The sequence below is a fragment of the Eptatretus burgeri genome, chromosome 1, assembly GCF_056783735.1.
Source record: "Eptatretus burgeri isolate ZD-2024b chromosome 1, Ebu_testis_v1, whole genome shotgun sequence".
Taxonomy (NCBI): Eukaryota; Metazoa; Chordata; class Myxini; order Myxiniformes; family Myxinidae; genus Eptatretus; species Eptatretus burgeri.
Window position 1 is genome coordinate 111,349,454 of NC_140961.1, and position 62,507 is coordinate 111,411,960.

General features: G+C 43.7%; 1 protein-coding gene and 1 long non-coding RNA gene across 5 annotated transcripts; one reads left to right on the forward strand and one right to left on the reverse strand.

The window, feature by feature from the left end:
- The first annotated feature begins 8,915 nt into the window (after positions 1-8,915).
- LOC147035184 (voltage-gated potassium channel KCNC1-like) lies at positions 8,916-37,468 on the forward strand. 4 transcript variants are annotated; one of them, XM_085895009.1, is made up of 4 exons: positions 8,935-9,999; positions 12,899-13,817; positions 13,974-14,126; positions 29,173-31,376. In XM_085895009.1, exons 1-4 carry the CDS (start codon positions 9,472-9,474, stop codon positions 29,205-29,207), a joined length of 1,635 nt encoding a protein of 544 aa, XP_085751135.1. In that variant the 5' UTR covers positions 8,935-9,471; the 3' UTR covers positions 29,208-31,376. The 4 variants fall into 4 exon arrangements, with proteins under 4 accessions (XP_085751165.1, XP_085751135.1, XP_085751145.1 ...); XM_085895019.1 differs by lacking the exon at positions 29,173-31,376 and adding an exon at positions 35,759-37,468 and having other exon boundaries at positions 8,942-9,999; XM_085895029.1 differs by lacking the exon at positions 29,173-31,376 and adding an exon at positions 35,762-37,468 and having other exon boundaries at positions 8,948-9,999.
- LOC147035185 (uncharacterized) lies at positions 14,574-59,955 on the reverse strand. Its single transcript, XR_015061625.1, has 3 exons — positions 59,834-59,955; positions 17,530-17,695; positions 14,574-14,725 (listed from the first exon to the last, which is right to left on the reverse strand). It is a non-coding gene; the product is annotated as an uncharacterized LOC147035185 (long non-coding RNA).
- Positions 59,956-62,507: the final 2,552 nt, after the last annotated feature.

The following is a 62,507-nucleotide window of genomic DNA, read 5'->3' on the forward strand; positions in this document are numbered from 1 at the left end:
CTTTTCCAGGGCTCCTCGTGGTGGTGGTGGTGGTGGTTGAGCAGTCAGGACCATGGTGCTCAATCGTCGTTCGTGGCAACAAGGATCGTGAGCTCGGTGGATTCCGGGTCATGGGTTCGAGCCCCACCGTGGTGGGTTGGATTGGAGTCGGTGTGACCACACGAGGCAGACAGGTGCCCGGCCAGGCTCTGTCCCCCCAGCCGAACTATCCTCCTGAGCTGAAGGGTCCAATAAAGACCCGACGGGGTTCATTTCTTGTGTGTGTGTGTGTGTGTGTGTGTGTGTGTGTGTGTGTGTGTGTGTGTGTGTGTGTGTGTGTGTGTGTGTGTGTGTGTGTGTGTGTGTGTGTGTGTGTGTGTGTGTGTGTGTGTGTGTGTGTGGTGCCAGTCTGTTAAGTGGAATTGTATAAGTGTTGATTGCTCTTTGTACATTGCATTTTATTCGTGATTAAGTCGGCATTGTGTGTTATTATTGTAAATAAATATCTGTTAAATGTTCCAGTTTGTTTCCTGTCATTTCCACCATTGACCCAGCATGGTGCGGGCTTGAGAAGTCGTGAGGCCGTTTGGGCCATAAGTTGTCATTGCGACCAGCACGGCTCTGGTAACTCCCGCTCGGTACGCCGGACCTGAGTCGGTACATGCGACTCGGTTTGGACAGAGTTGGCTGAGGGTGTGGTTTCCCTGGTAGTTAGACGGCGTGAGTACTTAGGTAAATTGGAATAGACAAGTGGACCCTACCTCACGCTGTCGAAATATTGGCGGCCACGGTCCTTTAAGTGGCCTGTCGACTCCGGAGTTTTCCGGTGTTCGGTAGGAGACGGCCCGACTACTCCGTCTGGCGGTCGTCCTCGCTTCCGAACCCAGCACCACAACAATACATACATACATACATACAAACATACATACATGCATACATACAAGATGAGAGTTTTAGTAATATATATAGATGACGTATCTTTGTGTACGACCCTTAATCCATTCTTTGAATGGATAATTTCCCCAACACATGTCGATGCTGAGTTTTTTATAACTTATACCGACTTGGATTAAGGAGGGTTTCTGAGTCCACATCACACAAAAGTAAATGTGTGTTCATTGTTTACTTTACATCGATATATCAGGAGATGGCATCGCCAATCATTTTCATATGTACTACGAAGTGTGTGGGATTTTTGTATTTTGCCATAAATATATTCATTATATATTTGTTCAGAACTGCGGATTATCTATCTATAATTAAAGCAGTGTGTGTGTGTGTGTGTGTGTGTGTGTGTGTGTGTGTGTGTGTGTGTGTGTGTGTGTGTGTGTGTGTGTGTGTGTGTGTGTGTGAGTCTGCGACCGCTGTTTCTCGACAACCACTGGTCCGATCTAATTGAAACTTGCCAGGTATATTGATGGGGCCCTGTCGATGTGCCTTTTCAAGGTTTCATATTAATTAGTCAATTGGTTCCCAAGTTATGGCCATTTATTTACCAACCAGTGACAGGACACGGTGCTATGACGTCACAATTGACGTCACAATTCTTCTTCTTCTTTTTTTTTTTGCACGTTGGTAGGATACTGGTTGGTGGTGTGACATGGTATGGGAAGTTGGTGAGTCGGGAAATAGGGCAGCAGGGCTTTGGGGGTTCCTGGCAGGTGAAGGCTGTCTGAGGTGCCAGGAGAGCACCATAGGGTTCAGTTCCAGGAGAGCACAGTATGGGTGCTATGAGAGCACAGTATGGGTCCTATGAGAGCACAGTATGGGTGCTATGAGAGCACAGTATGGGTGCTATGAGAGCACAGTATGGGTGCTATGAGAGCACAGTGTAGGTGCTAGGAGAGCACAGTATGGAGGTTATGAGAGCACAGTATGGGTGCTATGAGGGCACAATATGGGTGCTATGAGAGCACAGTATGGGTGCTATGAGAGCACAGTATGGGTCCTATGAGAGCACAGTATGGGTGCTATGAGAGCACAGTATGGGTGCTATGAGAGCACAGTATGGGTGCTATGAGAGCACAGTGTAGGTGCTAGGAGAGCACAGTATGGAGGTTATGAGAGCACAGTATGGGTGCTATGAGGGCACAATATGGGTGCTATGAGAGCACAGTATGGGTGCTATGAGGGCACAGTATGGGTGCTATGAGGGCACAGTATGGGTGCTATGAGGGCACAGTATGGGTGCTATGAGAGCAGAGTATAGGTGCTATGAGGGCACATTATGGGGGCTGGAAAGAGCCACCCCTTAGTTAGGAGCGCCAGAAGCACGCTCAGGTGAATCCCGAGGTCGCTGGGTGTCCTCCACCCCCGATTGTAAGAAGTCAAAGAGGCCTAGTAGTAGTCACACTCCCCAGCCAGCGAGTTATGCCTGGCACCACCAAATGGAAAAAGACAAATAAGGACCTTGCCCAGGTTTAATAGAATGGAACAGTGTGCCAGGTCGGGAAAAAATGGGTCATGAGGATCATTCAAGCCAAAGCAGGGTTTGTTGCATTGTCGAGAGCTAAAAGTAAATGGTTAGGTTCGATGGACTCTCCTCCGCACCATTCATGCGTGACACCTGGTATGAGTAATTTTGATGGGAGAATTCGTTAACAAGGGCCAGGCTAGGTCACCCTCTCCAAGTGCCAGATAGGCCACCAGTATGTCATGAGCACACATCCATGAAGATAACAGTTGAGTAAAAAACACAACATCCTGTCTGTAAAAGAAAAAAAAAGAGGAAGGAAGAAAAAAAAAGAGAGAACTTAACCAAAACAAGTCAGGCAAGGAAGGTTAACGGTACACTCCATCTCACCTGGTCTGAGGTCATCACACCCATTTGCGTCTTCAAGAACATCTCCAAACTGCATTTGCTTACCATCGATATCACCGTGCCACCATTGCTGTGTCACCTGCTGTCCAATGCAGGGCTTGTTGCCTGCTGCTGCTTGTGAGTAGGCCATATGGGCCGAAGCATTTTTGTGGGCCATTGAGGCCAAAGTGCTTTTGTGGGCCGTTGCAGCTGAAGATTCATGCCATTTTGTGGGCTCAGTTGGCCGGAGAACTCTTTGTGAGATTAGGCCACTGGGCCGACTGAACTCACCTGGTGAGAGGCCAATAAGGCCATAAGTTGGGGGTAGTGTTACGGAAATGGCCCTTATTGGACGACTAAATATAGGATTAGCTCAGTTCCCCCATTACATGCATGTATAGCTAGGTTGTTTGGTAAAAACGACGTTATATGTGTGTCGGGAGATGCAGAAGGCTGTTTTATTGTCTGTGCAGTGGTGGAGGACCGAGAGATCCCTCTTATTCCTACCCCATCCCGGGATAGGCCTCTCCAAGTCGGCTGAGGGGGTGTGGCCTGGAGAGAGCGTGTGGCGAGAGGGAGAAAGTGACGCGAAGGGGAGGGGTTTTGGTCGGCTTCGCCGAGAGAAGGCGTGCTCGTGGGTCGACAGAGAAAACGAAGACCTCAGGTTCAGGTTGTTATGGCAGCTTGGAAAACTGCAAGTGGTTGAGAGGCTGCTCGTGTGTCGAAGGAGCGAATGAAGGAGCGAACGAAGCGAGCGAGCGAAGGCTTCGTGAAAAGAGAATAGTGTTTGGAGATCATTGATCTCGAGAGGGTGCTCGTGTTTCGAAGCGAGCAAACGTAAGAGAGGCTGCCTGCATGTCAAATCGGTGATCGACTCTAAGGAAAGAAAAGGTGATTCGACAGAGAGAGGAACTGAAAGGACAAAGCAGAAGTCGGGTTTCGAGGCAGGAAGGCAGGAGAGGAGACGCTGGAGCCTCTGACGGTCCCTGCTCACACGAATGGCTCGTCACGTTTGCGGATCCGCTTGCCCGACCGGCCGGGCCGATAATGAGCCCGGCACCTCGATTTTGGCCTTGTCTGAAGAACAGGCCAGGCCTGGATGTGTATGCTGGACCTTGAGAGAGATTGGCTGAGGCCCATCGTCGACATTGCGTGGAGCCGGAACGCGCTGAGGAGGGTGTGTGCACGCGATGACTTGAGAAGGAAGAGTACGGCGCCGCCATCTTGCCACGCGGCGCATTCGAGCTGAGACTTCGAATCCATGGACATCCGCCTGTTGCGAGCGACATTCGTGCTTTTGACACTGTCCTCTCGTCCATGAGACATCACCAAGTACTCTGTCTTGTCTTGCATGCATGCTGTCTGTCTGTCTGTCCTCGTCTGTACATTGTTTAAGGCATATCTCTGTTGCGACCCCTTCAAAACCTGTAGTCCGTGGTTCCCTAGTTAAGAACGGGTTGCGGATTGTTCATAAAAACCTTGTCGTGAATTTTTATTGTGTTGTGATCCCTGATGTTCCCCAATAAATCTGGTTAATTCGTATGAAGATGCCGCTATGGATTAATCCGTGTCGCGTCGAGGAACAATCCGTTCGATTGGCATATAAAACCAAAATGTTTACAGACTGGCAGAAAACGCTCGGCATCTGACACAACCAGTCTGTAACCGGGATTCTATCTGCCCAACTGGTAAGGTACAAGGATTACGTTGGTATCGCTATTGAAGACGCGTGACCCGAGGCCTGTGCCGAGCCGGCCGGCGTTATAAACCCCCGGAGACGGCCGGAGTGAGTTGAGAATCCCTCCGTCCCCGAACCTTAGCAATATGTATGTATTTATGTATATGTATATATATATATATATATATATATATATATATATATATATATATATATATATATATATATATTCAAAATTCACATGTGGATTTATGAAAAGGAGTGGGTAGGGGGGAGGGGGCGGGAGATTTTAAACTGAAATTAAATTAAAAATACAATTTGGAGAAGTCTTATAAAACTTAAGGGTAAATACAAGGTGTACGAGGTGTGTTCAAAAAGTATCCAACCTTAATATTTCGTGCGTAAACAAATGAAGCAAGGGAGGCGTGGTTTGGTGCACTTATGTAGGCGATCCTAATTTGTATGCGTGAATATTTTCCCGCTTGCAGAAGCTGTCAGTCGCCGACAGACGGCCGATGAGTGAGGAAGTGTAAGTGAGCGCCGTTGGATTTTCGTTTTTGACAAAATGACGGATCACTATGGTCTCGTCGCCAGTGATCACTGTGTTGAAGAAGTTGGGATCGCTGTTCACAGTCTCCAGCATGTCCTGTGCGATCTCCAAACGGAGTTGCTTCTGCTCGATCGTTCGCAACTTTGGAATGAACTTCGCTGAGATTCTCCTTAAGCCCAAATCCTCAGTCACAATGGAATGAACGGACCCAATGCTGACGCCCGCCTCGTCTGCAAGTTCTCTGATCGTGATTCGACGATCCTGCATTAGCAGGGTCCTCACTTGATCAATGACCATCTCATTTCGGGATGTTGAGGGCCTACCAGAACATGCTACACTTTCCAATGATGTGCGACCATCTTTGAAGCGGTTGTACCACTCTTTTATCTGTGTGGTGCCCATTTCTTCGTTCCCGAAGGCCTGTTGAATCTTGCGGATCGTTTCCACTTGGGAATCGCCAAGCTTTACACAAAATTTTATGCAGTAGCGTTGTTCAAGTTTTTCCCTCATCTATCTATAATTCCAGCAATGTGTGTGTGTGTGTGTGTGTGTGTGTGTGTGTGTGTGTGTGTGTGTGTGTGTGTCTGTTTGTCTGTGTGTGTGTGTGTCTGTTTGTCTGTGACCACCGTTTCTCGACAACCACCTGTCCGATCTGATTGAAACTTGCCAGGAATATTGCCGGCGACCCACGGATGTTTCCTTTTCAAGGTTTCATATTTATCGGACGAGCGGTTCCCAAGTTACGGCCATTTTATTGCTATTTTCAGTGTGGAAAGGTGTATATATCGCAGCTGAAGTGTCGTTCCACCTTATCATGCCATTTTTCCCCAAAGATATCTCAGAATAATGATAACAGCATATTAATAATAATAATAATAATAATAGCACAATAATTGACAGTCATAAATAGAATAACGAGATACAATGACCAATGTCTGTCAACCAATAACGACCTATATATTGTCTGTCAACCAATAATGACCAATAACGTCTGTCAACCAATGACAGGACACGGTGATATGTCACGAATGACGTCACAATTAATGTTTATTTATTTATTTTTGTATGATTGACGTCACAATTCTTCTTCTTCTTCGTTTGGTATGACGTCACAATCGACGCCTGGGATCTGAGTATGTGCCTTTTCAAGGTTTGATATTAATCGGACAAGCGGTTCCCAAGTTACGGCCATTTATCTGTCAAGCAATGACAAGACACGGTGCTATGACGTCACGAATGACGTCACAATTAATGTTTATTTATTTATTTTATTTATTTGTTTTTTTTCATGATTAACGTCACAATTATTCTTCTTCTTCGTTTGGTATGATGTCACAATCGATGCTGGGGACCTGTGTATGTGCCTTTTCAAGGTTTGCTATCGTTCTTCATCCGTTTCAGCTGTTTCCCAAATGTTTCCCAAGGTTTGAAAACTGTTTTTTCCCAAGTTTGAATTAAATGTTCAAATTATTAATTAATCCCAAGGTTTGAATTTTCCCAAGGGAAAGAGCTGTTTCCCAAGGGTTTGAAAGCTGTTTTTTCCCAAGGTTTGAATTAATTGTTGTGCTTGGTAGACATTTGTGAATACATTTACAGAGAGAGGGGCGAGAGAGGAGGGGCGAGAGAGTGGGGAGAGAGGGGGGAAAAAGAGGGGGGCGAGAGAGGGGGCGAGAGAGGGGGCGAGAGAGGGGAGGGAGAGAGGGGTGAGAGAGAGGGTCATCACAATTCAAGAGAGGGGAGAGAGGAGGGGCGAGAGAGGGGGACAGGAGAGGGGGTGAGAGTGGGGGTGAGAGAGAGGGGCGAGAGAGGAGGGGGAGACAGGGGGCAAGAGAGGGGGTGAGAGAGAGGGGCGATAGAGGGGAGGGAGAGAGAGCGGCATCACAATTCAAGAGAGGGGGAGAGAGGAGGGCGAGAGAGGAGGACGGGAGAGGGGGCTGAGAGTGGGGGCGAGAGAGAGGGGCGAGAGAGATGGGCGAGAGAGGAGGGGGAGACGAGGGGGAGAGAGGAGGGCAAGAGGGGGGAGAGAGGGGGCGAGAGAGGGGGGCAAGGGAGAGGGGGAGTCACAATTCTTCTTCTTCTTCGTTTGATATGACGTCACAATTGACGCTGGGGACCTGAGTATGTTTCCCAGGTTTTTCCCAAGTTATGGCCATTTATGATACGGTTGGTCCGATCTAATTGAAGCAATGCCCCAATCCAGTCGTCGTTTACAAGAGCAAAGGAACGAAGCTGCACATACTGGCACGCACCTACGGGCCCGCACTAGTTTTGTCAAAAACGAAAATCCAACGGCGCTCACTTACACTTCCTCACTCATCGGCGGTCTGTCGGCGACTGACAGCTTCTGCAGGCAGGAAAATATTCACGCATACGAATTAGGATCGCCTACATACATGCACTAAAGCACGCCTCCCTAGCTTAATTTGTTTACGCACGAAAAATTAAGGTTGGATACTTTTTGAACACACCTCGTATAAGAGTGGAAAAAAAGAGGTTTGGGACTCAAAGTTTATCGGAGTAAATGAAGAAGAAAACCGTAAATGGGCACACATTGATTATACATTGGTCAGGATGAGTAAATTTCAGATATTTTGCATATTAAACGTGTCAACTCCAAAAGGACATCGAACACCAACAGAGGAAGTTTTATATTAAAATGCTCAAGATCAACATATGAGCACAAAGGACAAACTGCAGTCGCTTGCAATTTGGCACATAGCCGGAAAGTACGTACGTAACCTCGATGGGACAAGTACAGGGTATCCATGTAATTATTGTGCAACTTTGAACTTCCTTAACTTTTGATGGCCACATGATGGAAACAAACCAGAAAAGGTGCATGAAATCATAATCATAAAGGTTTGCCTCATTACAATTCAATTTTTTAGGCTTCATCATAACTGACATATTTTGTATTGAATTCATAGTTCAATGGGATTTTCCAACTTGTTGAAAACATTCTCCAGTTGTTGCTGAGTCATTTCATGAATTGCATTTTCGATCGCAGCCCGAATCTCATCCAAAGAATGTGGTTTTGATGAGTCAACAACGGTTTTACATCGTCAAATGGAGACAGGTCAGGGGAATGAGGAGGCCAAGCAAAATTGGTCCACGTCCACCAATCCACTTGTCTGAGAAGCATCATTCACAAGCCGTCTTACATTTCAAGCAGTACCAGGGATCCTCGTCATAACGGTGCAAGGTGATATGTAAAATATTTAGTCGTCGTATTTTGAGAACCAAATGCGGTAAAATTGTGGTGGTTGCATTTTACCACTGATGTCGAAGTTGCCTCATCAGAAAATGTCAACTCGTCAAGAAACCCAGTGACATTGTGAATTTAACAGCAGCAACAAAAACGTTAATGTTAACATTCACAAAACTTGATGAATTGTGCTTTCATGTGCCATTTACCGTTTGTTTCCATCATGTGCACATCACAAGTTATAAAAGTTAAAAGTTGCACAAGGACTTTAGGGGATGCCCTGCATATCCAACTTGGACTTGAAGGTTTCGACTTCACCACCTTTGATGACAAACGAACACAACACCAACTTGGGTCCAAAAGGGGCAACGGGCAATGCGTTTGTCATTGTAGAAAAGCAGCACAAACAGCAGAAAAGAGAACAAAACTAATCTACCTTTCAAGCAATGCTCTGTTGTTTTTTCCAGTTGCTCTGTTCCAGTTGGCCAAGAATCACTCGGATCACGTGGGTGTCGCCGGTTGAACAAACCTGAGAGCGTCGCGGGTAATTGGCAGCTTTCCTTATCGTGCGCTTCACTTCGAGCCTCAGTGGGCTCAATCCATACATCACGAGGACCCCTCCTTGGCGCTCCTTTCTCACCCGAGATCCCACATTCAAGACGTCGCTGTTTCTTATTTATTATTTATTTATTTATTTATTTATCCATCCATTTATTTATTTGCTCCATCACACTGTCTGTGCACGTCTTGTCTCGCTGGGCCGTCCCGCCTGCTGACATCACAAAGTCTGCAAGGCGGAGCCGCCTGTTGAGCGGACACTCGTTGCGCAGGCCGTGTTTACTCAATCGCAGCGGGACGTGGTACGTGGTGGACAAGGGCTGTCCCGCTGTGCTTGCCTCGGCGTCACTCAAATGTTCGACCCGTTCCTCCGCCACCGTTCAGCCAAGCACATTGGAGCGAACATCTGACAACCCCGTCCGTCGAGACAGCGCCAACCCCAACTATCCAAATTTTCTCTTCCAAATGTTCGCGCGTTTTATCACCATGTGGTGCTCTTTCCCTTTGCCTTCATAATTCAGATCCCTCTTATCCTTGCTTAATCCCAAGTAGGTTGCCTGTGTACCACGTCCGAAATCCTCCGGGCCTCAAATCCATGTGGCTGCGCCTGAGATGGTCATGTGCGCAGTCCAAGAGCTCTAAGCGCTGAACGCGCACGTCTCCCTGTCGAGCGTTCTGAAGAGACATGTCGACACGGCGATATGGGCAAGAACGATGATTATGAGCGAATCATCCTCAATGTGGGAGGCCTGAGGCACGAAACGTACCGGAGTACCCTCAAAACCGTGCCGGGGACAAGGCTCGCGCACCTCGCCGAGGCAGACCCTCGCTGCGTATCAAGTTTTGACCCGTACATGGGGGAGTTCTTTTTTGATCGGCACCCGATGGTATTCTCACTCATCCTTAACTACTACCGCACAGGGAAGCTGCATTGTCCTGCTGAGGTTTGCGGTCCACTATTTGAGGAAGAACTCGCTTTCTGGGGTATCGATGAGACGGACATCGAGGCATGCTGCTGGATGAACTACCGGCATCATCGTGATGCTGAGGAAGCCCTCACCAAGTTTGAAAGTCCAGACCTCAACTATGGGCAAGATGGGGACATCGATGACAGTGTCTCTCGCCTCGACGGGTGCTCGAGATCTCAAGGCCCGATCCACTACTGGAAGCTTTGGCAACCAAAGATCTGGGCGCTTTTTGAAGATCCTTATTCATCACGAGCAGCAAGGGTATGTTGGACAGGTTCGGTTTTAACAGGTGTACGGGCATACTGTAATGTAAATATGGAAAGCTTGTCCACCACATGTAGGTATTGTATACAGCATCTACTCACTGCAATCCCATGAATGATAAAATTAACCTTGTTTTGGTGTTAGTGATGCGATAGAACTTGAAATCACAGGTAAGGTGAGAATGCGTGGTTTTGATCCACACCTGGAACGAGATAATTATTGTTTTCACTCTTAAGACGGATTTATCTATACCCAGCAACACTCGTGACGAGTGTCCCGTGCCTGTACGGATGAGCTCCATCGGAGTGAAAAATAGTTTGAGTCGATATTTAGTTGTTGGTTTTCGGCCAATAACCTTCAACGATACACTTTTTCAACATTGTTGTTTTATATAAAGTTTCAATCTAAATTTACTCTGTCCTATGTTTTAGCAAACTTCATAGCTTTTGATGTCCCTGTGCTTATAGTTCACAACAAAACGGTTTTGGTTTGGAGGATCCATATATTTAGAACTGAAGGCACCACCAATTATATTGGGCCGACTATAGCTACCTAGCAGGCAAGGCTCACGTTCAACGTTTCAACCACCGAGTGACCGTCATCCGGACCTGAGGCCTGGGTTCAATTGGGTGATCAAAATGTCTGAAGGTGTCGGTGATTGAAACATCAAACCATAGTCTTGCGTATTTGGAGCGATACTATAGTTGCTGGTGCTTTCATTTTTTGAATACTCGGTTTGTAGTTATGTTGGAATCAATTGACGAGGAAAAAGCCCATGATCAGGTATCTCAAAAATTGGGTAAGCCACTGAGTGAGCTATTACCTGCCGTCCCTCAGCCTAAAGCATGGAGGTCTTCCCTCCAAGGACAAACTGGACGCAACTCAGCTTCCAAAATCTGGCAGGATCAATGCAACCAAGCCAATAAACACCCCCATTAGATTCATAGTACAACAATAGATGATGTCATACAACCTAAAATTTGTATAATTCTTCAGTTCCTTGACGTCCTTATGGAAAACTATCAGTTAACAGGTGTCCCTCAAAAGTAACTTAAAAATGGACAGATGCCAGATGCAAAATTGTGAAGGAATTTTGAATGAACTGTTGAAAATTTCAATCAATGCATGAAGGTTATAGGTTGCAAACTACCTGCTTCAGCAATGGTGCAACGGAATGACAGTGGATCCAAATTCAGAATGAAACATGAGAAAGCAATGCAAGTATATCAAGTGGTGGCGGGTACTCCAATTAACCTCCCATTGGTGGTGGGTACTCCAATTAACCTCCCGTTGGTGGTGGGTACTCAAATTAACCTTCCGTTGGTGGCGGGTACCCACATTAACCTCCTGTTGGTGGTGGGTACTCTAATTAACCTCCCATTAGTGGTGGGTACTCCAATTAACCTCCCATTGGTGGTGGGTACTCCAATTTACCTTCCGTTGGTGGCGGGTACCCACATTAACCTCCTGTTGGTGGTGGGTACTCTAATTAACCTCCCATTAGTGGTGGGTACTCCAATTAACCTCCCATTGGTGGTGGGTACTCCAATTAACCCCCGTTGGTAGTGGGTACACCAATTAACCTCCTGTTGGTGACGGGTACCCACATTAACCATCCATTGGTGACGGGTACCCACATTAACCTTCTGTTGGTGGCAGGTACCCACATTAACCTTCAGTTAATGGTGGGTACCCACATTTACCTTCCGTTGGTAGCGGGTACCCGTAATAACCATCCATAGCAATACAAGTATGTCATGTGGTGGTGGGTGCCCGCCCGCATTATCCTCCCATTGGTGGAGGGTACCTGCATTGTCCTTCTGTTGGTGGCGAGTACCCACATTAACCTGAAATAGCAATGCTAGTATATCATGTGGTGGCAGGTACCCCAATTAACCTCCCCTTGGTGGCGGGTACCCGCATTAACCTGAGATAGCAACGCTTGTATATTATGTGGTGGTGGGTACCCCAATTAACCTCCTGTTGGTGGCAGGTACCTGCATTAACCTTCCATTGGTAGCAGGTACCCGTATTAGCCTTCCCTTGGTGGCGGGTACCAGAATTAACCTTCCATTGGTAGTGGGTTCTCATATCGGCCTTCCGTTGGCGGCAGGTACCCACATGAACCTTCCATTGGTGGCGGGTACCCACATTAACCTTCTATTGGTGGGGGTACCCACATTAACCTTCCGTTGATGGCGGGTACCCACATTTACCATCCGTTGGTAGTGGGTACCCGCATTAACCTGAGATAGCAATGCTTGTATATCATGTCGTAGTGGGTACCCCAATTAACCTCCTGTTGGTGGCAGGTACCTTTATTAACCTTCCATTGGTAGCGGATACCCTTATTGGCCTTCGGTTGGTGGCGGGTACCCAAATTAACCTTCAGTTGGTTGTGGATACCCATATTGGCCTTCCGTTGATGGCGGATACCCACAATAACCTTCTCTTGGTTGTGGGTACCCGAATTAACCTTCCAATGGTAGCGGGTACCCGTATTGGCCTTCGGTTGGTGGCGGGTACCCGCATTAACCTCCCATTTCCATTGCACTATATATAGCGGTGTTGTCCAAACAATGCTTCGGTGCAGCATCAGCCAGTGGTGTAGCAAGCGAAGCACCATGATAAATTGAAATATAAATGTAAAATGTTGGGGGCCAACAGAAGCATTTTGTTTTTGGTTGTTGTGCACAACCTTTGAGTCTGGCTGTTGGCCCGTAGGACTTTATGAGTGAAATGTATGAAAAATGCAAGGCCATAATTGATATGAACTGGCTGATATCAAGGGTATGGATGGAGTTCTGCAAGTGTTAATGACCTGTGTTGATATGGTATTAGTGGCAGGTGTTCCATACATATGTCGATTTATTTTTTTCATTTTTATGTTTTGCAGTTTATTGCATTTGCGTCGCTGTTTTTTATTATCGGCTCCATCACAACGTTTTGTCTCGAAACCCACGAATATTTCAACATCAAGGTAAACAGGAACGACACGAGCTTGGACCACCTGGCAGAGTCAGATATGGACCGGCATCCGACACTGACCATAATAGAAGGCATTTGTGTCATTTGGTTCACATTCGAATTTATCATCCGCATCATCTCCTGTCCCAACAAGCTCGCTTTTATCAAGAACTCGTTAAACATCATTGACTTTGTTGCCATTTGGCCCTTCTATCTGGAGGTAGTGCTCAGTGGTCTTTCCCCGAAAGCGGCCAAAGACGTGCTGGGTTTCTTGCGCGTCGTGCGCTTTGTGCGGATTTTGCGCATTTTCAAGCTGACCCGCCATGTGGTTGGCCTCAGAGTCCTTGGTCAAACACTCAAAGCAAGTGCGAACGAGTTCCTTTTGCTCATAATTTTCCTTGCACTCGGAGTGCTCATCTTCGCCACGATGATCTATTATGCTGAGCTTCTTGGTAGCTTCTTTGTTGATAAATCGACTGAACAAAAGTTGCACTTTAAGAGCATCCCCATTGGATTCTGGTGGGCTGTGGTTACTATGACCACTCTTGGCTATGGGGACATGTATCCAAAGACTTGGCCGGGTATGATCGTGGGAGCACTGTGTGCAGTCGCTGGTGTGCTCACTATCGCCATGCCTGTGCCAGTGATTGTCAACAACTTTGGCATGTACTATTCTCTTGCCATGGCGAAGCAGAAACTTCCCAAGAAGAAAAACAAGTATGGACAACGGCCTGTACATGTGAGCTCATCACAGTTCTGCAAGATGGAGGGCAATTCACAATGCTACAAGCACCGAGGAGAAACGAGTCCCATCACAAAGGATGAATCTGCAGACCTCTGTGAAGCTGGTAAGTCCCCAGCACTTAGGTGTGTATTTAAAGGCTTGGGGGTGAAAATCGATGAATGAGTTTCCCACAACACTTTAGCATTGCAATATTTTTTGCTCACTGCCTTGTGATGTACATCGAGACAAGAGTCTAAGCAGATTGGTAATGTACACGTAGCGCTGCCCCATGAAGAGGTTTCACCACCGATCTGCCCGAACCCGATTCCCCGAGGGCGCACCAGCTCTCATGGCCGTGACTGGCGCAAACGCACTACGCTCCTGCTACCCATCGGGGACCTAGCGTGTGCACCTGACCAAGAACCTAGCAACGGTGAGGCACTGTTCCACTGTGACCTATCTTTCCCATTATCCTTACATTTATTGAGTCTATTTCTTACTTACAGCATTCGGTGCATTAGAAATAGACAGAAGAGTTGTTGATGGCATGTTGTTGATCTGCTGGAGCAGCCACCGTGCCAACTCTGAATGCTTTGACCACTACGATATATATATATATATATATATATATATATATATATATATATATATATATATATATATATATATATATATTATATATATATATATATATATATTATATATATATATATATATATATATATATATATATATATATATATATATTATAATATAAACATACAGTATTGTATACAAACACACAAAGAGACACTTGCATTATATGTTACAATTTAGAGAATACAAATATCTTTGATTTGTATATTTAATGTTATAATCTTCCAAAGTAAAATGACAGGTTTTCTTGTTTTCTCGACCGAGAAATCCCGTGTGTATCAAACCAGAAATGTACTTGCTATGACGAGGAGGCTTGCAGAAAGCATTTTCATTTTTTGTGGTCTTTGCTGTGGACCATCTTCAAAAGCCATCCATTGATCCATTCATGAGCAGGACCTACCTGCAAGTTACATCATTCCTGTGAGCATGGCTGTTCCACTCATGCAGTTCCACGTGATGGTTTGGCTTAGAAATTTATCTTCTCAGAGTACTGGTGCTAACTAGCCTACTTTTGGAAGACAACAACGTACAGTAGGATCTTTAGCTTTCACCAAATATGTGAAAAGACGTTTCCCTAGCATAACTTCGGTCAACAGGACTATGCAGTGAAGCACCAATCTGATAGGTTATTACCAGGCGGAGAATCAGAGACTATACCACCCAAAAGTGGGTGTGTGATATCTCTGCAAACATTGATATACTTCCATTTGGCTTCAGGTTGCAACAACTTCTAACTGCTTACAAAAAAAACCTTGTTAGAAGATTTTAAAAGAATACAGTACATGGAAGTTTGTACAAAAGTGAAACGTGCCCATGACCTAAACACGAAGCAAAAAGCAGGGTAAAGCAATTGGTTCATGTCTATCCATCTGCCAGTCCATCTTATCAATTTATGATTGTGGAATAGCTTATTTAGATTGAATGTTGTACTTTGAACATAAATCAGAACATGAATTGAAAGACGAGTCTGCCATTCAGGAGGACTCTGGCTCTGAATTCATCCCGATCGCACATGCGCAGAGAGGATTGTGATGATGTTTTTACTCTGTCTGCCCGCTTAGCAGTAAAACAAAATTGAAAAATCATTCCAAACAGGAAACTTGCTGATTTTAAGGACGTCATAATGGACACATGCAACAGACACAAATAACTAATGGAATGTGTCAGAAAGGGTGATGTAATAGCCGCTGAACGAAATGGTGGTAATACCTGGATTTAATTTAATTTTACACCTTAAAAGCTCTTTAAACCTTTTTTTAAATTGAATTATATGCTTGAACAGTGCATAACACAAATCACCTTCATAACACTTCCAAGAATCGTGTAATATGTCGATATATATATATATATATATATATATATATATATATATATATATATATATATATATATATATATATATATATATATATATATCGCATGTTAGGGCATGGCAAGTTAGAGGGACAATATTGGGGTGAAGAATACTCTACCCATATGGCTATCTATGTACGAGGCTGAATGACGCTGCGTTATATGGTGATCAATAAAACCTCCGTCGTCTAAACTGTGACTCAACGTCATCTTATTACAGTGTATAAGGCCACAAGAGTGATGTACGAGACTGCTTCAGTAGCGCTAAACCTACGGATTTTTAAAAAAACGATCTTTAATATCATTATTTTATTAAAACTGAAGTACTGTATATAGTTGAACATTTAGTCATGCACCATCTAGACTATTGTGTGCAGTTTTGGTCACCACAACCCAGGGAAGGACAAATATAGCGCAGGGCTACGAGATTGATTCCGGGCTTAGCTCGACTCGGCTATGAGGAGCGGATGAAGGAGGCATGGCTTTATACTGTACACTATAAAGGAAGCGGTTATGAGGAGATATGATAGAGATGATTAAGATAATGAAAGGTAGAGATAAAATAAGTGCAGATTAATTATTCAACAGAGTAGACAGTGATAGGACCAGGGGCCATGGCCTGAGAGTAAAGAAGAGGAGAGTTAAGACAGTAGCAAGGCAGGGGACTTTTACTCAGAGAGTAGTTAATGTATGGAATGGTCTCCCTGGAAAGGTAGTGGCAGCAGACAGTAGATAAGTTTAAATTGGAATTAGATAGGTACCTGGAAGTTATGGAGTCAGAGGGGTATAGGAATGTTCGCATGACTTTGAGGTAGCTCGAGTATGGATGGGTGATTGTGTGCAAGTGTACGGAGTGTCGTGCATGTGGAAGTCTCATCGAGTGGTGGTGTGTGGTTGATGTGTGTTTGTCACCAAAGAACTGCCTTCGCCAATTGTCCACCACCCCCCTAAAACAAAAACCTCCCCCCAAAAATTGCTTATTTATTTTGACACTGTTGGGATGTCCCTGCTGTGCCATATTGTCTCATCTTTATCCCCCCCCACCCCCTCATTCACACAATGAAGTTGTGTCGTTTTGACAGATAAAATTGACCTGTTGTTGTTGTGGCGCAAGCATGATGGGCTGATTGGCCTGCCAATGCGTCTAGTTTCCTTGTGCAACACTGTGCAGGGTATCATGTTCCATGATCTCTCTAGTTGTTTATTGAATTGTTTTGAGCAGTGCTGCAACTTAAACACCCACTAAGTGACAGTGACCAAATAGATCCCACCAAGTGCACAGCACATTATCCTCGAGAGAGATGCACTATACTTCATACTACAAATGTCCTTATTCACGTGAACTTTCTATTCTCATTCACCGATAATCAGATCCCTCATGAAAATGATCCTAAACTTTCTCCATCACGTCATCAATTGGGTCATGGCCAAAATAACATTACATGTTCTGATTATTTTACTATAATGTATTTGAAAAAAAAAAATCTTTTTACGAATACTGCTGAGTAACATGTTCATTCAAAAAGGTACAGTGAATAAAAGGATCTGACGACCCATGTATTAGAAATAGACAGAAGAGTTGTTGATAGCATGTTGTTGATCCGCTGGAGCACCCACCGTGCCAACTCTGAATGTTTTGACCACTACTATATATATATATATATATATATATATATATATATATATATATATATATATATATATATATATATATATATATATATATATATATATATATATATATTGTACCCATGCCATGTGCCTGAGAACCAAAATCATTAATTTCCAGTAATCCAAATGCATTTATACAGCATCAAAATGGAATGTGTGGCATGGAGTGAAACTACCTACCAGCTACTTTTGTTTCGTCTGCAAATGTGGTTCGGAGATGTAGAGTGTACAACTTGATTAAAATGTCGGAGCTGATATCCATCCTTCAGGTGATCTTGTTCCAAGCATGCAGCATGTCTGATGCATACCTTTATTTGGGCAGTGTTTTGGCAGCTGACAGCTCTGTGTAGGCAAAAAAAATAACCAGTGAAGTTGTGTGCAAGAAGGAAAAACACACCTATTGCTTATAATTCAAAACACCTCACTGCACTGGAAAACGTGGGGACAGGAATACTGTGCTGTAAATGGTGGGACTTGTCATGTAGCCACACCTGGAGGCGGCGCTACACGATACACATTTACATCGAGAATTTGTGTCCCTCCCCCCCCCCCCCACAAGACCACCGGCAAAGATAAAAACACCCCTATACACTAATTGGGGTCATGCTGATCCTATGTAGCAAATCTGGATTTAATCAGCCCACAACTGTAGGAGGAATAGCGCTACACACACACACACACACACACACACACACACACACACACACACACACACACACACACACACACACACACACACACACACACACACACACACACACACACACACACACACACACAGACACACAGACACACAGACACACAGACACACAGACACACAGACACACAGACACACAGACACACACACAGACACACAGACACACAGACACACAGACACACACACACCGGTCCGTAAATTATATGTAGTAAGGATAAGGGAAGAAAGGGGGAAGTGATTGTGAATTTAAGGTTCTATCTTCATTTATTTACTTTTAACATTGTTCTTAACAAACCAGGACAGTAACAACACAGGCCTGATAGGTCGAATGGCCTTCTCATGTGCCAATGTTCCCTGTGTATCTTTGTGAAACGTTGTTACGAAATGGGGAGGGGAGGACAGAGAGGTGGGGGTGAGGGTGAATGGGAGGGAGATCGAGACGTTGGGAAATGTGAGTGGGAGGGGGGAGGATTGAACACTTGAGGTTAGAAGGGGAGTTGAGTACTTGGGGTTTGAGGCAGTTGAGGACTTGAAGAAAAAAAAAGAGGAGGAATGACGAGTTGGGGCTATGTGGTGGGTGGGGGAGTTTAGGAACCTGTTGTCACATTTTGCATGATGCAGAGTATCTATTGGTCTCAGATTGTCCTGTTTGGTCTTTTGGATCCTCTAGGTATTTTGGGTTTTCGTGATCTTTTAGATCCCCTGGGTCTTTTGGGTTCTCTGGATCTTTTGTGTTCTCAGTTCATTTGGATCCCCTGGGTCTTTTATGTCTTTTGGGTGTTCAGAGTCCTCAGAGTATTTTGCTTCTTCTGGGTCTTTTGGGTCATTGGGGTATTTTAGGTCTTCAGGGTCCTTTTTGGTATTCTGGTTCCTCAGAGTCTTTAGGGTCTTTTGGGTCTTCTGGATATTTTTGGTCTTTTGGGTATTTTAGGTCTTTACGGTCTATGGGGTATTTTGGATATTCGGAGGCTTTTGGGTCTTTAAAGGTGTTCTGGGTCTTCTGGGTCTTTAAGGGTCTTCAGGGTCTTTTGGGTCCTCAGGGTCATTTGGGCCCTCTGGGTACTTTAGGTTAAGTATTTCAGATTGCAATTGTGGGTGACATCAGGTCAGCTGGCCAACCAATGGGTGAAGAGCAGATATACATTCATACATACATAAATACATACATACATACACAAACAATCATCACATACACTTGCTCCATTGTATATAGATTGCAGTAACGACTGTTATTCACATGAGCACATATCAAGGTAATTTAAAATTGGGGGAGTTATGGGAAGGGATGTCAAATAGATTCCAACACTTGAACAGCATTTTCTTGAAAATATCACTCAAAATCCTAACAGCTCAATTTTATTTGATAATGAGCATGCAGCTCTGTGTCACCAAATACTTTTTTCTGAGAGAGCTACAGTTTGGCTCACAAAAACACATTAACTGGGTTTTTTTCTAATCTTTTTCTTTTTCATTCTTTGAAGAAACCAACAAAGTCTGAGAGTTTTCTTCTGTATCCATCTTATCCACCACCACCCTCCCCCCGTGTTCTCCCCGAGTCCTCGTTCTTCCTCACATCCATTATCTTTTGAAGTCCCCCTCTGTTTTGTCCCTCAACCCTGCTGTTGGTGTGTTTCCCTCTTCTCCTTTGTTGTTTGTTTTATTCTGTTGCGTCCTAATCCACTTTATGTTCTAGCTCCTCCACAAGTCCCCGACTCAGTATAAAACAAAGTGGAGTCCAAAAAGTTCAATATCCAGTCTTGTAGCATTCATGGATGAGCTTAGACCATCTGGCATATATGTCAGGATAAGTGGAAAGAAAGCTCTTTGTCATTCATTATGACCAATTTACCCAAAGAATGTAAATTCGAATTGGACTTCAACTTCTTCCACAAAAAAGAGATTGTCGGTGATTTAAGTTTTCTACTGCATACTTGATAGTCGAACTCGTATTGCGCTTCTTTCTTGATAGACGTGCTGGACTTACTTATTGCTGGTGAGAGGGTGGATCTTGAAACCTGCACGTGCACATTTACGTGAAATTTGCGCCTACCCCATGCTCTTTTGCTAAAGAGAGGGGCAGAGCTTGCATCAAGCAAGCAAGTAAGAAACCTTGGTTATATATCTATCTATTATTAAATGTGCTTAAATGTGCAAGCTCCACCCACCTTCATGGGATGGGGACGAGGGTAAAGCCTCAATGGAACCACGTTAGTATCTAAAAATATAAAAATTAGAAGCACAGTCGATGTGCTTTCGATGTGTGGCTGTGAAGCCAACTGTCAGTCCGTGAAGACTATATGCCTCTTAATCACATCCCATTTAAACATTAATTCCCAAAGAATCCAAAGACCCAAAAGTCAGCAAAAAAGTCAGGTCAGGTCAGGTATGGGAGCATGCGCAAGAGCAGCATGTCGCGCCATCGACTTTCCACCCCCCCTCCCAAAAGACCCCAAAAGATCCAAAAAGACCCAAAAGACCCCAAAGACCTTAACACCATTTAAACAACTTTCAACCTTCAGACAGATTAGACAGCTTAGACCCTTGACCATTTAGACTACTTGGACCTTCTCATATCAAAAATAAATTTCAAATAAATATAACACCAATATTCCAAATAAATTTGTCGAAAATAAATGTTTGTGTTATGATTGGTATAAATCATGGCAACACAGCAAATCTGAGTTGGCAATCTCTGCAACGACGTGTGGAGAGGCGAGCGTAGTGAGCCGATCCACGCGAGTCTATACATAAAAGGAGCTGTGCTTGTGTGCGAGTTCCATCCATTGGTTGGATCGTTCACCTGTCTTCTGCCCACAATTTCTATATTTTACTCTTTATAACCCTTTAGAATTTGCCTTCAGAATCATTTCAAACCCTTTAGAATTACCTTTTAGAACTGTTTAGAATTACCCTTTAGAACCATTTGGAATTACCCTTTAGTACCCATTATAATTACCCTTTAAAACTCACTATAATTACCCTTTAGAACTCTTTGGAATTACCCTTTAGTACCCATTATAACTCACTATAATTACCCTTTAGAACTGTTTAGAATTACCATTTAGAACCCTTTGGAATTACCCTTTAGAACTATTTGGAATTACCCTTTAGAACTCTTTGAAATTACCCTTTTGAACCATTTGGAATTACCCTTTAGAACTCTTTGAAATTACCCTTTAGAACCCATTTGAATTTCCCTTTACAACCCTTTGGAATTACCCTTTAGAACCTTTAGCAATTACCCTTTAGAACCCATTGGAATTTTCCTTTAGAACTCTTTGGAATTACCCTTTAGAACCTTTTAGAATTACCCTTTAGAACCCATTGGAATTACCTTTTTTTGTATACCCTGTCGAGGCTCGTATGAGAGCTAACATACAACGCACTTCAAGGGGGGCATGAGACAGGAGGGGAGGGAGTGGGAAGGACAAAATAGTGGGGAACAGAGACATTTGGAGATCTGTGGAAGGGAGCGGGATGGGACGGGTAACATGGGGAATAGAAGATGGACATTTCAGGGACTTTCAGGAAGGAAAGCAGGGAATTTGAAGGAGGTGGGTTTGGGTGGATTATCGGGGGTAGAAAAGATCGAGGATTTGGATGGGGGATGATAAGGTGGTGGAGAACAGCCCTTTAGAACCTTCTAGAATTACCCTTTAGAACCCATTGGTATTTCCATTTAGAACCCTTTGGAATTACCCTTTAGAACCTTTCAGAATTACCCTTGAGAACCCACCAGAATTACCCTTTAGAACTTTTGAGAATCACCCTTTAGAACCATTTATAACCCTTTGGAATTACCCTTTAGAACCATTTGTAACCCTTTAGAATTACACATTAGAAACATTTATAACCCTTTAGAATTACACTTTAGAACCATTTATAACCCTTTAGAATTACACATTAGAGCCATTTATAACCCTTTAGAATTACACTTTAGAACCATTTAAAACCCTTTAGACATCTATAATTACCCTTTAGAACCCTAAAGAACCCTTGAGAACTTACCCTTTAGAACTGTTTGGAATGTACACTTTAGAACTGTTTAGAATTTACCCTTTAGAACAACTTAGAACTTTAGAATTTACCCTTTGGAACTACCCTTGAGACACCTTTGGCCCCTTTGGGGTAAAACCCTTAATGCTCTTAAGACACTTTAGTCCCATTAGACATTTCCCCCCTTTGATCCTTTACACCCTTTTAGACCCTTGTAGACCCTTTTCAACCCTTTTTAGACTACTGCATACCCTTTTAGATCCCCAATATAATTGAAAAAATCCCTCTGATTACGTTAACACCCTTTCAACCCTCAACCATGCTGTTGGGTCATATCCCAGATGCACATTGAGATTGAAAGAAAAGAAGATTCATGATGCATCACAAGTTGCCTTTGATGAATTCAAACTGATATCCCACAGTGAAACTGAATCTATTGTTCAAAGGATCATCGAGTGGGAAACAAAAATGGAATGCAGTCAGAAATATCGAATGGAAATTGCTGAAACCAAAGCTATGGGGAATATAGAGATAGGGAGTGGGTGAGAGCTGAAGAAGGGATGTGGAGAGGGATAGATGACTAGAGGTGGTCAGTTGGTATGGAAAAAACTCTGGTGATCTTGGGTCAGACGGTAGGCTCAAAAAGTACCAAAATCCGTTTCCCAGCCAGCTTTCATAATATCACCCTCACTCTCAAACATTACTTCGGGGATACAACAAGCATGGATTGGAGATCTTCACTGGTGGAATGGAATGAGGTTTGCAAGGTTAGCAGCTCTACTCACTGCGATATCTGCTCACTGAATATTTATGCTGAATTCCCTTTTCTACTAATACGTAGTCCAAAGAGTTGCTCCTTTTAGGTGAGACATCTACGAACCAATTGAAGATGGGTAGCCTGCTAATATTATGTATAGACAGTGAACCATAAAATATCACAGGTTTTGACCAATCGTGGGCAACCTATTGTGTTCCGATTTATTTATTGCAGGACTTAATTTCTGCCAATTGCGATTTTTGAGCTGAAAGTAGTCATCATTTCCATCCACGTGTCCGATTACATCCAATTACGAGCCGTTTGTTGTTTCTCGTGCCCCGTTTTTAATGCCCCCCAAACATAAAACGATGGACAAAATTAGTTGTGCCAAATGGCAGAGAAAGGTTATGTTGTGCGAGAATGGAGTTGTTAGCTGGCTGAATGTGAAAGTACAGCATTCGTGGGCCGGCATTACGGGATCAACAAATCCACTTCACAGTTTATCCATAAAAGTGAGTCAAATATCTGTGCAAGTGTTGCTGCCAGGACTCTGTAAAGCGAAAAAAAGTCTTATTCCAGTCCTGTGATCCTCATATTGAAAGGATGGAAAAAGCTCTTAATATTTGGATCGAGAACCCAATCACTAAAAAGTGCCTTTGAGTGGAGATTTATTGTGGATTTACCAACATTTCCATAGGCACCCAGGGCCAAAATCTCCAGTTCAAACATGGCTACCCACAAGTTCCAAGCCAGAAAAGGCTGATTTGAGAAATTCAAAAGAAGATTCGGCCTCCATAATGTCAAATTAGTCATGGAAGCAGCCTCAGGAGACCACGATGTTGCGAAAAACTACCCACAACAACTCATGAAACGAATCAAGGTGAAGGGATTTATGCCAAAGCAGGTATTAAACACTGAATAGATGGGATTATTTTGGAAGAGTATGCCAATATGCCATCCGATACCTTACTGTCCAAGCAGAAAATATCTGCTTCGGGCTTCAAGGTGGCTAAAAATCATTTTCCCTTCTCCTATGTAGCAATGCATCAGGCGACTTCATCATAAAGCGAATGCCGCTCTTCCGATCGCTGAATCCCCTTCCTCCTTCCTCGCTCCCCCCTCCCCAATCCCTGAACCCCTCTCCCTGCTCCCCACTGCAACAGTATCATCATCATCCCCAACTAAGTCTTGTGTTTTCTATTTACGGCAGAGTACAATACATAATGTTCTTACCCTCACCCACCTTACTGTTTTTGAATAATTTAAAAAGGTTAAAGTCTTCTTTTTGTATATTTTATCCTGTATTTATTTTATGTACATGTTTGTTTCAATACTAACATGATATGTAGTGCCTACAGACAGTCTACACACCCTTTCACAATTTTCACCTTTTGTTGCCTTATCACCTGGAATTAAATTGCATGAAATTAGACTTTTTCCACCTTTATTTACACATCGTAACCCACAACTTCCAAGTGAAAAACATCCATCAATACCATACTCTGCACAGAGCATCAGTGCTGCGGAAGCAGTCGACTGGGCTTTTGGGCACAATCATGGATGGGTTGCTAGTCCAACACAGGATACTCGAATGGCTCAATCATTTCCAGCAAGATGATACTCATTTTACCAACCTCAGAAAGATGAAAGGCTGAGTCAACCCCACCTGGTATTAATTCAATGACTGAGTGGAATTTGAACTCAGGACGCGAGGATCCCAAACCCACCACCCTAAACATTAAGTCAACACCAGGCTTAAGTGAAAAACGCATTTTACAAATTTCAGGAAACAACTCTCCTCCCCACCCCCCAAATTACTACTTTGTGGAAGCAACTTTAACAGCAATTACTGCTGTGAGTCTGTTGGGATAGGTCTCTACCAACTTTACACACCTTGATTGGATAATATTTGGTCATCCTTCTGAACAAAACTGTTCAAGCTCAGTCATGTTCTATGGGGAGTGTTCGACTGCATTCTTCAAGTCATGCCACAGATTTTTGATTGGATTCAGGTCGGGGCTCTAACTGGGACACCCAAGGGCATGTTTTTTTTTTTGTACACCTTGTCAAGGCAAGAATGAGAGCGAACACACAATGCACATCAAGGGGGGGATGAGACGAGGGCTTGAGTGGGAAGGACAAAAGAGTGGGGAACAGCGACGTTAGGAGATCTATGGATGAGGTGGAGCTCATGGGGTATACAAGATGGACATTACAGGGAGTTTCAGGAAGGAAAGCAGGGAATTTGAAGGAGGTGGGTAAGGAGTGGATTAATGGGGGGGGGGGGGGGAAAGTTCGAGGATTTGAATGGGGGATGATAAGAGGTGGTGGTGAACAGCCGTTTTGAAGGCCTGGTGGGCAGAATGGGATTGAACAGATGAAGGTGTTTATTGCAAAGGCAGGAAAAAGAGGAATGAAAGACTGAAGGTGAGCAGCGATTTGTGATTTGGGTAGTTTTACCAGAAGGGGGTTGTTGGCAGACCTTGAGCACCCTGGGGAAATATGGTGGGGACAAATCGCAGACAGAGCGGGAGGGGGTGGGGGAGACTGGAGGAGAGTCAGCAGAAGGCAGAAAGACACCAACCTGCCTGCGGTGAGAGAGTGAGAAGCCCAAATATTCAGCCTCATTGCGAGAGATACCAATGATCTGAGATGCCTTGGTTTCCACAGCATGAAACCGAGATAGGTGAGAGGCAGGAGCACCAGCCCTGAGGGAAGAGCAGTACTCCATCAGAAAGCTGCGGACGAAAGCTTTGTAAGTGGTCAGGAGCTTAGGCGGGCTAAGGAAACCTTTGCACGACAGAGGAATCCCACTCGCCGACTGGCTTTGGAGGCTCGGTTGAAAATGTGGCTTTCCCAGGAAAGATCATGGCAGATAGTTAGACCCAGAAGCTTGAAAGAAAGGACTTCTTCCAGAGGATTGTTGAGAAAGTAGAGAGGGGGGGGTTCCAAACAGCCCTTTTGGAGAGACAAAATGAGAGTGTGAGATTTGCCCGGATTGAAAGACATGTTCCATGTGTTGGCCCAGTTTGTGATTTTACCAAGATCTGCAGTGAGCGAACAAGCTGCTGCTTGCTGGTCTGAGGGATGACAGATGGTACGGCAGAGGGTGGAGTCATCAGCAAAGAGATAAGGAGGATTTTCCAGAGTCGGAGAGATCATTGATGAAAACCAGAAAAAGAACAGGGCCTAGAACACTGCTTTGAGGAACTCCAGCCTGGACAGGAAGAGGGGATGAAAGGACTTCATTTAGGGCCACACATTGACTGCTACAGGAGTGGAAGTCTGCAAGCCATGAGTGGAGATGGCCTTGGTTACCATAGGAAGAGAGTTTAGTGAGCAGGGTAGGGTGCCAGACCATCTCAAAAGCACGTGATATTTCTCGGGATATGGCTCTAATTTCATGTCCGGCATTGAGGACCTCCATCCATTGTTGGGAGAGCAGAAGCAGCATATCAAGGGTAGAGTGACCTGGTCTGAAACCAAATTGATGATCGGAAATCAAGCCATTGGAGAAGAGGAAGGATTTAATGTCTGAAGTGATGATGGATTCGATAACCTTGCTGATGATTGGGAGAACGCTGATTTGTCTGTAGTTGCAGGGATCTGTTTTAACACCATTTTTGTGCAGGGCAGTAATGTTGGCTGATTTTCAAGTGTATGACAGATGACCTTGAGCAAATGAGAGGGTCAATAGAACAGAGCGAGAGGGTGAGCAAGAGCAGAGGAGCAGGTTTTTGAACATGTGGGCTGATGAGTCTGGACCGGATGAAGAATCTGAGTCGAGGTTTGACAGCAAGCTCTCCACTTTGTCAGAGGAAAGGGGCAGTTGGGTGTCTGTGTAAGGTGGGTACAGAAAGCAATGTAATGGGTTTTGGACACAATATTTCAATGCAAACACCAAGTTTATGCATTCAGCCTTTTCACGTGCGGTATTAGCAGTGCGCCCGTTTGAGGTAAGGGAGGGGCTGGAGGAGGAACAAACACCAGAAACATATTTGATTAGACACAACCAATATTTGGAGGAGGGAGAGAGGTTTGAGAGGTCAGACTTGAGCTTAGAAACATGCTGTTTTCTGGCTCCCCTGAAGGTAGATATGCACTTCTTTTGAGCTTCATGGAAGGAACTGAGATTACCCTCAGTTTGCTTTGCTTTCCATTAGGCAAAGGCAAGTTTTTTCAGGACAACTGCCTCAGCACAAGCGAGCGAGAGCAAGTTTCTTTGAAAGAATATAAGACATTTATCATTTTGTTCCTTAACCACTCCATTGTAGCTTTGTCTGTGTGCTTTGGGTCGTTGTCATGCTGAAAGGGAAACTTCCGCCCCAAATTTCAGCTTTCTTGCAGATGACAGCAGGTTTTCCTCTTGGATTTTTCTGTATTTTGCTCCATCCATTTCAGTTCTATCCTGACAAGTGCCATTGTCCCTGCTGATGAGAAACATCCCCATCACATGATACTGCCAACACCATGCTTCACAGTGGGGATGGTGTTCTTCAGGTGATGTGCTGTGTTGGGCTTGCGTCAAACTTACCATTTTGTATTTAGAGCAAAATGTTCCATCTTTGTTTCATCAGACCACAAAACCTTTTGCCTACGTGGCTTCAGAATATCCGGATTGGCTTTTTGCATATCTCAAATGGGACTCAAGGTGGGCTTTTTTGAGTAATGGCTTCCTTCTTGCCAACCAACCAAGCAGGCCAGGCTTGTAGAGTGCATGGGATGTTGTTGTCACATGCACACAGTGACCAGTTTTTGCCATAAAGGTCTGGAGCTCTTTCAAAGTTTCCATTGGCCTCTTCGTCACTTCCCTGATCAGTCTCCTTGCTTGGTCATCCATTTTGGAGGTACGGCCTGATTTAGGCAGGGTCTTGGTGGTACCTAACGCCTTCCACTTATTAATGATTGTCTTGATTGTGCTCCAAGGAATATTCAAGTCCTTTGAAATGCTTTTATACCCATCCCCTGATTTGTACCTTTCTACAACTTTATCCCGGAGGTCTTTGTAAAGCTCCTTGGTTATCATGGTTGAGTCTTTCACGTGAAATGTACTACCCAGTAGAGGAAACCTACAGGAACAGCTGATTTTGTTCTGTAATAATCAGAATCACTACAGTTTATCACAGGTGGAGGCCAATTAACTTGGTGTGTGATTTTGAAGGTGATTAGTTACACATGAGCTAATTTACAATTGCTATTATAAAGGGGGTGGACACTTATCCAACCAAGATATTCTAGTTTTGTATTTTTAAGTAATTTTCTGAAATTTGTTGAAGGTGTTTTTCCTTTGGAAGTTGCATGTTACGATGTGTAAATAAAGGTGGGGAAAGTCTGATTTAATGCAATTTCAGTCCAGGCTACAATGCAACAAAAGGTGAAAATTTTGAAAAGGGGGTGTCGACTTTTTCTCGGCACTGCATATATGTGCAACTAATCAAGGTGAAACAAATTGTTATATTAGATGTTTATTTCAATTGTGATGTTTATTTTTGGCTGACGCCCACCTTCCTCCATATTTTCTCAAAGCCAGAGAAACCGAACCCCCCCGCCGTTTACTGTTGGCCCTTCATTTTAACTATCACAGTTTTAACAAATGTGGCATTTTCCATAAATGGAACCCCCACGATATTTTAGGGTTAACTGTATATGCTTGTCAATGACACCCCATTGATAGTGAGTGGTGAGGTCCGAAAGGAACCCTGGGCAGCACGAGCACATTGGCTTTCCTTACCAGCCAACATCAGGAAATGTTGCTGTCAGATATCCATAATGGCAAGGTGATTTAATGGCATGACATGACTCATCAACATCTTGACATCTTTCTCGTTGCAAACCAGCAACCCATTTCACCATGATTGTCGGCTCGTAGTTCAAATAATGGTTATGTTCAACTCACCATCATATATATATATATATATATATATATATATATATATATATATATATATATATATATATATATATATATATATATATATATATATATATATATATATATATATAACCTTTATAATATACTGTACCATGATAGAGTGATGAAGTCCTGGCAGACTTTTTAAACTGAAAAATATGAAGCTGATTTAAATCAATATTTTGCCAGAATGTTGAAGTTGTTCAATCACATCTTCGGAGTCTGAAGTCCGAAGTTCGGACATAAAATTAATGCAATTTATCGAGAAGACTAAAGTGGTGTTCTTTGTTTTCACAGGTTGGCAAAATGACTGACTGTATCATACTCATAGTAGGCAAGCGGTAAACCTCGATAAAGGGCTATATTTTAGGAGTTTACTCAACCGGCTTGACACAAAGCTACAACAGGTCTCATATGAAAGATGGTGATCTCAGTAACACATTTATCCCTGTTCTCAGATTTTGGTGTGTGGTCCATGAAATGCTATGGCTGAACTCCATATCCTGGGTGGAAATGGTGGTACGTTTGGAAACTTGGCGCAGTGTTACCTAAACCAGTTGCTTTCTTGCATCAAAACACACCACACCCTCATCGATGCCTTCGACCAATATGATGATGTCAATTCTGTGAAGACAGGAAAGAACGAGATGCCTTGCTGTTGCTGGTGGATCCCGAAGCTACCAAGTCATTGATGGACGCGCAGTACCACAATGGACGAAATTCATGGCTCTATCATCAAACAAATCCACCTTGACACACTTCATCTGTAATCACGTCATGCAACATGCACCAGCAGCAAAAGAACTTTCAGATCACCAAGAAAAGCAGATCTATTTGGCTGGTGGCTTCTCTGATGGTTCGGTTACAGCATGCTTTTCATCTGCAGGAATGTATCATGACAGTCAACTCGCATCAATGCAGGAAGAGGCAGATTCTCGGATATTTCTTCACGTGAAGCATGCCGATGATGAGTTCAGACGTAACAATATGCGTGGGTCCATTACAATCAAATCAGCAGACAATGATGTGCTTGTCTTAGTAATCCACTACTTTCCACAGTTGCAGGACACTGCCAAAATATGGATAGAGAAAAGAACATCAGCAGGATGCAACCTTATCCCGGTCCATCAGATATGTTACAGCTTGCCTCCAGAAATGTGTACTCGGCTTCCAGCGTTTTATGCCCTGACAGGATGTGACTCTGTATCAGCATTCTTCAGCTATGGTAAAAAGAAAGCATGGAAAGCTATGAATACACTGTATCTTCAGAATAATGGTCCACACCTCGAAGTCCTCACCACTGACGATCTCCTGGAGGCAGTGGCTGTTTCAAGACATTTAGTCAGTGCCATGTATGATTCTCAAGGGAAATATATGGATGCACACACAAATTTGAATGATCTTCGGGAGAAACTCGCAGCGACCAAAGATGTCCCAGTGCTAAGTTGCCTCCGTCTGAACCAGCTTTTCTCGAACATGTGAAGAGATCCATTCACCAAACCCGAGTATGGATGAATGCCCACCTGGAAAATCCAGAAATTCCCACACCAAAGGGTCGTGGATGGGACAGAGGAGAAGGTGTGCTGCATCCCACATAGTTTGATGGACCCACATCAGCGGAGATGTTAGATGGTCTTGTGTGTTCATGCCGTGGTAGTGAATCATGTACCAACAGCTGCAGCTGCTCACAAGACAGTTTGCCTTGCACTAACGAGTGCATGTGTACCACCAGTGACAGGCAGTGTGGCAACGAACTGTCACATGGTGACCAAAATGACACGGACAGTGATGGTTGAACATATCGAGGACACTCGTTCAAAATATATGTTTTAGTTAATTTCTCGTAGAACAATGTGTATTGGTGTAACATATAGTTATTACATCACTTGTGCAAACTTCAGTCACTATATCGTATAATTTGCTAGTAGAAATTTTTTTCAAAATATTCTCATTATATTGATATGGTAAACTGAACACATAAAATAACGAAAAAATATGACAATTGGCAGATGTTTGTTTCTGTAGTTGATGATTTTCGAAGTTAGCGGTCCGGAAATTACGTCTTTTTTCTATTAAAAGCACTCAAATGTACATACATTTATGTAGAAGTATTCCATTAAGTAACTAGTAGTATTCCCCTGTTCATTCTGCACATTTCAATACCAATCATGTAAAAATAGGGTGCATTGCTTTGTAGTTATGGCTAATTCACTGATTTTTGGAAATGGTCAAAATTTTCTAATGGGGGTATCATTCAGGTGTGAATATTTCAGGGGCCGCACACCAAAAAATGAGGACAACAAGGCAAAATGAGTTACTGAGATCCCCATCTTTCATATGAGACCTCTTGTAGCTTTGTATCAAGCCGGTTGATTAAGTACCAAAAAATCTGACCTATACCGCTGGCCTATAGGGAATGAGGTGCTAATTAAAGCAAATAATCAGATGTTCCAAAATTTTTTAAAAACAAATTGGAATTGGGAAATAAAACTGGAAAGGCTCAGGAAACATACTTGCATACTTGTAAGTTTCTGTAAAACGTTTTTATTAACTGTTTATGCATTCTGTCTCTAATGCATATAATTGCTGCTTTTGAAGCCAATGGTCGATCTTAATAAAATAAAAGTTAATAAACACATGGAGATTATCTTCATAAGTTTGCCAAATGCTCACTCTATCTGTTGCATTGTGCTGTTGCCAAGCTAACGGAGTGGGGGCGGGGGCGGGGGGGGGAACTTTCCTTTCCCATTTGGCTCGTCTAAAATCACTCGGATTTGGAATCTTTAACTACACATTAAAGACTGTGCATTTGTGAAAGAATGCTGCTGATATGTATATATATATATATATATATATATATATATATATATATATATATATATATATATATATATATATATATATATATATATATATATATATATATATATATATATATATATATATATATATATATATATATATATATACCATTAACCTGGTGTGTTGGCGCAGTGGTTAGGGCAGCGGCTTGGGATCTAAAAGGTCCTGAGTTCAAGCCCCGTTGGGCCACTGAATTAATACACCAGGGGGTTGACTCAGCCTGTCATCCTTCCGAGGTCGGCGAAATGAGTACCAGTATACTGGGCCGGTGTATACCCCGGTTAAAATAGGTGTACCATATCCCTGTGTCGTAAGAGGCGACCAGGGTTGCGTCAGGAAGGGCATCCGGCGTAAAACCTGTGCCAAATCACTATGCGGATCACACGGATGATCCGCTGTGGCGACCCCTAACGGGAGCAGCCGAAAGAAGAAGAAGAAGAGATATATATATATACCATTCTGTTTATGTCTGCTCTGTTACCAGAATAATGCTGATCTGCATTTTCTGGAGATTTTTTCCCCCCTTCATCCAAGCAGTTAGGCCAACCTCAGGGGATGCTGTAAATTTAATAATTGGCTGCATGGATTCTTGATTTTCTTTGAGAAAGTGTGGAAAAAGGGGGATTGGGAGTTGGAGGAGGCGACTGTATAAATTTCACAAGAACTTTGGAAGGGGTGCTTATTTCGCTCATTCACAAAAATGTGAAGCTCCACAAGCCCCTGATGTTGAATCCATGCCTGTTGTCACTGATAGATTTTCAATGAGATTCGTTTTCAAGCATTATGGGTAAGCTTTTGTCACTGGAATACACAAATCCATCATGGTGCTTGGGCACATGATATTCCTTGGATTATGTTTGTTAACATTCTCATGGGATTTGCACCGAATGCAACTTCTCGAACAGAAGTTTAACATTTGTTCCCAAATACATACATGCATCAAAAGGTTTTTCTGCCTTGACCATCACGTCTGTTGATATTTTCTGAATCATTGGTCGTTTTCCCAAAATCCAAAGGGGCCACCGGAAGAGGATTGACAACAGCATTTCATTAAACTAGTTCCTGCTGACCGAAAATTAATTTATGTAGTTTGGTGGGGGTAAGAAGCCCTCCCTACCCCTCCCCCTCCCCACCCTAACAACCTTATTGGTCCTCGTTGAATGTACAGTAACTTGAACGTCTGTACCAGATAGATTTCTGACTCAGGGTAGAGTGATAAATTTCAAATGAAAAATGTTCAGTCCAACTAAAAGATTGAGGAGGATGTCGTTCTACCGGTGGGCATTGTGCCCCACCCCCGGTACTTCATTAATGCCTAACAACTCACAATGAGGTACAAGGTACATCAATGGCATAATTAGCCTTCATTTGACCTTCCTACATATTCATACTTATAACCTCCTTGTTATGATGCAAAAACATGAAAAATGGGGAGCGATTATAACTCTGAGTACAGTGCTTAGAGAAAGTCTACACCCCCTTTCAAAATTTTAACTATTTGTTGCCTTATTTCCTGGAATTAAATTGCATCAAATCAGCCTTTTTTCACCTTTATTTACACACCTTTACCCACAACTTCCAAGTGAAAACAAATTCTGTAAATTTCAGAAAGTTAATTAAACACACAAAACGAGAATATCTTGGTTGGATAAGTGTTCACCTCCCTTAAAATAGCAATTGTAAATAAGCTCAGGTGTAACCAATCACCTTCAAAATCACACACCTATTTTTAAAGTTAATTGGCCTCCACCTGTGATAAATTGTGGTGATTCTGATTATTTCAGAATAATATCAGGTGTTCCTGGAGGTTTCCTCTGCTGAGTAGTGCATTTCACAGCAAAGACTCAACCATGACCACCAAGGAGCTTTCAAAAGACCTCCAGAATAAAGTTTTGGCAAGGCACAGATCAGGGGATGGGCATAAAAATATTTCAAAGGCCTTGAATATCGCTCAGAGCACAGTGAAGAGGATCATTAAGAAGTGGAAGGCATATGGTACCACCAAGACCCTGCCGACAACAGGCTGTCCCTCCAAACGAGATGACCAAGCAAGGAGGAGACTGATCAGAGAGGCCACCAAGAGGCTAATGGTAACTTTGAAAGAGCTCCAGGTCTTCAGGGAAAATACTACTCAGTGTGCTTGTGGCAACAACATTCCATGCACTCCACAAGTCTGGCCTGCATGGGAGAGTGGCAAGAAGGAAGCCATTACTCAAAAAAGCCCACCTTGAGTCCCGTTTGAGGTATGCAAAATGACACTCTCGAGATTCTGAAGCCATGTGGAAGAAAGTTTTGTGGTCTGATGAAACAAAGATGGAACTTTTTGTCCTAAATGCAAAATGGTACGTTTGGCACAAGCCCAACACAGCACATCACCCAAAGAACACCATCCATACTGTGAAGCATGGTGGTAGCAGAATCATGTTATGGGGATGTTTCTCATTAGCAGGGACTGGGACACTTGTCAGGATAGAAGGGAAAATGGATGGAGCAAAATACAGAAATATCCTGGAGGAAAACCTTCTGCCCTCTGCATGAAAGCTGAAATTGTGAAGGAAGTTCACCTTTCAGCATGACAACGATCCAAATCACACAGCCAAAGCTACACTGGAGTGGTTAAGCAACAAAAAGATAAATGTCCTCGAGTGGCCCAGTCAGAGACCCGACCTAAATCCAATCGAAAATCTGTGGCACGACTTGACGATTGCTGTCCATCATCACTCCCCACGCAACTTGACTGAGCTTGAACAGTTTCGTACAGAAGAATTGGCAAATACTTCCCAATCAAGGTGTGCAAAGTTGGTAGAGACCTCTCCCAACAGACTCACAGCTGTAATTGCTGTTAAAGGTGCTTCCACCAAGTATTAACTCGGGGGGGGGGGGGTGGGGGTGGACACTTATCCAACTAAGATATTCTAGTTTTGTATTTTTAATTAATTTTCTGAAATTAGTCGAATTAGTTTTTCACTTAGAAGTTGTGGGTTACGATTTGTAAATAATGGTAGGAAAAGTCTGATTTCATGCAGTTTAATTCCAAGCGAAAGGGAACAAAGGGTGAAAAATTTGAAAATGGAGTATAGGCATCCTATAGACACTGTATGTTGTTTGTACATGGAAGAGGGGACAGGGTATACTTTTTTTTAGGTTTCTTCTTATAAATATTTAGATGATGCCTTAAGTATTTATTTATTTTTTTAAACATGCATTTGATTGGTAAAGCAACAATATCTAAGAATTTAAGTATCAAAGAAAATATTTAATTGGCTTTACAAAATAATCGATGATGCAATCACATGAAAATTACCTTCAAAATGTTTCAGAATGTGAGCGATGAAGCAAGAATGCTCTTAAGGTCAAAGATCAGACTGACTTGAACCGGGTGTAAAGCATTATAAGGCAAGGGCTTTACTTACCATTGAGATTGTACTTCAACTGCACTTAGAGCATGCATCCGCATGGCTATAGAGCCTGCCCAGTGTGCCTGCCAGGTTTCGAGAAGTCTCGCAGCCTCACAAACTTCTCTGCTCTTGCTGGTTTGTGCTCACCTGCCTCTTTATCCTTCAACTCGCAATTTCCAGTGTCGCTATTTCCCAACCTCCTCCCCCCCCCCCATCCTTTCTGCTCTCTAGCAGTGTGCATGGACACCGCTTTGAGGCACCCTCCATTAAATCAGTGGAAGCACCCAATCGCAGCCACCAACCTTTAGTCCCAAACTCTCACCACACCCTCTAAATTACGACCCCCCTCCCTCCTTCCCTCCACAATCTCAAAAAACGTTGCCTCTCCTCACTCTCGTTCCATCTCTTTGATCTTTCCCATTAACGCTCTAACACAAATAGTTGACATCATTAAGCACAGTTTGATCTGTATGTGTGCTATACCTACACTTGAAAATATGTAAGATGCTATTGCAAAGTTAATTTTTTTTCATACAAAGTTCAAATTCATTGTGAAGATGTTATTGCAAAGTTCAAAATAACTGCAAAAAAAGCCAATAGCATTCAAGTAGACATATGAGAACTTTTCAACACACAATGCATCTATTTTGTGTGTGGAAACTACATTTGCAGTTGATAATTAACAAACACAATTTGTCTGCTCTGTGTACAATTCCATTTTTTTTATCCTTCATGCATTTACAGTAGTTCTCTTTCTCAAGCTTCTTTTCCTTTATTATCCCAGCAGGCCATCTTTAACTTCTCGCCTGCCACGGTGGGCGCTCCGACTCCAAATGAGTGGAGGCTGGTGCGGACGACGTGCTGATGGCAGAGAGCGAGTGAGCAAAGCAGAGAGGGAAATGTGGTGATCACTCTCATCACCACAAAACATGCTTTATCAGATGCTAAAGTTTTCTTTGTGGAAGGGATAACAGAAGTAAAAGGACTGAGTGAGAGAGAGAGAGAGTGAGAGTGAGAGTGAGAGTGATAAAGTAACTACCAGATTGCTTTGCCATTGAACTGAAATGAATACAGAAAATGTCTTTAATGATCAACTTAAAGAATGAATTGGTTTTGTCTGGCAGCGTTGTTTAGGAGGATAAAAAATGCTGTTAGATGCAGGGCATACTGCAAGTAATACAGAGTACATACTATGTTTCTCGAGAGGAGATCAACTGTAAAACGATGACCTGATGAACTCTTAGCAAGCTTCATATCCATTCGTATGCTGTCAGCTGGCACAAGTCCCATGCCTTTTCAAAGGAAGGGCACTTTATATGCAAACTCACTTGAATGGTGTACATTCCATATTCTGTGGGACCATTGTGAGTGCTCACTTGTCTCTGAGCTATCAAGCCTGGGTTTGAATCCTGTCCAGCTATCAATTGTTACCCTGGTGTTTCACAGGGAGGATGAGGCATCAATGTGTGTGTGTGTGCCGTCCCTTGGTTAAACGTTAAACTGGGTGTCCCGTCTGTTGGTATTATTTGGTAGACGTCAAAGATCCCATGGTGTCCTTCATGAGGAGAAGGAGTTGAGCCTATCGCCAACACCCTGAACAAATTCCAAATTCCTGTTCTCATGTACGAGTCAAATGTCAGGCTGAGCCAGCCTGTTCATGAAGGACTTGTGCCGAAAGGCTTCATCCAACAGACTCCATCAAAAGGTGGGAATAATTGTGGTCATTAAAGAATATAAAGTACAGTATGTGCTCTTTATTTCACGTTGGTCAAATTGCATCCTGTGCCCAAGTTCAGGGAGAACTTGGATGTTTCCTGTGCACCATTTCCATCCACAAGTTGTCCAAAGACATATTCCCCCCAAGAGAGCTCACAGGTTGACGCTGGGTGTCTGCTTACTGAGTGTACTGTGAGCAGTGCTGTATACCATACCCAAAGAGTGAAACTGCAGCCTCAAAGGCCTCAGGAAGTCTTCATCGTTCTGATGTATGTTTTATTGAGGACTATATTCCAGCATTATCACGTTCTATTATATAGTTGTCTATCTTTGTACAATGAACATATTGTGGATAGACATGATTGTGTAACAACTTTTCATGATGGGGTACAATATTGTGCATATGCACAGGCATTGCTCCTCTACATCGTACCAAGTACTCCGTCATGGCATGGCTTGCAGGTACAAACATAGCATCGTAGCATCGGTGTAATGAATGAGCTGCACGTTTGGCCCCCGTGCACAATATCCAGTCTAGCCCTTGTCGATCTGTGCTGTATCATGTCCTAACCAGAGCCAACCACCGACTGTGTGACTTGTACATGATGAGATCTATATCAAATCTGTGCAATTTATTGTGGTGTCAATAGAGCATACTGAAGCAGGTTTACCAGGATTCTTTTTCTAAGCCCATATATCACCTGTACACCTTTCTCCAAATTGTATGATGACAATCATCGTGCTTTGTCTTTTAGACAATAAACCCATGAGTCATATATATGTTTGCGAAGGGAACTCTTGGGCTACTTGGCTTCAGAAAAATGGCTAGACATGGTACTTGATGAGAAGCACATGTCCCTCCATGCAGCATATCACATCATGATAAACTCATCCCTTTTCAGTACATGTGGTGCTGATTAGTCACAGCGTCCAGGTAAGAAACACAGGGTTATGCCAAGTAGGCAAGATAATCAAAAATGCACTTTACTGCTCTTAATTGGAAAGGTAATTTTATTTCACGCCATGGAGACACCTTGTGACCGACAAAATGTTCACCACCAGGACGTCCATTTTCTATGCATTTTCAATGCTGCAAGAATGCACCAAAAGTATTCTGTATAATTATATTAATATGAAACAGGCAGGCCATAGAAACAAATGAGAAACCGGAGAAAACTAAACAACTGAAAAATCGGTACAGAAATCCAAACACTGGCGTTGAGAGTTAGGTCATATTGATCACTATATGTACAGTACAACTGATTGAACAAACCTTGAATACGACAAATCGATTTACACTGAAGTTGTTCAATTGAATTTGGTGCTACGCTACTGTCATGAGATATTGAAACATGCAGAAGATCACCACTGTTGTGAACTTCGTTAGATTTTGGTATTGCCACAGAGTGCGTTAAACACAAACGAATTTTATCTCCGGTTTGTTATTGATGCACACTGGAATGTTTGGGGATTGACGTCACCAGGAGGTGGAGCATGCCCATATGCAAGCACTTTGGTTATGGGTTACATATGTCTGAGTCGTGTGCATATTTACTCCTTCCTCCCTTTCTTTCCTTCCATATAAGTGCTGCTTCATCTGGTTGAAGATTACCGCACTCAGTGTAGAACACTGAATACTTGTCATATTTGCTTATCCAGGATACAACAAATTGGTGACGGGGATGGGAAACTTTATATGGGACGAGGATGGGAACAGAGTTATCTTTTTTGGTTTCTCGTCTACTAAAGGGATTGTCAACTTTACTGTCTCAGATTGTGTCCTGCTGTGTTAAATCGTTTAGTTCATCTCTCGAGTTCAGTCGGGCCTACCTAAGATAGCCGAGTGGACTTCCCATCAGTCTTCTGCCTTGTTTTTGCTTTTTGTTTCAGTTATTGTTCCACAATTGTTGTAACTTCTGAACCCTCAGCTCAATTATTTTCCCCTCCTCCCTCATTTAGAAAAAAACTATCTCTCCTCCTTCACCAAGCCAAAAAATAATCCTAACTAACAACAACTGTGAAGCCATCACTTCCGGTTGTTCACACGCACCTGTGTAGTCTCCTCGGCCAGAACAAGATAAGTGTTTTCAGTGATGTGGTATTGTATTTATAAAGGTTGTAGTTGTGTTCATAACATTTTTAGCAGGTATTTGAGTTAGTTTATTCAAAGAAGCAGGGGGAGGACTCATGTTAAGTTTAGCATTTCAGTCAGTTGTGGCCTTGGGAATATGGTGGCGAAAAAGGGTATAAATAGAGAGCAAAGGAGAAAGGAAGAGGAGTACATAAAATGTGATAGATGCTTAATGTGGGACACATCAAGAATAGGGGAAGCAAAGGGTTCTTACTGTTGCAGGAAGTGTGAGGAAATGTCCCACTTGACGATAGTTATTACGAGGTTGAAGGAAGACATAGATAATTTTCAGCAAGTAGCAGAATATAAGAAATTTGTAGATAATAGTTGTTGGTTACGGTTGTGGAGTGAGGTTGCTGAGAATATTGAAAGTGGTGATGGTGCAGCAGGAGCAAGCAGTGGTGAATTGCAGTGCGAGCAGGCAGTGGTGATTGTGCAGCGGGAGCAGGCAGTGGTGATGGTACAGCAGGAGCAGGTAGTTGTGATGGTGCAGCAGGAGGGGGGAAGTGGTGATTGTGTAGTGGAAGCAGGCAGTGATGATGGTTCAGTGGGTGCAGGCAGTGGTTATGGTACAGCAGGAGCAGGCAGTGGTGATGGTGCAGTGTGAGCAGGCAGTGCTGATTGTGCAGTGGGAGCAGGCAGTGGTGATTGTGCAGCAGGAGGGGGAAGTGGTGATGGTGCAGTGGAAGCAGGCAGTGGCAGTGGTGCATCAGGAGCAGGCAGTGATGATGTGCAATGTGTGCAGGCAGTGGTGATGGTGCAACGGGTGCAGGCAGTGCTGATGTTGCAATGGGTGCAGGCAGTGCTGATGTTGCAACGGGTGCAGGCAGTGCTGATGGTGCAACGGGTGCAGGCAGTGCTGATGGTGCAACGGGTGCAGGCAGTGCTGATGGTGCAACGGGTGCAGGCAGTGCTGATGGTGCAACGGGTGCAGGCAGTGCTGATGGTGCAATGGGTGCAGGCAGTGCTGATGGTGCAACGGGTGCAGGCAGTGCTGATGGTGCAACGGGTGCAGGCAGTGCTGATGGCGCAACGGGTGCAGGCAGTGCTGATGGTGTAACAGGTGCAGGTAGTGCTGATGATGCAATGGGTGCAGGTAGTGCTGATGGTGCAAGCAGTGGCATGGGTGCAGCAGGAGCAGACAGTTTGGGTCCCGGAACAGGGAAAGGGAAGAGCAGATGATGATTTCCGAGATTTAGTCCAGGGTTGCTTTTTAATCCAGTTTTTAGATGAGCCCACAAGGGGTAGTGCAGTGTTCGACCTCCTTTTAAGTAACGATCCCATTATGGTGGAGGAGGTGGAGGTTGCGGAGCATTTATGAGCAAGTGACCATAACATTGTGTGTGCAAATACTTTGTTAAGGGTTAGAGTTGAGAATAGTAGGATAAGGCTATGAGACTTCAGGAAGGCAAATCTTGAGGGTAGGAGGAGATAGTTGGGTGATGTAGATTGGGAGACTCCAACAGGACAATCAGCCTCAGAAAAATAGGAAACCTTCAAGGAGCAAAAATGCAGACTAGGTATATACCAATGAGGTGTACAAATAGAAGCAGAAACAGGCCAGGGTGGTTGAGTAGTGAGATAAGGAACGCTATGAAGGAGAATCAGAAGGAATTTATTAGGTTTAAAATAACAGGACTGGAGGTAGATTCATATCACCATCGGAGTAAACAGAGGCAATAAAATAACTCGGCAAGCCAAAAGAGAGCATGAGAAGTACATGGCTAAGAATAGTAAACATAATAGCAAGGCTTCCTTTAAGTATATCAGGGGAAAAGAACAGGTTAGGACCAGTGTGAGCCCATTGAGGAATAGCACTCGGAGAGTGGTTCGTGCTGAAGGTGAGATGGCAGGCTTATTAAACAGGTATTTTGCTTCAACTTCTACACAAGATCAGTCAAGAGAATTGCCAATAGCTGAGAGTATCTATCGAGGAGGTGAGGAAGGGCTTTTACAGAAGATCCAGGTTGGAGTGGAGGAAGTAAAGGATCAGCTGAGAAATATTAGAGTAGATAAGGCTCCAGGGCCAGATAATATGTACCCGAGAGTATTGACGGAAGTGGCTGAGCAGGGAAGTGAGATGTTAACGGATATTTTCAATAACTCACTGGAGTCAGGCCAGATACCGGAGGATTGGAGAGTAGCAAATGTAACACCATGATTTAAGAAAGAATCCAGAGAAGAATTGGGAAACTATAGACCTGTTGGTTTGACTTCAGTTGTGGGGAAGGTGTTGCAGACATTAATTAGGGGTGAAGAGTAAGCTTTCCAAATTTGCAGATGACACAAAGTGTGGAATGAAGGTGGAAAGCAGAGGGGGTAGTGATCCAATTCAGGGAAGTATTGATACTTCCATAGATTGGGCAAAAGATTGGCAGATTCAATTTTACCTGAGCAAGTGTAAGGTGTTGGGGAAGGGGAAGAATAATAAAAATAGACATTACATGATGCAAGGAGTAATTTTGGAGTGTGTCACACAGGAGAAGGATTTGGGAGTGATAATATATACGGGAGGTAAGCAGGCAGCACAGTGCCAGGCAGCTATAGGTAAAGCAAATAGGGTTTCAGGTCTTATTCAGAGGGGGATCGTTTTAAAAGCAAAAGAGGTGGTGTTAAAATTGGATAGGAATTTAGTGAGGGCCACATCTAGAACATTGTATGCAGTTTTGGTCACCACAACTTAGGAAAGACATCGCTGCTATCGAGAGGGTTCAGCGCGGGGCTACTAGATTGATTCCGGCCCAAGCTAGACTCAGCTATGAGGAGCGGCTGAAGGAGACAGGGCTTTATACACGAGAAAAGAGTTGGTTCCAAGGAGATATGATAGAGATGTTAAAGATATAATCAAGGGTATCCTCATAATAAGTACGGAAAAATTATTCAGCAGAGTAGACAGTGACAGGACCAGGAGGCATAGCCTGAGAGTAATGAAGAGCAGAGTTAAGATGGTAGTAAGGTAGGGGTCTTTTTACTCAGAGAAGAGTAAATGCATGGAACAATCTCCCTGGAAAGGTAGTGGCAGCAGAAAGAGTAGATATGTTTAAATTGGAATTAGGTACCTGGAAGTATTAGAATTAGAGGGGTATAGGGATGTTGGCAGGACTTTTAGGTAGTTTGACCATTGATGGGTGATTGTATGCATGTGCGCGGAGTGTTGGTTCCCATAGTGTGCTGCCTTTTTGGCTGCTGGTTGCATCATTGGTTCGAGGTGCAGCTATGCTGCTGATACAGTGTCCCTATTACCAGTATACTGGTGCTCACTTCACCAACCTCGGAAGGATGACAGGCTGAGTCAACCCCCTGGTGTATTAATTCAGCGGCCAATAGGGCTTGAACTCAGGACCCGATGGTCCCAAGCCAGCACTCTAACTGCTAAGCCAACATCAGGCTGGAGTGTTGGTGAGGGTCTCGTAAAGGGGTGTTGTGTCGTTGTTGTGTGTTTTCTTTTTCACTCAAGACCGTCGATGCCCATGCCTCCTCCCTTGCAAATAAAAATAAATATTTAAAAAATACAAAGCAAAAACTACAAAAAAAAAACACTTATTTTTTGTGTTCAATGTCGAGGCTTTTAAAAGAGTGAACACACAGAAAGTATAACAAGAGTACCAGGAGACAAGAGGGGCAGGAGAGGTAAGCACAAACGAGTGGGAAACATACACATCAGGAGATACAGCCTGGTGTTGGCTCAGCGGTTATGGTGGTGACTTGGGATCCTAGGGTCCTGAGTTCAAGCCCCGTTGGCCGCTGAATGAATACACCAGGGGGTTGACTGAGCCTGTCATCCTTCTGAGGTCGGCAAAATGAGTACTAGTGTGTTCTGGTGGAGGGACACTGCATCAGCGACACACTCGCTCTTCCGTGAAATGATAGCTACCCCGGCAGCTAAGCTGCTATATGGAAGAAGAAGAAGAAGAAGAAGAAGAAGAAGAAGAAGAAGAAGAAGAAGAAAAATAAGAAGACATCAGGAAATCTGTGGAAGGGAGAGGGATGGGGTGAGGTACATGGGGTAAACAAGACGGACACTACAGGGAATTTCAGGTCCTTCCACGACAGGGACTTTCAGTAAGGGAAGCATGGAATTTAAGGAGGTGGGTTTAGAGTGAATTAGGGGGGGTAGAAAAGATCATGGCTTTGGATGGGGGAACATAAGAGATAGGGGTGAACATCTGTTTTGAAGACTATGAAGGAAGAGTGGGATTGAAGAGAGTGTGGTAGTTTGTTCTGAAAGCAGGAAAATAAAGGAATGAAAGAGTGAATGTGAGCAGTGATTCTTGATTTTGGTAGTTTTACCAGAAGGGGGTTGTTGGCAGACGTTGAATGCCCTGCGGAAATATGGGGGGGGGACATATCACAGGCAGAGCAGGGGGAGGTGAGGCTAGAGAGAAGAAAGAACGAGCATCGACCTGCCTGCAGTGAGAGACCCGAAGACTCAGCCTCATCGTGGGAGATACCAGTGATCCTATATGCCTTGATTTCCACAGCATGAAGCCGAGAAAGGTGAGAGGCAGGAGCACCAGTCCCGAGGGGAGAGCAGTACTCCATCAGGCTGCAGGCGAAAGCTTTGTATGTGTTCAGTGTGAAGACTCCTTTTCTCGGCCGAGCATGAAGAGAGAGTCGAAGAGGATTCACGAATATACGGTTTATTGAAGAAACACAACAAATGCGGAGGTGGTTAGACAGCTCAAACTGAACAGAGGAGAGCCACCAAACCACACTGAAAATCCACATTCCAAAACCATCTTATTTATAATCTAGTTGGTGTGATAAGAGCACCAGGTGTGGACTCAAAAATGTGCCAATGGGCTCCTTTTCCCTTTCCCAGAGAAAGTTGAAATGTTCAAAACCGCTTATCTTAGTGCTCTGCAACTTCTCCTCGGCAGTCCTTCCCCCACCCCCCCCCCCCCCTATGCGAGGCTTTGAATTATCGCTGGCATATGTTGAGAGAGAAAGCAAAGCCCTTTTCCCGGAGTTGAAATGTGTGGGTTGGCCGTAAACAAAAAAGAAATCTCCTCCCAAAGGCATGCGTGGGGCTAGCTTGTGGAAACAGTAAAACTAAAAACTATAAAGACTTAAAAATGCATTTCAGAGTGTACAAGAAAATTAGTTAGAATCCCTACATCTAACTACTATATACGTATTGACTATGGATCAAATGTGACCATTAATAAGACTTCTCACAATCAGGAGCTCAGGTGTACCAAGGAAGGACTTTGCATGACGGAGGATGCCCAGTCGGTGACTGGCTTTTGGAGGCCAGCTTGGAAATCTGGCTTTCCCAGGAAATATCGTGGCAGATAGTGAGACCCAGAATTATGGCATATAGTGAGAGAAATATGAATGAAAGGACTTCTTCAAGAGGACTGTAGATAAAGTAGATTGGGAAGGGGGTGATGGTTCCAGAGGGAGCTTTCGGAGAGACATAGTGAGAGTGTGAGATTTGTCAGGCTTGAAAGACACGTTCCACATGGTGGACCACTTTGTGATTTTATCCAGATCTGCAGAAAGTGAAGAGGCAACTGCATGCTGATCTGAGGGATGACAGATGGTACGGCAGAGGCTGGAGTCATCAGCAAAGAGATAAAGAGGATTTTCCAGAGAGTCAGAGAGATTATTGATGAAAACCAGAAAAAGAACAAGGCCCGGAATGCTGCCTTGAGGAACTCCAGCCTGGACAGGAAGAGGGGATGAGAGAACTCCATTAAGGTTCACACGTTGACTGTGACAGGAGTGGAAATCTGTGAGCCATGAGTGGAGATGGCCTTGGATACCATAAGAAGAGAGTTTGATGAGCATGGTGGGGTGCCATACCAAATCAAAAGCATGTGATATGTCAAGGGAGATTGCTCTGATCTCATGTCTGGCATTGAGAACGTCCATCCTTTTTTGGGAAAGCTGAAACAGCACGTCCAGGGTAGAGTAACCTGTTCTGAATCCAAATTGATGATCAGAAATCAAGCCAATGGAGAAGAGGATGGATTTGATGTCAGAAGTGATGATGGATTCCATAACGTTGCTGATGATTGGGAGAAGGCTGATTGGTCTGTAGTTGCAGTGATCTAATTTTCGCACCTTTTTTATGCAGAGTGGTAATGTTTGCCGCTTTCCAAGCAGATGGCAGATGATCTTTAGCAAATAAGAGGGTGAATAGAACAGAGAGAGGGTGAGCAAGAGCAGCAGAGCAGGATTTTAGGACACATGGGCTGATGCCGTCTGGACCAGTTGCAGAATCTGAGTCAAGGTTTGACAGCAAGCTGTCCACCTTGTCTCGAGTAAAGGACACAGAGTCCAGAAACAGCTGTGTGCGACTGGTAATGTGCTACAGAAGGTAATGGGTTTGGGACACAAGATTTTGAAGTAAACACGAAATTTCGGCATTTGGCCTTTTCACGTGCAATGTCAGCTGTGCGGCCATTTGAGGTAAGGGATGGGATGGAGGGGGGACATACAACAGAAGACGCCATCAGGATTTGGAGTAGGGACACAGGTTTGAGAGTTCAGACTTGAGATTAGAAAGATGTTGTTTTCTGGCTCTCCTGGGTGGACACACACTTCTTCCAAGCTTTATGGAAGGAGCTGAGATTGTCTTCAGTTGGATTAGCCTTCCTTGAGGCAAAGGCAAGTTGTTTCAGGACAACTGCCTCACCACAAGCTTCAATGTACCATGGGCGGAAGGACGGGTAGGACAACTGAAGACGAGATGGGATAAATCTGTGAATGACGGAGGCAAGTTTCTTTCAAAGAATTCCCAGGACGAGTTGATATCAGAGGAAGCATACATGGGAGACCATTCTAGAAGTTTGAAGGATGATTGAAGTCCCTTCCAGTCAGCCGGATTGAAATGAAAGACTCCACGATGTTGAGGTGGTTCTCTGTTAACAGCCAGAGATGTCGACTTTGACAAGCATGTGGTCAGATGAATTGATTGGAGCGGATAAATAACAGCAGATATTTTCAGGGAAATTTGTCAAAATCAGATCCAGAAGAGATGGAGTACCGTTGGTTGAGATGCTGTTCAGGAAGTTGACCGATTGTGTCAGTCCCAATGAGTCACAGAAGTCTTTTGCTGAAGTGCCGTTGCAGGTGAGAGAGGTACCCACATCCAGCCAACTGGCATGATGATAGTTGAAGTCACCACACACGAGAAAGAGAGATTTGGGATGAGAGGATAGAAGTTGGTCCATGTTTTTGGCGAGTGAGATGTAAATAATAATAATAAATAACACTTAAAAAAATTATTTTCATTTTCTACTTTTTTAACTAATGTTGATGAATTTGTGCGGTGCTGATGTGATGCAGGCATGAGGGGCTGAATGGCCTCGACCTACATCCATTTTCCTTGAGTGTATCCTTGTGTGAAATGAAAAAAAAAGTTTACCTTTTATTTTGGCAAATAGACCCACAATGCAATGTGAACAAATGTGATGACCTCCAATGTGGGGTGATGTAGGAGGTGACATAGTCGACACAATTTACAAACACGGTGGGGTTGAGAGTAAGATCATTGATTTTGATACTTTGTCCCACATATACATGTTATCGACAGAACGAACTCTTCGTTCGATATAAATTTAGATATAAATTTTTGTTTGATATTAATAAATACAAAATGGATATTACAGGGACTTTCAGGAAGGAAAGCAGGGAATTTGAAGGAGGTGGGTTTGGAGTGGATTAATGGGGGTGGAAAAGATCGAGGATTTGGAAGGGAGACGATAAGAGGTAGTGGTGAACAGCTGTTTCGAAGGCCTGGAGGGAAAAATGGGATTGAACAGAGTGAGGGAGTTTATTCCAAAGGCAGGGAAAAAGAGGAATGAAAGAGTGAAGGTGAGCAGTGATTTGTGATTTTGGTAGTTTTACCAGAAGGGGGTTGTTGAAGGACCTTGAGTGCCGTGCAGAAATATGGTGGGGACATATTGCAGACAGAGCAGGTGGGGGGGGAGACCAGAGAGGAGAGGGTAGAAGACAGAAAGACCACATACCTGCCTGTGGTGGGAGAGTGAGAGGCCCAAAGACTCAGCCTCATCTCAGGAGATATCAATGATCCGAAATGACTTGGTTTCCGCAGCGTGAAGCCGAGAAAAGTGGGAGGCACCAGCCCAGCGGGGGAGAGCAGTACTCCATCAGGCTGCAGACAAAAGCTTTGTATGTGGTCAGGAGCTCAGGTGGGCCAAGGAAGGACTTTGCATGATGGAGGATTCCCAGTCGACGACTGGCTTTGGAGGCCAGGTTTGAAATGTGTCTTTCCCAGTAAAGATTATGGCAGATAGTGAGACCCAGAAGGTTGAAAGAAAGGACTTCTTCCAGAGGATTGTTGAGAAAGTAGATGGGGGAGGGGGGGTTCCCAATGGTCCTTTCGGAGAGTCAAAGTGAGAGTGTGAGATTTGTCTGGATTGAAAGACATGCTCCACGTGTTGGACCAGTTTGTGATTTTATCCAGATCTGCAGTGAGTGAAGAAGCTGCTGCTTGCCAGTCTGAGGGATGACAGATGGTATGGCAGAGGGTGGAGTCATTAGCATAGAGATAAAGAGGATTTTCCAGAGAGTCATGAGGTAGTTTCTCCTCAAATGGAAGGGTCAGATCCGCCATCTTTGTTCCCTGATGTTTACAATATGAGCTGACTAACCGGTGCCAATACTTTCTTTCTGAAGACGTGCGAAGGGAAATTGCTATGTCCCAAACTGCAATGTAATCACCACAATAAAAGTTCCTATTTACATTTATACCAGTTATCGACCAAACATATGAAGTAGAGGTTGTGGGTGAGTTAAATGTGAATACTGAATGAACGCATTGTATGGACTGACCGAGTGAAAATAGACGGCCATGGGCAGATTGAATTTTCTGGAGGAATCAAGTCATAAAACGATCGGAGACACGTCCATGTATCTCGGGTTTTTTTTAAGTTTTAAAAAAAATTGGTTGACTGAATGACCTAAAGTAGCAGAGGAATACAACTCAAAATTGTCCAACTCTAAAGTTGAAGTTAATATGTCTCATGGATAAAAAGCAAGCGAAGATCAATTCCACCACACACACCATTTGAAAACCATTTTCCCTGATAGTGGGGCAACTTAGCATAACAATTGTGCATTTTGTGAGGAAACCACCAAAGTTGGCACACTAGTACCCTATCATATTATGAACAGATTTCGATATTGGGCCATCTCAAAATTTTGATGGCAGTGGAAAATGGCTGCCACAGCCAGCAGCGGCTGAATTTGAGATGGCCCAATATCCAAATCTGTTCATAATATGATAGGGTACTAGTGTGCCAACTTTAGTGGTTTCCTCACAAAATGCACATTTGTTATGCTATATTTAGCTAAGTTGCCCCACTATGAGCAGATGTTCGCTTTTTACAGGCTCCAATCATGGTACCCTTTTCTTGTGGCAATGTTTTTACGGCCGGATGCCCTTCCTGACACCAACCCTTTCATCAGTTTCGACATGCAGGGATAATTATCAGTACACTGGTGCTCATTCCACCAACCTCAGAAGGATGACAGGCTGAGTCAACCTCCCTGATGTTAATTCAGTGGAGAGCAGGGCTCGAACTCAGGACCTTGAGGATCCCAGGCCACCACCCCAACCACTAAACCAACACCAGACAATGTGAAGAACGATTCCACCGCTAATCCTTATTCTGAAGCGCCTGTGCCTTCACGATGACGCAAACAAAGAAATGTCGAGGTAGAGCATTATTTGAGGTAAAAATTGTCATAGCTGGTAACCACAAAGAATTTTTGAACACGGCTTATCATTGGTTGTTTAAATAGTTATGGTCTATTATTCAGGTCATATTGAGGGATGAATGAATCTGGAGTCATTTTTAAGAATAATAACATTTTTCTCATTTCATTTTTTGTTTGTATCCTTTCGATCTCTACATCTCCTGTAACCATGTCTGTCTGTCTGTCTGTCACCCCCCTCTTCCTGGTACTTTTCATCGACCCAGCAGCTTCACACTGCGTTTACCATCCAAATTCACCACACACTTCCACAATTTCACTTCAACCTTCCCTTTTCCAAATGTTACGCAATCCTTATTTAAAATAAATAATTTCACTTTTGACGATACACCTCCCAGAGCCAAGTGCTTCTCCAATAACCACGTGATCTGTTTAGACCCCCTGCATTTATCGATCCAATTTCAACATTCACTTCACAATGTTTTCTTCAACACTTCCATTATCTAATCTGATGAAAACTCTCTCAAACAATAATAATAAAAATAATATTAATAATAATGATGATAATAAAAACGATCTCTTATAATGCTTCATCTTCCTCTTTCACACATGTGGTACTCTTTACTGTATCATAATTCACTACTCTTCTACTATTTAAACAGACTGCTCTCAATTCGACCTTTCCTTCATACCTTGCCTAAAAAATCCAACTGTTACAGCGTTTCTTCTCTCCATTCTCTGAATTTGCCTTCATTGCATCCATCAAGAAACGTGTTTAATCGCATCTCTGACCTAAAACTTAAAAAAAAACCCAGTTTGCTATGAATGTTCACTTCCCATCAAACATTCTTTTTTTTCCAATTTCAGTGTCAACTCACCCCTCTCACCCCTCACTCTAAAAGCAACCATCACACTCTTCTCCCTCCAAGCCTCCCTCTCACCTCTCTCAAATACTCCCCCCTCACCTTTCTCCCACCAATCACCCCCGTCACTCAACCTTCTCAATGTTGCCCCCCCTCTCATCCACAAAGCTGCCTCCTTCCACTGCCCTCTCACCTCCATCTCCTCAAATCCTCAACTGCGTTCTTCCCCCTCTTTTGTCCCCTCTTCCCCAGCACCACAAAGCCTTTTCTCCTCTTCATCCACCCCCTAGCTATTCTGCAATCCCCCACACTCTTTCAATAACCCTCCTTAGCTCCCCCTCCCTCATCCCTTGTCCTACCCTCCCCCTCTCCTCCCATCCCCTGCACTCAAAGCCTCTTCCCCTCCCTCTTCATTAACAGTGTGGACCACAAATACGCAGGGCCTTCGCTCAAACCTTTTAGATCTTTCCATACAGGCTGCCACTGACAAGTCAGACATAATCTGCCCAACAGAAACTTTCCTCCCCCAGGATGTGTCTGACTCCCAAGTACCTCTCCCCGGTTACTCCCTCCTCCGGTATGACAGACCTGAGCCTCGTCCTGGTGGAGGAGTTGCTCTCTTCATCAAAGACTCTATTCCTCACTCTCCATGCACTGCCCTCACTCCCCCACACCCCCAGGAATACCTCTGGCTACAGCTTATCCTGCACTCCCACCTCATGTTTATATGCGTACTGTACCGTCCACCTAACAGTGATGACTCCATCTACAGCTCACTATCCGAAAACATGGACCAACTTCTATCTTCTCATTAAAATTCTCTGTTCCTCTTATGTGGCAACTTCACTTGTCATCACGCCAATTGGCTAGGTGTTGGTACCTCTCTCACCTGTCATGGAACTTCAGCAAAGGACTTCTGTGACTCATTGGAACTGACTCAATCGGTCAACTTCCCGACCCGGATCTCAACCAATGGTACTCCATCTCTTCTGGATCTGATTTTGACAAATTTCCCTGACAATATCTGCTGCTCTTCTCCGCTCCAATCGGTTCTTCTGACCACGTCCTTGTCAAAGTGGACATCTCTCTGGCTATTATCAGAGAACCACCTCACCGCCATCGAGTGTGGCATTTCACTGAAGCCGACTGGCAGGGTCTCCAAGCAGCCATCAAACTTATAGACTGGTCTCCTATCACCACTTTCTCCAATATCAACTCATCCTGGAAATTCTTTCAAAGAAACTTGCTCTCCTTCATGCACTGATTTATCGCCTCTCGTCTTCAGTTGTCCTACCCTTCCTCCCTCTCATGGTACACTGAAGCTTGTGGCGAGGCAGTTGTCCTGAAACAACTTGCCTTTGCCTCATGGAAAGCAAACCCAACTGAGGGTATCTCAGTTCCTTCCATAAAGCTCAGAATAAGTGTGTATCTACCCTTTTGTACCAGGAATAAGTATCTTTCAAAGAGCCAGAAAAGTAGAGCCAGAAAGTAGAAAGTAGAGAGCCAGAAAACAAAAACTTTCTAAGTTCAAGTCTGAACTTTCAAACCTCTCTCCCTCCTCAAAATCCTGGTGGCATCTAATCAAATCTGTTTCTGGTGTGTGTTTCCTCTCCATACCCTCCCTTACATCAAATGGCCGCACTGCAGATACCGCACATGAAAAAACTGAATGCCTAAACTCTGTGTTTGCAGCTAAATCTTGTGTCCAAAAACCATTGCTTTCTCTGCCCGCCTTACCCAGTCACACCCAGCTGTTTCTGGACTCTGTGTCCTTTTCTCCTGACAAGGTGGAGAGCTTGCTATCAAACCTCGACTCAGATTCTGCAACCGGTCCAGAGGGCATCAGCCCACATGTCCTAAAAACCTGCTCTTCTGCTCTTGCTCACCCTCTCAATTGCTGACAGGTCATCTGCCATCTGCTTGGAAATCAGCAAACATCACTGCCCTGCATAAAAAGGTGCAAAAACAGATCCCTGCAACTACAGACCAATCAGCCTTCTCCCAATTACCAGCAAAGTTATGGAATCCATCATCGCTTCAGACATTAAATCCTTCCTCTTCTCCAATGGCTTGATTTCCGATCATCAATTTAGTTTCAGCCCAGGTCACTTTACCCTGGATATGCTGCTTCCACTCTCCCAACAATGGATGGAGGTCCTCAATGCCAGACATGAAATCCAAGCCATATCCCTGGACATATCACATGCTTTTGACACGGTCTGGCACCCTGCCCTGCTCAACAAACTTGCTTCCTATGGAAATCGAGGCCATCTCCACTCATGGCTCGCAGACTTCTTCTCCCGTCGCAGTCAACGTGTGGCCCTAAATGGAATTCTTTCATCACCTCTTTCTGTCCAGGCTGGAGTTCCTCAAGGTAGCGTTCTGCGCCCTGTTTTTTTGTGGTTTTCATCAATGATCTCTCTGACGCTCTGGAAAATCCTCTTTTTCTCTTTGCTGATGACTCTACCCTCTGCCGTATCATCGGTCATCCATCAGACCAGCAAGTAGCTGCTTCTTCGCTCACTGTAGATCTGGATAAAATCACAAACTGGTCCAACACATGGAACATGTCTTTCAATCCGGACAAATCTCACACTCTCACTATGTCTCTCCGAAAGGAACGTTTAGAAACCCCCCCTATCCACTTTCTCAACAATCTTCTGGAAGAAGTCCTTTCTTTCAACCTTCTGAGTCTCACTATCTGCCATGACCTTTCCTGGGAAAGCCACATTTCAAACCTCGCCTCCAAAGCCAGTCACCGACTGGGAATCCTCCATCGTGCAAAGTCCTTCCTTGGCCCACCTGAGTTCCTGCCCACTTACAAAGCTTTTCTCTGCAGCCTGATGGAGAAATGTTCTCCCCTCTGGGCTGGTGCTCCTGCCTCTCACCTTTCTCATCTTCACGCTGTGGAAATCAAGGCATTTCGGATCATCGGCATATCCCGCAATGAGGCTGAGTCCTTAGGACTCTCACTCGATCACCGCAGGCTGGTCGGTGGTCTTTCTGTCTTCTACCATCTCCTCTTCAGCCTCGCCCCCCCCCTCCCTGCTCTCTCTGCAATTTGTTCCCACCACATTTCCACAGGGCGCTCATGGTCCGCCAACAACCCCCTTCTGGTAAAACTCCCAAAATCTCGAATCATTGCTCACCTTCAATCTTTCATTGCTCTTTTTTCCCGCCTTTGGAATAAACTCCCTCACTCTATTCATTCCCATTCTTCACTCCAGGCCTTCAAAGCAGCTGTTCACCACCACTTTTCAAACCTTGAAAAGGCACATACTCAGGTCCCCAACACATCCCCCATCCAAATCCTCGATCTTTTCTACCCCCTGATAATCCATCCAAGCCCACCTCCTTCAAATTCCCAGCTTTCCGTCCGGAAAGTCCCTGTAATGTCCATCCTGTATTCCCCATGTTTCCCGCCCCATCCCTCTCTCTTTCACAGATCTAATGTCTCTGTTCCCCACTGTTTTGTCTTTCCCACTCCCGCCCCTCTTGTCTCATGCCCCCCTTGCTGTGCGTTGTGTGTTAGCTCTCACACGAGCCTCGACAAGGTATACAAAAAAAAAGTTTATATTTATTTCTGCTCACTATTTCGCTTAATTTTGAGGGCCCTGTCACCAGACCAGGTAACATATGAAATTGTATTTGTGATTCACTTCTTTCACAGCCAGTGCTGATCAGTGACAGTAACTGTAAAACATCATTCTTTTATTTGGATACTTATTCCCGGTACAAAAAATAAATTAAAAAAAATATAATATTATAATGAAATTTTAATTCTCCAAGGATACATTGCACTTGTTATCATGACACTGATAACTTTAAACAATCATATTATTATTATTTTCTCAAAAACTTCTCAAAAAACAAAAAAAAACAAAAACACTCTCAAAGTGTGTATCTACCCTCAGGAGAGCCAGAAAACAACATCTTTCTCATCTCAAGTCTGAACTCTCAAACCTCTCTCCCTCCTCAAAATCCTGGTGGCGTTTAATCAAATCTGTTTCTGGTGTATGTTCCCCCTCCATCCCCTCCCTTACCTCAAATGGCCGCACTGCTGATTCCACACGTGATAAAGCTGAATGTCTAAACTCGGTGTTTGCAGCTAAATCTTGTGTCCCAAACCCATCACTATCTCTACCCACTTTACCCAGTCGCACCCAACTGTCCCTGGACTCTGTATCCTTTTCTCCTGACAAGGTGGAGAGCTTGCTTTCAAACCTCGAGTCAGATTCTGCAACCGGTCCAGACGGCATCAGCCCACGTGTCCTCAAAGCCTGCTCTTCTGCTCTTGCTTACCCTCTCTCTGTTCTATTCACCCTCTCATTTTCCCAAGGTCATCTGCCATCTGCTTGGAAATCTGCTAACATCACTGCCCTGCATAAAAAAGGTGCAAAAACAGATCCCTGTAACTACAGACCAATCAGCCTTCTCCCAATCATCAGCAAGGTTATGGAATCCATCATTGCTTCAGACATGAAATCCTTCCTCTTCTCCAATGGCTTGATTTCCAATCATCAATTTGGTTTCAGACCAGGTCACTCTACCCTGGATATGCTGCTACTGCTCTCCCATCAATGGATGGAGGTCCTCAATGCCAGACAGGAAATCCGAGCCGTATCCCTGGACATATCATGTGCTTTTGACACAGTCTGGCACCCTGCCCTACTCACCAAACTCTCTTCCCATGGTATTCAAGGCCATCTCCACTCATGGCTCGCAGACTTCCTCTCCTGTCGCAGTCAACGTGTGGCCCTAAACGGAGTTCTTTCATCCCCTCTTCCTGTGCAGGCTGGAGTTCCTCAAGGTAGCGTTCTGGGCCCTGTTCTTTTTCTGGTTTTCATCAATGATCTCTCGGACTCTCTGGAAAATCCTCTATTTCTCTTTGCCGACGACTCCACCCTCTGCCGTACCATCTGTCATCCCTCAGACCGGCAAGCAGCAGCTTCTTCGCTCACTGCAGATCTGGATAAAATCACAAACTGGTCCAACACGTGGAACATGTCTTTCAATCCACACAAATCTCACACTCTCACTATGTCTCTTCGAAAGGACCATTTACAAAACCCCCCCATCCACTTTCTCAACAATCCTCTGGAAGAAGTCTTTTCTTTCAAGCTTCTGGGTCTCACTATCTGCCATGACCTTTCCTGGGAAAGTCACATTTCCAACCTTGCCTCAAAAGCCAGTCGCCGACTGGGAATCCTCCGTCGTGCAAAGTCCTTCCTCGGCCCTCTTGAGCTCCTGACTACTTACAAAGCTTTTGTCCGTAGCCTGATGGAGTACTGCTCTCCCCTCTGGGCTGGTGCTCCTGCCTCCCACCTTTCTCGACTTCACGCTGTCGAAACCAGGGCTTTAAGATCATTGGCATCTCCCGCAATGAAGCTGAGTCTTTGGGCCTCTCACTCAATCACCGCAGGTTGGTCGGTGGTCTTTCTGTCTTCTACCGACTCCTCTCCAGCCTTGCCCCCCTGCTCTCTCTGCGATTTGTCCCCACCACATTTCCACAGGGCGCTCAAGGTCCGCCAACAACCCCCTTCTGGTAAAACTACCAAAATCACGAATCACTGCTCATCTTCACTCTTTCATTCCTCTTTTTTCCCGCCTTTGGAATAAACTTCCTCACTCTATTCTTTCCCATTCTTCCCTCCAGGCTTTCAAAACAGCTGTTCACCACCACCTCTTATCTTCCCCCATCCAAATCCTCGATCTTTTCTACCCCGATAATCCACCCAAGCCCACTTCCTTCAATTCTCCTGCTTTCCTTCCTGAAAGTCCCTGTAATGTCCATCTTCTCCTCGCCATGTTCCCCGTCCCATCCCCTTCCCTCTCCCTTCCACAGTTCACCTGTGTCTGTTCCCCAATGTTTTGTCCCTTCCACTCCCACCCCTCTTGTCTCATGCCTCCTTGCTGTGAGTTGTGTGTTAGCTCTCATACGAGCCTCGACCAAGGTATACAAAAAAAAAAAAAAAAAAAAAAAAAAAAAACTTGTATAATTGGCAGAATTGACCTGCAACAAACAAAAGAACACCAACAACCGTGAGCTAAGGAAGTCAGGCGGCCAAGTTGTGCATATTCATTTTCTCTAGTTTTTGTTCAGAATGAAGACTTATCCGAACTTAGCTCATCAAATTACTTATTATATTGGTGGGGAGGGGTGGGAGTGTGGGCTCTATAGACTGTGAGGGCCATTATAAATATATTTCTTTGTTTGGGACGTTGCTGCAAGATAATTTATTGGAGATTTTTGCATTTATTGGAAAAAGGATTAGCATCCGTGTATGTGCGCGTGTGTTATATATCCACTGCCGCTACTCGCTTGTCCTACCAGGAAATGGTACGATATAGACACCTCTCATCCAAGGATATTTCTCGTATTTCCTGTACAAGTAGAATACCTGCCCTGCGGGCGATCTTGTTTCAAGCCTGCAACACATTCTTCTGACACATACCATTATTTAGGTGGTGTTTGGGTAACTGCCAGCTGCCTCAATCACTCCTGAAAATGAAAAAAATAGTTCAACATTTTAAAATTGCTACTCTTTCATCTAAATGCTGAAATTATATTTAAAAGGCGATTTGAATTACACATTTCGTGCTTGCAATGGCAGGTTGAAAGGACCCATCGAGCAGAACCGAATCACTGAAACCACTAAAATGCTCTCCAAAGCAGCCGCAGACTGAGCATCCTCTGTCGCACAAAGTCCTTCCTTGGCACACTTGAACTCCTTTCCACCCTACAAGGCTTTCATATGCAGCTTGATGGAACACTGCTCTCCCCTCTGGGCTGGCTCTCCTGCCTCACATCTTGCTCAGCTTGATGCCTGGAAATGAAGGCCTTCAAGATTATTGGAATCTCCTGCAATGAAGCTGAGTCTATGGGCTTATCATATCACCATCGCAGACAGATCAGTGGTCTCTCTGTCTTCTACCACCTCCTTTCTGGTATTGTATCCTCTGCTCTTTCTGTGCTTGTTTCCCATCCCGCCTCATGTTTCTGCAGGGCTCAAATGGTCCACCATCAATAATTATATTATTATATCTTATGGAGAGAAAACCTCACAAACTTTATTTACATTCGTGTTTCTTGAAGATGCTTTGTTGAGTGATAAAAAATTCATTGTATAACCAAGACCATGCATCGTCACCAGAACTACCACTAACAATAGTCATACCAAGTCAGGTTATAAATGATGCATCTTCTGCATGACACATTCATTCAATATTGGAAAAATTCAGAGCTGTGATTATATATGCAGTTCTGCCTTTTGTTGTTGCACTGAAAGTGGAAGCAATTATTCATAATACTAAGGCTCATGGGGAGACAGTCCCTCCCACCCCTCCCATATCTGGGCCTTATTTCTTACTGTTTCACATCGAGTTAAATAAAGGACACAAGCTTCATTTTACAACATATTTGACAGTCGGGTTGCGAGTAAAATAAACTGTTGAGTGTTATTTATCTGCTGGCCATAGGTTGTGAAAAACTGAATTCTGAATATGTTCAATCAGAAAGGTACACGTCATCACTTGACATGAACCGCTGTGCAATTTAACAATCTCGCAACAGCTGTGTTATAGAAATGTGTGAAAAAGGCATAAAACAAGTACCAAGCGCTCAGGGGGATTCACGTGCTACGCCCCCACTCTTCTCAAGACAACAACCACAACTAACCCCGACCCCATTTCCCAAAACCTCCATCTCCCCCACCCCGATTCTACTCCACATGAGGCCTATAATATCCTAAAAAAAGTACAGTCATTCGACTTCAACTGCCCTCCCCCCCCCGCCCTACTGAGTCTCAAATTCGATCCAGGAAAATAAAAATCATTGAGCAAATCTTTACTGTCATTTATCTGCACTAACACTATCATTACCACGAGCATGCAAGACCCATCGCTTTGCTGATGGGGAATACTAATCTTTGCTGCGATGTTTAATCTACGGGGCAAGAACAAAAGAGGATCTCTGGGAGATCCTGCCCTCCGTGCGGGGATAACAAGCGTCACAAGCTGGCGTTCGTAGTTTCGCCACATGTGCCCATTTACCCACACACAAACCTTCCTTCCTTTTTTTTTTTTTGCATCAGAAACCTTCCTGGGAGTTCCCTGAATCCACCGTCATTGGCTTCATTGAAATTTGTTGTCAAATTATAGCACAACAGACAAACAGACACGGCTCTTATGATACAGATTTTTACATATGCACGTGAGAAGTTTTTTGAGGTCACGTGTCTTCTCCCCTCCGTGAAGTACCATGTCACATCAGTTCACCACCCCTCGGTCCTCATGTATGGGGAACACAGTGCAGAGGGGAAGAGGGAAATTCTACCATTTTTGCTTACAAAATAAATAGATGGTGTAGTGTTTTGGCCGACAGGTTTTAAGACTAAATAAGTAAAAATTAACTTTCATTCTTTAAAAATTGTGTGAATACATTATTGAAACAAGTGGAGGTATATTCAAAATACACCGTCCGCATGCCAAATAAATAAATAACAAATCCTCCAGCTGCGACAATGCCAGGGTGCCAACGACACCCAGCGATGCCACTGGGCAGCACATGGAGACGGGAAGTGGAAGGGAGCGGTGCACTTCTGAGTTGAATGTGTACAAATGCCACATAGTTTATGTGTACAAATGTACATACTTCTGAAGTAAATGTGTGCAATTGTTATTTACGCGGCGTGCAGCACATCGAGACAGAATTGGGAGGGAGCTGTGTCGAATAATTGATTGATTAATTGATTAGTTGTGTAATTAAAATAAAGAAATAATAATTGTAAAATAATTAATTTCTTAACCAATTGGTTAATAGCATACCAAAAGCACCAATGTTTCATCCGAATCTGTAACTTTTTGAAAATTAAGTAATTCATCGAAAAATGAAAAAAAAAAAATCGATGAATTGATTAATCAATAAATCAAAAATACCTTTTTATAGCCAAATCACTTGGTCACTGTCATGTCCAAATATCAGCTTCCAAGCAAAAAAGGTGCCTGAGATATTGCCCAGATGAGAAAGAAAATAAATAAGTAATTAATAAATCGATAATAATTAAAAATTTATCAATGATTTGTTTGTGATTAATTTTTTTAATACCTTTTTTGCCAAAGCACATGTTCACTATTGTGTTCAAATTTCAGTTTCCTAGCTCAAAGGATGGCTGAGATATCTCCCGAACAAACAAACAAAGAAGCAAACAAGAAGGGAGGCGACGAGGAATTCGCTAGGATCAAAGCGCTGGATACGATGCTTTTCATTCTGACCGATCCACCGACGAAGATTCATTGCCAAGAAGTATTGGTTCACATACAATTGTTCCTCTACCTGGCAAGATTTTTCCTATTGCGTATTTGCCAACTGGCACTCCTCATAAAAATGACGGTAAATTAGACACCCTATTTTTGAACAACTACCATTTGAAAAATAATCGGTTTGCTGGTTTGTGCTGTGGAGCCTCGCGTTGCAGACACACACACACACACACACACACACACACACACACACACACACACACACACACACACACACACACACACACACACACACACACACACACACACACTCACACACACACACACACACACACACACACACACACACACACACGGAAAACCCGATAAACTTCTCTCAATGCTCTTGTTTGACCACACCTCCTGAGGCACACAATATTTTCATAAGCCACGCCCACTTTCCTCAAGCCACGCCCACTTTCCTACGCTCCTCCCACTTTCCCTAAGCTCCGCCCACTTTCCTAAGCCCCTCATAAAAAAATGACGGTAAATAGACAGCCGATTTTTGAAGGACTACTATTTGAAAAATAAAACCTCAATCAAAAATCGGCTCGAGTAAAATTTTCTCAATATCTCGAAGTGTTTAATTCCGAAGTCTCGCTTCTCTACATTGAAAACTGAAGGACAAGTATTGAAAATACTGTACGCGGTTTTTCGGCCGCTGCACAGCAACGGGTGGTTGCTAGGCAATGAGATTCAAACGTGCACATCCCCAGTATACATTACACCTCTTGGCAAAGTTTCATCGAAATCGGTTTGCTGGTTCGTGCTGTGGAGCCTCGCGTTGCGCGCGCACACACACACACACACACACACACACACACACACACACACACACACACACACACACACACACACACACACACACACACACACACACACACACACACACACACACACACACACACACACACACACACACACACACCGACAATAAGGGATATCTAGCATATATAGCGAATCCAATAAAATGTGTCATTATTTTTGTTGACATTACCTCAGATGACGGCAAACAGAGTGGACGTCAGAAGAACACGAAACAAAACGTAACGTGAAGGGAGAGAGAGAAAAAGAGAGAAAGAGAGAAAGAGAGAAAAAGAGAAAGAGAGAGAAGGAAAATATAACCATAAACAGAACACATGTTCAGGGAAATACGAACCAGACCGTGGGTAGCGCGAGAAGACTTCCTGGTCGGTTGTTTTTGATGAACCTGGCGGTGTAGCGGACGATAAAATAACGGGGGTGTAGAAATTCTTTTTTTAAAGATGTTTTTCAAATTCCACATTACTTGATTTATACCATATTATTAGAAATCCACAAAGACAGAAATGCCGGGGATTCCATTTATTTTGGATCCTTTTCACTTTGGTCAATAACGTTTGGATAGAGGAGAGATCGAAGGTGGAACGACGGTGTAGTTCCTTACAAACACTGTATACACACATTAAATGACGGTAAAGACACCCTATTTTTAAAGGACTACCATTTGAAAAATAAAACCTAAATCAAAAATCGACTCGAGTGAAATTTTCTAAATATCTCGAAGTGTTTAATTCCGAAGTCTCGTTTCTCCACATTCAAAACTGTAGGACAAGTATTGAAAATCGTGAATGTGCGGTTTTTCGGCCGCTGCACAGCAACTGGTGGTTGTTTAGCAACGAAACTGAAACGCGTACACTCCCAGACCATATGGCACCTGGTCGCCAAGTTTCATCGAAATCGGTTTGCTGGTTTGTGCTGTGGAGTCTCGCGTTGCAGACACACACACACACACACACACACACACACACACACACACACACACACACACACACACACACACACACACACACACACACACGGAAAACCCGACAATAAGGGATATCTAGCGAATCCAACAAAAGGACGTCAGGCGGTAGCCCGACAGGTATGACGAAAATCATGCAAATGACGTCACTGTAATCTTGAACTTTGAACATGTTTCAAAGCATTTCCTTGAACTTGAAGCCTTTCCGAGTTATCTTGTTTGGTCCCTAAAAAATTACCCAATACTTTATAACATGGGTGATTTTGTTGTCATGGAAATGATGTTATACATCAACGGATTGCTGCCATTTTGGAAATGGGTCATCTGTCCCCTAACCCCTACAGAAATCTTGCATTTTAATAACCATCGGATTATCAAATCTGCTCGGAATTTGGAAGTGATGTTTTCGAACTCATTTGTATCAAGTGTGAAAACACATCGCGCAAACACTTTTAGTTGTATCTATTTGATGCAAATGAGGTGACTGGCACCTTGACCTTTGACATATATAGTCAAAAAACATTGACAGCTTCAGGTTTGTCCTTTGAAATCGCCTGGTAAAGTTTGATGAACATAGCTGAAAGCATTCACGAGTTATCGCACTCACAGACAAACAAACAAACGAGACAGACCGACGTTTTATGAAAATTATTCAATTTTCGTCATAAAGTGACCAACAAATATACTGTCCTTGAAAATTATTAAAACTTTCACAAGTAACAAGAAAGAAAGGGAAAACAAAACAAACGAACGGAGTGAAAACTGAGTGTGCTCTTTTAGCGCACGTCATCACCGAAACGCCTTCGTTGTCCGGCGATGATGTCATGCAGCACCTGGATATGAAATAGGGAGGGATGGTGTAGAAAATAACAAGGAAGTCCAACACAGGTGGAGGCCATTCAGCCCATCATGCCTGCGTAAAAACCAAACAAACCCATCAGCACAAGATTCAAGGAAGAAAATGCAAAAAAATTGTTTTTAATTTATGAAATAATTTGTTTTTGTAGTTTTTTTTTTGTATTTTGGGGTATTTTTTTTTGTTTCCTCTTCTGCCCCTCGTGGAGGGGGCATGGGTTGGTTAAAAACACACAGCATCAAACACACAACCCCCCTTGACAAGACCCGCACCAACAACACTCCGTACACAATCATCCATCAATGCTCAAACTACGTAAAAGTCTTATCAACATCCCCATACCCCTCTATCTCCATAACCTCCAGGTACCTATCTAATTCTAATTTAAACGTATCTACTTTTTCTGCTGCCACTACCTTTCCAGGGAGACCATTCCATGCATTAATGAAACTCTGAGTGAAAGTCTCCTGCCTTGCTACCATTTTAACTCTCTCCTTCTTTACTCTCAGGCCATGGCCCTGGTCCTATCAGTGTCAACTCTGTTGAATAATTCATCTGCACTTATTTTATCTCTACCTTTCATTATCTTAAACATCTCGATCATATCTCCTCGCAACCGCCTCCTTTCTCGTGTATGAAGCCCTGTCTCCTTCAGCTGCTCCTCATCGCTGAGTCTGGCTAGGCCCGGAATCAATCTGGTAGCCCTGCGCTGAACCCTCTCTATGGCATCCACGTCCTTCAAGGTGCTTATCAAGCTCTATGGCATATCAGCTGCTTTGTTTGTGCATATCAATTTCTCACCTGTGTTGCAAGTAGAGCGACCTGCTTTGTGATTCTTTAAAAGGTGGTGTGTAATCAGACACTGTTTGATTGGGCAATATATTACTGCTATATGAATAAAGGGGTAATGTTGGAAAAAAAAAGTACTGTATTGGGCCAAATAATAATAATAATAAAAAATACCAGTTGATTGTCTGGATTTTTTTTAAGGAAGGAGGCCCTTTTTAATGATTTTGTTTTTTTCAAAATGGCCACCAGCTTTTTGTACCCGACAAATTATAATGTACCTGACATGCCAATTTCCGCTCCATACCCCCCCCCCCCCACCACCCCGAAAAATAAATTACATGGGTCATGTAATTTATATCCCCATGTCAGTTTTATATCCCCAAACAAATATGACGTGAGTCA

Excerpts from the sequence above, each read along its gene's own strand:
- LOC147035184 (XM_085895009.1), top strand. The coding sequence starts at position 9,472 with ATGGGCAAGAACGATGATTATGAGCGAATCATCCTCAATGTGGGAGGC. Across the intron at positions 10,000-12,898 it reads ATTCATCACGAGCAGCAAGG|TTTATTGCATTTGCGTCGCT; the intron begins GTATGTTGGACA and ends TATGTTTTGCAG. Across the intron at positions 14,127-29,172 it reads TGACCAAGAACCTAGCAACG|ATTTTGGTGTGTGGTCCATG; the intron begins GTGAGGCACTGT and ends CCCTGTTCTCAG.